We start from the raw sequence: 69,061 nt of genomic DNA, 5'->3' as shown, positions 1-69,061 counted from the left end.
GGATCAAAAGAAAAGGAAATAGCCAAAAATCGAGGGTGAAAAAAATTAAAGAAAATAAACTTTTATAGCACATAGAGGATGACATGCGGGTCCCATGAGCCGGCAGGTTCTTCAACGTTTCAAACGTGGCATGAGATCGAAAGAAAAAGGCAAGTGACCAAATATGAGGAGCCAAAAATAATTCAAGAAAAGAAAGTTTTATAGTACATAGAGGATGACATGCGGGTCCCTTGAGCCAGCAAGCTTACTCGACGTTTCAAAGTGGGCAGGGGATCAAAAGAAAAAGGTAAGCCAAAAATCAGCGGTGAAAAAAAATCCAACAAAGGAAACTTTTATAGCACATAGAGGATGACATGCGGGTCCCATGAGCCAACGAGGTTCCTCAACGTTTCAAACGTGGCATGAGATCGAAAGAAAAAGGCAAGTGACCAAATATGAGGAGCCAAAAATAATTCAAGAAAAGAAAGTTTTATAGTACATAGAGGATGACATGCGGGTCCCATTTAGCAAAGAGCGGTATCACCGTTTGAGAGGCGGTGGGATCAAAAGAAAAAGGCAAGTGACCAAATATGAGGTGCCAAAAATAATTCAAGAAAAGAAAGTTTTATAGTGCATAGAGGATGACATGCGGGTCCCAGTTAGCAGCAGCGGTATCACCGTTTGAGAGGCGGTGGGATCGAAAGAAAAAGGCAAGTGACCAAATTTGAGGTGCCAAAAAAAACTCCAAGAAAAGAAAGTTTTATAGTACATAGAGGATGACATGCGGGTCCCATTTAGCAAGCAGCGGTATCACCGTTTGAGAGGCGGAAGGGGATCGAAAGAAAAAGGCAAGTGACCAAATATGAGGTGCCAAAAATAATTCAAGAAAAGAAAGTTTTATAGTGCATAGAGGATGACATGCGGGTCCCATTTAGCGACAGCGGTATCACCGTTTGAGAGGCGGCAGGGGATCGAAAGAAAAGGCAAGTGACCAAATTTGAGGTGCCAAAAAAACTCCAAGAAAAGAAAGTTGATTGCACATAGAGGATGACATGCGGGTCCCATTTAGCAGCGAACGGTCTCAACGTTTCCAAGGCGGCAAGGGATCAAAAGAAAAAGGAAGTAGCCGTAAATCGGGGGTGAAAAAAATCCAAGAATAGAAAGAATTTTGGTTCATAGAGGATGACATGCGGGACCCATGATCCCGCATCGTAAACGGCTCGATCGGAGAACGTTGAACGAGATGGCGCGATCGAGAAAAAAACAATGCCGCAGAGGCTGCCATCCGGGCCCTACATCCCTCGGCGGTGCGGATTTGCGTTGACTCGGCCGGCGAACCCGAGAATTCGCGATGCACCACGTCCCGGGCCACCATACGCGACGTTTTGGCCGCTTTCGTCGGGCTAGGTGGCCTCAAAAACGAGAAAAAAAAAGTTTTGACATGCACCACGGAGGGACCAAAATCGTCGGCCATGGTACACCAGCAACCACGGCGCGACTTCAACTTCGTCGGCCATGGCAACTTTTCTTGTAGTGAGTGGCAACAGCACATCCACAACCTTAGAACTTTCTGTCATTGTCCCAGATTTAATGGAGGCATGAACCCACTATCGAGCATAAATACTCCCTCTTGGAGTCACAAGTATCAACTTGGCCAGAGCCTCTACAAGCAACGGAGAGCATGCAAGAACATAAATAACATATATGATAGATTGATAATCAACTTGACATAGTATTCAATATTCGTCGGATCCCAACAAACACAACATGTAGCATTACAAATAGATGATCTTCATCATGATAGGAAGCTCACAAGATCTAACATGATAGCACAATGAGGAGAAGACAACCATCTAGCTACTGCTATGGACCCATAGTCTAGGGGTGGACTACTCACACATCGATCCGGAGGTGATCATGGCGATGAAGAGACCTCCGGGAGATGATTCCCCTCTCGGCGAGGTGCCGGAGGTGATCTCCTGAATCCCCCGAGATGGGATTGGCGGCGGCGTCTCAGTAAGGTTTTCCGTATCGTGGCTCTCGGTACTGGGGGTTTCGCGACGAAGACTTTAAGTAGGCGGAAGGGCAGGTCAGGGGGCGTCACGAGGGGCCCACACACTAGGGCCGCGCGGCCAGGGCCTAGGCCGCGCCGCCCTGTTGTGTCGCCACCTCGTGGCCCCACTTCGTATCTCCCCCTGTCTTCTGGAAGCTTCGTGGAAAAATAGGACCCTGGGCGTTGATTTCGTCCAATTCCGAGAATATTTCCTTTGTAGGATTTCTGAAACCAAAAACAGCAGAAAACAACAGAATCGGCTCTTCGGCATCTCGTCAATAGGTTAGTGCCTGGAAAATGCATAATAATGACATATAATGTGTATAATACATGTGAGTATCATCATAAAAGTAGCATGGAACGTAAGAAATTATAGATACGTTTGGGACGTATCAAGCATCCCCAAGCTTAGTTCCTACTCGCCCTCGAGTAGGTAAACGATAACAAAGATAATTTCTGAAGTGACATGCTATCATAATCTTGATCATACTATTGTAAGCATATGAGATGAATGCAGCGATTCGAAGCAATGATGAAGATAATGAGTAAACTAATGAATCATATAACAAAGACTTTTCATGAATAATACTTTCAAGACAAGCATCAATAAGACTTGCATAAGAGTTACTCATAAAGCAATATATTCAAAGTAAAGGCATTGAAGCAACACAAAGGAAGATAAAGTTTCGGCGGTTGCTTTCAACTTCAACATGTATATCTCATGGATAATTGTCAACACAAAGTAATATAACAAGTGCAATAAGTAAACATGTAAGAATCAATGCACACAGCTTGATACAAGTGTTTGCTTCTAAGATAGAAAGAATAGGCAAACTGACTCAACAATAAAGTAAAAGATAGGCCCTTCGCAGAGGGAAGCATTGATTACTATATTTGTGCTAGATCTTTTCATTTTGAAAATAAGAAACAATTTTGTCAACGGTAGTAATAAAGCATATGAGTTATGTATAAGACATCTTATAAGTTGCAAGCCTGATGCATAGTATACTAATAGTGCTCGCACCTTGTCCTAATTAGCTTGGGTTAACACGGATTATCATTGCATAGCATATGTTTCAACCAAGTGTCACAAAGGGGTACCTCTATGCCGCCTGTACAAAGGTCTAAGGAGAAAGCTCGCATTGGATTTCTCGCTTTTGATTATTCTCAACTTAGACATCCATACCGGGACAACATAGACAACGGATAATGGACTCCTCTTTAATGCATAAGCATTCAACAACAATTAATATTCTCATAAGAGATTGAGGATTAGTCTGTCCACACCGAAACTTCCACCATGAATCATGGCTTTAGTTAGCGGCCCAATGTTCTTCTCTAACAAGTATGCATACTCAAACCGAGCTTGATTGTGAAAACCGCCCTTACTTCAGATAAGACGAACATGCATAGCAACTCACGTGATATTCAACAAAGGTAAAAGAGTTGATGGCGTCCCCAAAAAACATGGTTACCGCTCAACAAGCAACTTACTAAGAAATAAGACACATAAGTACATATTCTTCACAACGATAGTTTTTAAGGCTATTTTGTCCCATGAGCTATATATTGCAAAGGCAAAGAATAGAAATTTTAAAGTTGCACTCAAGTAATGTACTTTGGAATGGCGGAGAAATACCATGTGGTAGGTAGGTATGGTGGACACAAATGGCATGGTTATTGGCTCAAGGATTTGGATGCACGAGAAGAATTCCTCTCAATACAAAGCTAGGCTAGCAAGGTTGTTTGAAGCAAACTCAAGTATAAAAGGTGCAGCAAAGCTCACATATGAACATATTGTAGCTATTATAAGACTTTACATTGTCTCCTTGTTGTTCAACACCTCAACCAGAAAATATCTAGACTCTAGAGTTAAATCATGCAAACCAAATTTTAACAAGCTCTATGTAGTTATTCATTAATGAGTACAAGGTACATGATGCAAGAGCTTAAACAAGATCTATATGAGCACAACAATTGCCAAGTATCACATTATTCAAGATATTAAACCATTTACCACATGCGGCATTTTCCGTTTCCAATCATATAACAATGAATGAAGTAGTTCAACTTTCGCAATGAACATTAAAGATGAAACTAAGAACATATTTGTTCATACAAAACAGCGGATCATGTCTCTCTCCCAAACAAAGAATGCTAGGATCCGATTTATTCAAACAAAAACAAAAATAAAAACAAACAGACGCACCAAGTAAAGCACATAAGATGTGACGGAATAAAAATATAGTTTCACTAGAGGAACCTGATAAGTTGTCGATGAAAAAGGGATGCCTTGGGCATCCCCAAGCTTAGACGCTTGAGTCTTCTTAAAATATGCAGGGATGAACCACGGGGGCATCCCCAAGCTTTGACTTTTCACTCTTCTTGATCATATTGTATCATCCTCCTCTCTTGACCCTTGAAAACTTCCTCCACACCAAACTCGAAACAAACTCATTAGAGGGTCAGTGCATAATTCATATATTTAGAGATGACATAATCATTCTTAACACTTCTGGAAATTTCACAAGGCTACTGAAAGTTAATGGAACAAAGAAATCCATCTAACATAGCAAAACAGGCAATGCGAAATAAAAGGCAGAATCTGTCAAAACAGAACAGTTCGTAAAGACGAATTTTAAAGTGGCACCAGACTTGCTCAGATGAAAATGCCCAAATTGAATGGAAGTTGCGTACATATCTGAGGATCACGCACGTAAATTGGCAGATTTTTTACGTGACAGCAAGAAATCTGTTCCTGCGCAGCAATCCAAATCTAGTATTGGCTTTACTATCAAAGACTTTACTTGGCACAAAAATGTAATAAAATAAAGATAAGGATAGGTTGCTACAGTAGTAAACAACTTCCAAGACTCAAATATAAAATAAAGTGCAGAAGTAAAATAATGGGTTGTCTCCCATAAGCGCTTTTCTTTAACGCCTTTCAGCTAGGCGCAGAAAGTGTGTATCAAGTATTGTCGAGAGATGAAGCATCGACATCATAAGCTCCCCCATCCGTAGTGGTACTAAGGGCTTTGTCAATTTTAGGCCTATAATAATATTTTTTTGGTTTAGGCACTTTAGAGACATACATAAACTTTTGCTCCTTACCCACATAAGCTTTCTCCTTAAACTTAAGAGAAGAAAAAGTTGAACCCAAGGTTCCCATAGCTTCTTCAAATTCACTAATCCTATGGGTTCGATTATCATGAGTAGCACAAGTTTCTAAAACAGCAATTCTCTCATTAATTCCACCTAGAGATTTATCAAGTTTATCGATGCTATTAAGTAATATTCCCAATTTAGTCTCAATACTTGGAAGATCTTTCTCTATGGCCTCCAACTTTTTCATGACATCTTCAAGAGAGATTTCAATTTTAGCTTCATTAACAGGTGGTATTCCAACTAGACTCTCAATAATGCAACTAGCTTCTAAAGCAGGAGTGCCGAGGAAATTACCTCCCGCAAGAGTATCAAGAACATATCTATTCCAGCTAGAGATACCAACATAAAAGTTCCTGAGTAGTATAATAGTGGAGTGTTTCTTAATGCACCTATGATGAGCATCACTAATTTTATACCAAGCATCTTTAAAACTTTCTCCCCCTTGTTGCTTAAACGAACGAACTTCAACTTCAGGATTACTCATTTTAGCAGCGGTAAATAAAGCAAACTAAATAAAGTAAATGCAAGTAACTATTTTTTTGTTGTGTTTTTGATATAGAGAACAAGACAGTAAATAAAGTAAAACTAGCAACTAATTTTTTTGTGTTTTGATATAATGCAGCAAACAAAGTAATAAATAAAGTAAAGCAAGACAAAAACAAAGTAAAGAGATTGGAAGTGGAGACTCCCCTTGCAGCGTGTCTTGATCTCCCCGGCAACGGCGGCAGAAAACAGTCTTGATGCGCGTAGATGATACGTCCGTTGGGAACCCCAAGAGGAAGGTGTGATGCGCACAGTAGCAAGTTTTCTCTCAGTAAGAAACCAAGGTTATCGAACCAGTACGAGCCAAGAAGCACGTTGAAGGTTGATGGCGGCGGAGTGTAGTGCGGCGCAACACCAGGGATTCCGGCGCCAACGTGGAACCTGCACAACACAATCACAGAACTTTGTCCCAACGTAACAGCGAGGTTGTCAATCTCACCGGCTTGCTGTAAACAAAGGATTAGATGTATAGTGTGGATGATGATGGTTGTTTGCGAAGAACAAGTAAAGAACAATTGCGGCAGTTTGTATTTCGGATGTAAAGAATAGGACCGGGGTCCACAGATCACTAGTGGTGTCTCTCCCATAAGATAGCGGATGTTGGGTGAACAAATTACAGCTTGGGCAATTGACAAATAAAGAAGGCATAACAATGCACATACATATATCATGATGAGTACTATGAGATTCAATCAGGGCATTACGACAAAGTACATAGACCGCTATCCAGACATGCATCTATGCCTAAAAAGTCCACCTTCGAGTTATCATCCGAACCCCTTCCAGCATTAAGTTGTAAACAACGGACAATTGCATTAAGTATGGTGCGTAATGTAATCAACACAAATATCCTTAGACAAAGCATCGATGTTTTATCCCTAGTGGCAACAAGCACATCCACAACCTTAGAACTTTCTATCACTGTCCCGGATTTAATGGAGGCATGAACCCACTATCGAGCATAAATACTCCCTCTTGGAGTCACAAGTATCAACTTGGCCGGAGCCTCTACTAGCAACGGAGAGCATGCAAGAACATAAATAACATATATGATAGATTGATAATCAACTTGACATAGTATTCAATATTCATCGGATCCCAACAAACACAACATGAAGGATTACAAATAGATGATCTTGATCATGATAGGCAGCTCACAAGATCTAACATGATAGCACAATGGGGAGAAGACGACCATCTAGCTACTGCTATGGACCAATAGTCCAGGGGTGAACTACTCACACATCGATCGGGAGGCGATCATGGCGATGAAGAGACCTCCGGGAGATGATTCCCCTCTCCGGCAGGGTGCCGGAGGCGATCCGTCGAATCCCCCGAGATGGGATTGGCGGCGGCGGCGTCTCCGGAAGGTTTTCCGTATCGTGGCTCTCGGTATCGGGGGTTTCGCGACGGAGGCTTTAAGTAGGCGGAAGGGTAGGTCAAGAGGCGCCAAGGGGGCCCCACACAACAGGGCCGCGCGGGCCCCTTGCTGGCCGCGCCGCCATGTTGTGGCGGCGCCTCGTGGCCCCACTTCGTGACTCCTTCGGTCTTCTGGAAGCTTCGTGCAAAAATAGGATCCTGGGCGTTGATTTCGTCCAATTCCGAGAATATTTGCTTACTAGGATTTCTGAAACCAAAAACAGCAGAAAACAACAACTGGCTCTTCGGCATCTCGTCAATAGGTTAGTGCCGGAAAATGCATAAATATGACATATAATGTGTATAAAACATGTGAGTATCATCATAAAAGTAGCATGGAACATAAGAAATTATAGATACGTTTGGGACGTATCACCTATTTACGGTGGTATCTACACGGTTGCATGATGCGGCGATGTATTTTATTATCCAACATGGGTGGCACCATAACCTAAGAATTAGACCTCCTTAGTTGACATACATTAAGTCAAGTTTGGTTCTACGTAATGAATGTTTATTTTTCTCAGTATGTTTTCTGGTTGTCTGCATGTTATATATGCATACGCCGGGTGTAATACTTAAATCTTTTAAGTAACGAAAGTGCACTTTATCGAGAAAAAAATAATTAACAGTATTTGAATTCAATGGATTTTCTCTCTCTCGTTCCTCCAGCTAGCTGATAAGGATCTTAGAGCATCTCCACTCGCGTTCCCCAAAGAGCGCTGGATCGAGCGTTTGGGGGACGTGTTTTGTTCGTGTCGCGTTTGGGGGACGTCGCTCCCCAGCCCGTCCCGCAAACACCGCCCCCAATCAGAAATTCAAATAGCTTGCATTCAGAAGAGATCATTCCCACCGAATCATCGCGATCAGAGTAGCGGCGATCAAAGTACTGGGCGCGTGATCATATTACAGACCGGTGGTGCATGCTAAATTAGAAGAAGGGGTTGGCCATTATGTGCTGGTGCTGGCGCGCCGCCAGAGCCTTCTTCTCCTGCTCCGCCGCCCTCCGACCTTTCTGCTCCGCCGTCGCCATCTTCCGGCGCAGACAATCTTGCTGCTATTGATCATCGGTCCATCCTTCCGGCTTCTTCTTCGGAGCTGGCGCTTCCGCGGCTTCGCGAACGGCGCTTTCGCCCCTTTCGTCTCATTGCCCGACGGCTTCTTGGCCGCTTTCTTGGCCATCTTTTTGGGGGCTGTCGGCGGCGCCATGGAATGGGCGCGGCGGCGGGTGGACGGCGGGAGCGAGAAACAAATCGGCGGGATAGGAGAAATGAATCGGCGGCGGGATATGTATTGGGAGGCCAGAAATGCACGGCGGGATAGGCGCGATGTGGCGGGAGGGGCGGGATTTGGCGGGAGTGGGAGACGAATTTTCCCTGTGCCGCTGACGCGTCGGGCCCGCGTCGCTTCGCCTCGCTTTTCTTTGTGTCCGGCGTGCCCGGTGCGTCCCCTGTGGGACGGGGACGGGCTCGGGGCACCGGACACCGTATCGGACCGCGCCGGACAAAATTCGGTTTTGGGGGACGCGGCTAGAACGGGTTTTTTTGTCCAGCGCGTTCCAAATAGCTTTGGGGGACGCGACTGGAGATGCTCTTAGCCGACATGTTTTAGTCTATATGGTGTGCTCTTAGTTTTCCCGTCTTGGACCTAGGCCAGAAATTTCCATTCCTTCTCATCTAGACACCAGGACAATTGGCACCACAATTCGTATGTGACATGTTTTTGCTGATATGCTAGGATCAGTTAAACTGAAATCAATTCATGTGATCGTTTATCGGAAGCAGCAGAGATGTTGGCTCGCGATTCAAGATCTTGTAAGTAGTAAATAAACTAAATTAGTTGAGATGAACCATCTCGCTGTGCACTACTTGTACATTTCTGTCTCTCGGATCTGTGTCAGGACGTCAACGTGCTACAGTCTTCCACGTTCAAGCAGGTGAGAGCATACCTTCTTTAAAAGTTAAAACTGTTAATAATACATGTCCGTGATGTGAAAATATATATTAATTCCACAAGTTGTAGCGCATTGACCTAAGTACCGATCGATGCATTGCATTATCATGCTCTGTGGGGAAAACAAAGGACTACTTAAATAAGGCTCGACGTAAATAACGAGCGCCACTGGCCGGGAGCATCATCTACAGACAGACAGTCAGCTTGACAGTGTACGCCGCCATGAAAACCGCCAACTTGAGCTGAGCATAATGGAAAAATAACAAGCACGCGTTACATGCGCGGCGGGGCGGCGGCTTAGCGAGGTTGCCAAAATACCAGATGATTAAATTAAGCCTCGTAGACGATCATCACAAACTAATTAGTGACTGAGACGCACACCAGGATATTCGAAGGGGGATGCTATACATCGTGATCACTGATCAGGTAGGGGAGTAATACCGTACCGTACTACAGTACTAGTGCTTCTCTCGCTCGCCCTCAGTACGATCTGCTCTCTTCTCTATGGGAAAACGGAACACCGAATGATTACGAAAAGGAAATGTTAGCGTTTTTTTCTGGATAAGGGCGATGCAAGGAAGCGTCCTTAACCACACAGATCATTGTGTACCCTGTCTCATTCTCCGTCTCACTCGCTAATCAAGCCTGCCGGTTTCATGTTTGTACTTCTTTCTCTTTTTCTTACACCAAGTAAGTATTTCGTATTTCTTCTATTTCAAATTAGTTGATGTAGTTTTAGTCAGATTTGAACACAGTTGAGTGAGTGTGTAGGTTTGCTCATTCTTTAAAAATTCTGCATCAACTAATTTAGAAAGGAGGAGGAGTACAATTTGCATTGTTTGATCGATCGGTAAGAAATATATTACTACTTAGTATTGCCTTCTTATTATATATTTAGTTGGGACAAATCTAATAAATTAATGCTGGATCCCCAAAACAGTGAGATATCTTGGAACATGATAGGAGCAAGCATTGAGATCGAGGAAATAAAGAAAAAATGGGCGACTGCCTGTTCTGTCAGTTCGTAATTGCCCCAGCGGCATCTTGCATGTGGCTCCCAGCTGACAACTAATCATCAAACAAGAAAGGGCAGTCTATTGATGCTGCCTCTAATAAACAAGAACAGAGTGGTGGGTGGAGGGGGGGGGGGGGATATTTGGCGTTTTCCGAATTTTTTTAGTTGTGAGAGGAGATGGACTACACGAGGGATTACAAATATTTAACAGCAAACGTGATTCACGTTCTTTTCTTGAAAATATTTAAAACCAAAACCTATCGATTTGCACTATTAGGGAGCGATATAAACGCTAGGGAAAATGGGAATTTCTAGTAACGAGAGGAGATGGACAGTATGAAGCCTTTCACAAAACCCAGACCAGGTGACTAGGTGAGTCTTTATCAGAGAAGAAAAGGAAGAAAAAAAATAGCGACAAAGTTGATGAAAAAAGTTTGAGATCAAGCACAGGGTAGATTCAGTACCTTATCTTCTTCAAGACGTGATTTCACCATATTTTCCTGACCTAACTCTTGTACTCAAAATCTTGTACTCTAATGCTAGAGAAGAACTTCTTGTACTTGTATAACACATTTGATAATATTGAAAAAAGATTAATTAGGAAGGTTTCGGTTCGGGGTTTTCCCTCAAGTTAGGGTTCCATGGGGTGCCTATGTATGTTGATTTGTTACCATTATTCGAAGAACTTCTCTCCCTATGTGAGAGACTGTCTCAACCTAGGTGTGGTCTGATTTCGTAAGGAGGGACATTGTTTCATCTTGGACGCGGCCTAAGAAATGTGGTGTTTCCTTTATACGTGTTGTTGGATATGTTTCTTTGCGTGATAAGGCAATCTACGTAGGTTTGAGTCTTGCTCCGCGGGTCCTCATAGTTGTTTCTCCTATAAAACAATGTGGGACAAGAGCTAACCATGGCAGGTTTCATTTTTCTTCTTTCCGTGATAAGCATTTGTAAGTGAGAATATAGTGGTGCTGAAGTTGTACATTATTTCAGCTCCATATGTCCATATCACGTCAAGTGTTCGCTAGTTCCTCAACTAATGTGCGATATTTTGGACTAACAGCAAACCCTTTTTTTTTGCGGGGAAAGGAATATATATTAATTAACAGGAGGATTACAATCTTGGTTTATTGCCCTGCTAACAGCCTGGGGCAAATCCACAAACCACACAGCCGTCCTGTGCTCAATCCTACCTATCTTTGCTAGCTCATGACTTGCCACATTGGCTTCACGGCTAACTTTGTCTAGCTTAATATTCCTCTCCTTTAATAACTCTCTTATAGACGAAACCCTAAAGGCATAGATGGAAGTATTAGGTGTAGACTCCCTAATTAACTCAATCGCTTCAGCGCAGTCAGTCTCCACAACAATAGGCAGAGTCGTCCACATAAGGGCCAAGTGCACTCCCTCTGCAAACCCTTGTGTGATGTTTTGGACTAAAGAAACAAAACGGAAATCAGAAATTGAGGCCAAACGACATGTAGCTCCTTATTTTCGAAAAAAAAAATGTTCTCAAATTAAAAAAAATGGAAAAAATTCTGGATTTAGCCAATGATATATGCTACGCTCAAAACCTCAATGTAAACTTCTTTGTATCATAGGCTACATATAAATGGCACATGTGTGATCTGAGAGTAGTTTCTTAACAAGGGATGTGAGAACAGCGAACGGTACATATTTCAAAAACTATAAAACCTGTTAAATTTTGTCATTACTCCCAAGTCCTTTAGTAACAGGGAAGCCAAGATGTATCCCGAGGCCGAATTTTGGTCAACTTGGATAGCGGCCGCGTAGATTTTAGTATCCGGATGATGTATGTTGTAAATTATGTTAAAATGTAGCGATGAATTCGATCTTGCGACGAACTTCTTTTTTGAATTCTTCCCTGAAATTTGATTTCGAGTTTTTCAGTTCGTGGATACATGATCTGATCAACACGAGCTCTTAAGAGTTGGGAAGTAGAGGATGTGCAGCAATGTTGGTAGTTGCGTGCGTGGAATGGCATGCGGACCCCAAACACAGAACTGTTCCCCAATAAATATGCCACGGCGGCACACACCACCGCACACGGAAAATCCAGATTCCAGGAGATTTTCTTTCCTCTCTCTCTCTCTCTCTCTGCTCCTAAGTGGCTGTAGCAGCCAGCTTCGCGATGGGGGAGACGACGATGCTGCAGCGGTGGTCGTCGTCGGTGTGGGGCGGCATGAGCGGCAGCGGCCGGATGCGGCTGTGGGAGAACAAGGCGTGGCTGGCGCACGCCGGCATGGCCTTCGTCCAGATCGCCTACGGCGGCTACCACGTCCTCACCAAGTCCGTCCTCAACGTCGGCATGAACCAGATCGTCTTCTGCGTCTACCGGGACCTCGTCGCGCTCGCCATACTCGCCCCCGTCGCCTTCTTCAAAGAGAGGTTCGTTGCTTCCTCCTGCTGATTGCTTGCTACACCAAACTCTAGTCTTCCCCTTGCTCTGCAGCAACAAGAAGCGAAAGCGACACCTCTCCTTCTCCATCCGATTTTGAAGAATTTACATCAAATTCGATTGATGCTCACTGTATTCCCCGTGCGAATTTTGAATTTTCAGGCGGGTGCGGCGACCGGTGACCCCGCAGCTCCTCGGGTCCTTCGCGCTTCTTGGCTTCACCGGGTAATTCTTGCATTTCTGCTGCTGCTGATGCCTGATACCTGATGGAGCAATAACAACTCTTCAGACTTCAATCTCCTCTTGTGTGTGCGTCACATTCTGATGACTGATGTGTATGTCCTGTGCAGGATCTTCGGGAACCAGCTCCTGTTCCTGCTCGGCCTCAGCTTCACCAACGCCTCCTACGCCGCAGCTTTCCAGCCCGCCATACCCGTCTTCACGTTCCTCCTGGCTGCAATTGTTGGGTAATCAATCAACTACACGAAGCACTCCGTACATACGTTTTCCTGGCATTGCCTTGGTTTCAAGTACCAGACCAAACTGTAACCAAATCCCCACAAAATGTTCCAGTGTTGAAGTGTTCAACGTCTTCTCCAAGGACGGCATGGTCAAGGTTCTTGGCATAGCCGTGTGCGTCTCCGGCGCCGTCCTCATGGTCTTCTACCAAGGCCCCTCCTTGATCGGCCTTGCGGGCACCAATGCCGCGGCCGGCAACGCCCTGGGTGCCACATCATGGAGCAGCACCAGCTACCCTGCTCAGTGGATCACACCAGCCATGCTCAGTTTCGGGTTAGGAACCTGGAACATTGGTGTCCTGTGCCTCATCGGCAACTGCTTCCTGATGGGGGCTTATCTTGTCATCCAGGTAAGCAAATCAGGGTGCATTCATAGCTCAGCCCTGGGCCTGCTAGTGTCAAGGATATCATGATCATCTTGCTATTAAGAAAAATGTCTGATTGAGCGTCCTTTTCTCATGTGGTGCCAAATTCCAGGCCCCGGTGCTCGTAAAATATCCCGCGAGCTTATCCTTGACAGCCTACTCCTACTCATTTGCCACCATCTTCATGGTGTTGACTGGGGTGTTTGCAACAAATGGGCTCCACGAGTGGGCACTGACAGGGACAGAGATAATAGCCATTCTATATGCTGTGAGTATCTGAGCAACTAATATTTATTGTGTGCCATTTGGATTTGATCAGATCCACGAATTGAATGGCCATGTTAGGTCTCTCCTACTACCATCTTCTAACCCAATTTCTTGCTTGTGCCAACAGGGAATTATCGCATCTTGTATCAACTATGCAATCATGACCTGGGCAAACAAGATCCTTGGACCTTCCCTGGTTGCCCTCTACAATCCGCTCCAACCAGCATGTTCAACCATCCTCTCTACTATCTTCCTTGGTACCCCAATTTATCTCGGAAGGTTTGGACCAACACTCTACCCCTATGTGCCGTTTGAACATTTTCTCAAGTTTCGGGTCATTCAAATTGGTCAAGTTGCATTGTGTTTACCACAGCTGTACTAAATGATCAGGACATAGTAGCAGTGGTCATTAGTGTAAACAGTTGTTGTATCTCGTAGAGACAGTTGTTGTTATTTGATTAGTTTACCTCACTTATAAAGTTGTAAGCTATAGAATTTTCACAAATTTATGCAGAACTAAGTGCCACCTTGTATACTCCTTGCAGTGTCATTGGAGGCGTCTTCATCATTGCTGGTCTATACATTGTTACGTGGATTCGTTACAAGGAAGCTCAAAGACTACTAATGGATAGTAGTTACCTGAGTCCTCTTCTATTAGAGGCAGATGGTGCACCGGATCACAAGTCAGGGGAAAGTTCCCTCAATGGCTCCATTGACCCCTAGGGCATGGAGAAGAGTCGCACTAGCATCACCAGAATTGCTTCATATATTGGTTTCAGATATTCTTGTCAGAAAGCATGTATTTACCATTGCTATCATTGGATTAAGTTCCACTGTAAGGAAGATGTGCTGGAGCTGAATTGGATAGCAGTCATCATTTTCTTAGCAAAGCTACTGGCAAATAATGTGGGGTGATCGTTCAGCTTCAACAGTTGTCTTAACTGGGTCCAGGGCTAGCAGCGGGAGGAATAACTTCAGTTATCAAAGGTCAGTGCATATCATCTTTTACTTACTCTCGTAGTTTGTTATCATCGTGATTGATATCTGAACATGATATTAACAACTTAATTTTCTGTGGTATAGAACTTGCTTTGACTACCCATTCTAACTTGTATCTTATCATCTGCTTCAGCAGTTTCTTCTTACGCCTTGGAACTGACGCTGCAATAGCTACCTCTATACCGTCAAGACAACTGTTCTCCTGTGATGATTTCCAGCTTCAGGCTTTACATTAGTTGAAGAAATCAAACTATCACTCCAAATTCCAGTGTTCTTGCCACAAACAATAGGTTTTCTAGGGTGTTCCTACGGCTCTGTCTTGTAGTATTTGTCTTTCTACTTCCTATGTGCGTCCCTCTAGAGTGTCATATTGTTACACGGTTACAATACTGTATCATTTTTTGGGATTACTTAGCGTGCATTACAAAGGCGCTAGATATATTTAATAAAGGGAATTTATTGTCTGTGTAAGTGCATATGTTTTACTGGGGCCATCAGTACAAGTGCAACCATATGGTTTTCCAATGGTTCCTGAAGAGTATAAACCAGTTCTTGCCAAATGCCTACGGAAAGTAACTGAGTGCACACTGAATCCTGGCATGCAGATTCCAAGAAAATATGCATACCCAACCATGTTGCAAAACATGCTTGGGAGATAAGATGGACAGTGCTATCACTAGGTTCATCCAAATAATAAATTGTCGTGGACCGCTTCAGGCAGTGTAAGCCTTGTGATAACAATTTAGCAGTTCCACATTATTTCAGCATCAGTTCCATGCCATCAAACGAATGATGAAAATTACTTCACACCATTGCTTCAAGCATCATAGATTCCATGCTATCCTATCAAAAGTACCTCACCATGCTTCAAGTAATCATAGTATCACAACATGGCAATGCCTATCGGGTGGGCAATACGACAACAAAAGCGCATTGCAAACATTCATTACTAGTTAAGTAGGACAAACTGTTATGGTGTTTAACCCCAACAGTAGTTGCCAATCTAGGAACCAACGAAATAGGCAGTAACCAGTTATTTAGTTCATCTCAGATGTTCTGGAACGCATAATATATCAGATTACAACTTGATTGAAAGAGGCAAGCCGGAGAACCAAATATCTTAAAACGACCAACCAAACGAGATAGTGATAACCCATTGCGATAGCAAACAGAGACTTAGAAGAGGCGTTTGATGCTATGGAGGCCTCATTTCTGTTCATCGCTGCAATGACACAATCATCGTCAAATGAGAACACCAGACTGCGTGTTACTAACACAAGTATGGCTATAAACCATACTGCCGAGAGACCAATTCTACTGATTGATGACGAGGACTTATCAGTATGGCATGATTAAATGAAATGGAAACAAATGAAGAGAAAGGAGAAGCGAGTAAACTATAGAGGGGATTTCTGAAATTGAAATTCCCCTTTCTTGAACAGAGAAAGGTTAGGTAAGTGCAACTGTACGAATCAGACAATTGATGAGCTTTGTGGATAAGAAACAAGTGCAACTCTCCAATTCATGCACTTAAGCTGACAACAGAGGAAACTGAGCGAGTAGAAACCTTTTCAGATTTCTTGAGCGCCACTAGACATTAAGATTAGAGTAGCCAAAGCTTAACAATCCAAGGTAAGATACTTCTAACTCCCAAATCCATGCACTGCCAACAGAGGAAGCTGACCGAGCAGATATTATTTCAGATTGCTTGAACGCCACTAAAATTAACAGTACCGTTAACCATCATAGAGTAACGAAAGCAAACCATGGACGAGCTAAATTTCTTCCTTACTACGCACAGAGGATAAGAAACACAGGTGCAACTCTCCAATTCATGCAATTCCGCTGCCAAAAGAAGGAACTGGGCAAGTACAAACTTTTCAGATTGCTTGAGCGCCACTATACAATTTCTTGCCAGCATCAGAGTAGAGAATACAGTACTTAAACATGGCAGTGAGGACATGGACTCAGGTATACGGGAACAAAAACCATCGACGAGCTATTGTACTTCTCACTACGCACAGAGGATAAGAAACACAGGTGCAACTCTCCAATCCACGCACCTAAACTGCCAACAGAGGAAGCTGAACGAGCAGATATCTTTTCAGATTGCTTGAGCGCCACTAAAATTAACATTAGCATCATGGTGCAAAAATTAACATCAGAAAGCAAACCATCGACAAGCTAAATTTGTTCTTACTATGCACAGAGGATAAGAAACACAGGTGCAACTCTCCAATTCATGCGCTTAAGCTGCAAGAGAAAGGAACTGAGCGAGTACAAACTTTTCAGATTGCTTGAGCGCCACTAGACATTAGTATCAGCAAACAATCTCTTGCCAGCATCATCATAGAGTAGCGGTTCCGAGAACAGATAATTAAAGAATCTATCACGACATTAGCAGAATGGAGTAGCCGAAGCAAACCATCGACGACCCATTATAATACTTGTTACTAGGCACAGAGGATAAGAAACACAAGTGCAACTCTCCAATTCATGCACTTCAAGCTGCCAACGGAGCAAACTGAAATCGCTTGAGCGCCACTAGACATTAAATATCAGCAAACAATCTCTTGCCAGCATCATCATAGAGTAGCGACATAATACAGCAATTAAACATGGCAGCGAGGACATGGCCTCATCATCAGGTTGTATACGGGAAACAAGAAATAACTCGTCCATCACACGACACACGACGACATGTACTAGCAGCAGCGGCAGCTCTATTGCAAAGCAGCAGCAGGCAGCAGGCAGCGGCAGACACGGCAGTAGACTAGTAGTAGCAGAAGGCAGCAGTTTGATTGATCGATAGCAGATCGGATTCTGTGGAAAGGGGGGAGATTTACCCCGTCTTCTTGAGGCTGCCGCGGACGCCGGGCTTGGGCTTGGAGCTGGAGGCGGCGGCCTCGGGCGCGGCGGCGCCGGAGCCGTGGAGGTTGTTGATCTTCTCGGGGTCGAAGGGGATCTTGGGGTGGCGCGCCTCGTGGTGGATCTGCATGGACTTGACGTCGGGCGCGGTGACCTTGCAGAGCGGGCACTCCATCTTGGCGTGGCCGCCCTTCTCCTGGCCCAGCCGGTCCTTCTGGCCGGCCTTGCCCCCGCCGCGGTTGGTCAGCGCCGCGTCCGCCTTCGCCGCCAGCTCCTTGGCCGTGTGCTTCTTCGGCTTCGCCTTCCCCGTCATCTCCGACGACCTCGCGCCCTCCTCGCTCGCTCGCCGCCGCCGCCGCCGGCTGCTAACCCTATTCGCGTAAAATTGTCTTCTTTTTCGTTTGTTTGATGCGACGGGTGGGGGAAGGAGACTCTGGTGGGGAGGAGGGAGGGGCGCCAATTATTAGGGCCTGGGGCGTGCGGCTGTGGCATCTCGACCGTCGGATATGGAACGGACGGCTGAGATTGTTGCTTGGGAGATTCTGGTTTTTCCAGGCACATAGATTTGTTTGGAAACAAGATGCGGCGTCTAGGGTTGGTCGACTTCCGGTTTTTGCAGGACTCCTCTTTTTTTTTCTTTTTCTTTTTTGAAACGATGGACTCTTTTTTTTCCGTGTTTGTATATTCGTATCGATCTAGTTGTTATGGCCTACATACGGATAAGATTTCTACCTAGGAAAAAAAACAGAGATTCTTTTTTCTACGGAGGAGAATACTGGTACTGTGGAGCTCTGGAGATTTTGTCGAAGATTCTCTACCGTGCAACGGGTGGTGGAGGAGCTTCGTTGGGGCACAAGAACTTCAGAAAGGAGTTCCAACAGAACGAAAGATTTAAATACGTGCTAGTGGATTAAACGGTAGTATCATGAATTCATGATGGTCATACAGAGTACTCATGTGCAACACCGCCGCAAAAGGAACATAAAATGTGACAGGTAGCTAATTTCGAAATTCAGTTCAACTGTAAAGAGGGGACGACCATTTGGAACTTAGTTTTTCAGATCCTACTCTCCAACTGTATCCTGTGAACATGCTAAAAGATTCCTAAGCTTCAACTGCTTCAGATAAAAATACAAAAGGGATTCTTTAATTTATAGGATTCATATAAAAATTGTGTAGGGTTTGGATTATATGGAAAAAAAAATCTACACTAGCTGTTTAATTTATAGAAATATATCATATAGAAACTAATTATATAGGAATCTTGTAGTGCAAATTTTATAAGAACAAAACATTAAATAGCCTCATAGAAAATTTCCTTCAACATAATCAAACACAACTTATCTTCCTATAAGATTCAACTAGCCATGATATCTCAATCCTATGTTTTTCTTGTTCCTATGATTTTCCTAGACTATGAATAAAGGAACCCAAGTGAGAAAATACTTGTCTGTTGATCATATAGCATCCGATTTAGAAACACATGGCCCTGTATCTTAACCACAGATGATACTTAAAAAAATATAAACGAAACAGTGTATAAGTATCAGGCCATTCGCCGCATCACCCCAACCAAGTCATGAATAAGCAAGTCGTTATATAAGTAAGTAATTATACTTTTTAGTCAAGAGAAACCTGCTCATCTAAAATAACGTAGAACAGTAGAAGTATGCGGAAACAGACCAACTAATAACAGTTCTACAACAAGGAACGGTAGCCTCCATGTTCCATCAGAGATGATTTTCATCTCAATCACAGGGGCAGTTCTCCGCTGTCCGCGACGACAACTTTGCTCTTTGGTGTACCGCTCTGCTTGCCTTCAGCTTCAACCTTGTAGATCACGTCCATTCCAGAGATGACCTTGCCGAACACAACGTGCTTGCCATCCAACCTACCATACGAAACGTGTGAATCATCAGTAAGGAGTTCCAACAAAATAAAAGATTAGGCACGAACTGGCACAATTACAAAGAGTGGTGAGTGAAGATTACCAGCTTGTAGTTACAGTGGTGATGAAAAACTGGGATCCGTTTGTGTCTTTCCCAGCATTGGCCATGGAAAGGTAGCCTGCACGGATAACAAGAGAAGGTCTTAACCGGCTATCACTCCAACAAAGTATCTCTAGCTGCAAATAGGATTTCAAGAAACACAGTTCAGTACCTGGTCCAGTGTGCTTGAGCTTGAAGTTCTCATCAGCAAACTTTGTGCCGTAGATAGACTCGCCGCCCATTCCATTGCCATGTGTGAAGTCACCTCCTTGGATCATGAAGCTGGGGATAATTCTGTGGAATGAACTTCCCTTGTAGTGGAGAGGTTTGCCACTCTTTCCAATTCCTTTCTCGCCTGTAAAGTTGAAAGAGCTACATGAGACCACATCAAACACGCAACTTGGGCATGGTAAGTAACCACCAGCAGACATCACACAGAAAACATACAGGGCCCCACTGGAATATAATAATACTCCCTCTATGCCAAAATATCGTTTAAGATATTTTCGAAGTCAAACCATGTGAACTTTGACCAAGTTTGCATAAAAACAAATTAACACCTACAATATCAAATCAATACCATTTGATTCATCATGAAGTATATTTTAATATTGTATACATTCAGTATTTTAGATATCGATAACTTTCTCAATAAACTTGGTCAAAATTAGTGGAGTTTGAATGGTCACTACATTATGGCAAGGAGGGAGTATGTAGTAAATATGAGTATACATAGGACTTTCTTACAACTCTACTCTAGTGTGGAATATAAAGAATGAGACGACAGTTTATGTTTATCTTTCTATGTTCTTCTCATGAAGTATATGTGATGTAACATATTAGACCAGCTACCTAACTTCTTCTCTTTTTCCTATTGGCATTCAGATGTAGTGTGATAGATGGCACAGAAAGGGAACTTAAAACATGACTGTAAAGTTAAAACTTAGGAGCCCTTCAATGATGGTTGAGCGAGTTTGTGGTATGACAGTCCCTCCCCCAAATTTGCAGGCAGACAGGCTGCTGTCGTTCTCTCTATGTCGTTTTGATTATGATGCTAACATTGGCCAGGAACTATGTCACAAGCAAACACGTGCATCGAATAAGTCATGGTTTACACCGTTCAATTTTGTTCTACTTTTTGGGGAAGTACTTGTATTAGATTGGCTAAACTACTTGAAGATGTAACCAAATTTAACATAACGTAGTTTATGTTAAGATGAGAAATCGCAAAGCAACATGATCTTATCCTACGAGACAGCCTTGGGATTAGATCAATCATCTGGAAACTTCAACAAGAAGATAGGGAAACACTTTTAGCATATAGAGTTATGTGGTATGGAAGCATACCTGTGCAAAGTGCTCTGAAGTTCTCTGTACGACAAAAGATACCAAGCCGTTAGCATTCCTTATCATCCAATACGATAATATACATGGTAATTAAGCTGAAAAGAAAGGTGATGATACCTGCAGTTTTAGGAACAGCGTTTCCAAAAAGTCCCATGACAACCCGACCTATGGAAATATAGAAGTAATTTAAATGACAACAGATCAATCAAATGATGGGGAGAGAACACCAAAAGAACATACATGAATTCTCATTAAACATAACTAAGACTAGGGGCATGTTTGGATGGTGTCCAAAAGCAACCCAACGTGATTTTTGGGTCATGGCCAATATTTTGGTCTTTATTTGGATGGTTACAAATTTCTGGTATATCCATGTCAATTTTCCCAATCTAGTTAATTTTCCTTGCCAACATTTGGCAAATCGTGGGAAAGGACAAACCTTCCATAAAATATTAGCTAGCCAAATGCATTCATCTTAACATACTTCCTCCATTCCAATGAATAAGGCGTGCACGTATTTCAGAATTTGTCTTTGACCAAGAATTAATGCATGTAAATCAAGAATATTTTTTATACAAAACAGGTATCGTTAGAAAGCATTTTTCAATACCAATCTAATAATATCAACTATATACTATGTAATCGAGATATTGTTGCTCAATTCTTTCAGTCAAAGTTAATTTTGAAATATGCATGCAGGTAGTTATAGATTTTTCTTCAGTCGATAGATATCAAATTAAGTACTAGGCGCCTATGCTAGGACAGCAGTCAGGAAAATAATAGGTGTATACAGCAGAGTTCTGTATTGTTCGCCCCTGAAGATGGTACATCGCCCTGATCTGAAAATTAAGCTACCTGCGGGCTTGCCGTCGATCTCGATGTCGAAGAAGACCTTGTGCGTCACCTTGGACAGGTCCGCGTTGGGTTTCTTGGCCTGCGAACCAGGAATAGACCGTAAGTATGCATCAATTGTAGAGATATCACACCAAACCCCTAACAAATCAGCGACTCCGAACATATGTACGGCCTCCGGATCCGCAGCAACAAGATTCAGATGCTAGCGCGAGAGTAAGGATTGATAACATCAATATGAACAATCAGATCGGACAACTGAAGGTAAGGAGGGGTAGGGGTTCGCGGTGGACGGACAAGGTGAATGAGCACCTGGGCGAACGCGAAGGTGGCGGCGATGAGCGCGAGCCACAGGCACACCGACGCCGGGCGCGACCTGGGCCTCGACATCCACGCGCGCATCGCCATCTCGGAGCTCGTGTGATCGGATCGCCGCGGACGAGCGAGGGAGAGAAGAGAACAGATCTGCTTGCTGGTTCTACTGTGCAGTCTCCGAGAGAGTCCACGGGCGAGATAAACAGAGCGGGCCGTGTGGCTGACAGGTGGGGTCGGCTGGAAGGTGGGGCCCAACTGTCAGAGTAAGCACTGCTACAGACTGCTCGTCCCCCGATCGCCGCACTCATCGGAGTGCTCTCTGCTGTTTAGCTTCAGTGCAAGTTAAACAGAAATTCTGAGATTAATGGAGGTGATTACATGCAGGAAAAAAGGCTAATTTTTTGCGAATTAAAAAAAGGCTAATTAATATCTGAGATTTGTTATTCATGTTGGTGTGTAGTGGTAAGTAGGTGTGTCATGCGTGTGTAACCAACAAGGAGTTGTATTTTGTGTCGATGAACACCCGTTTGTTCTTTTAACTCCTGAACTCTCTGCTTGAGCCAGAAAGCAATAGACAGAGAGGTTGATCCACGATCCGACGTAGTCCCTCCATGCATAATCTTGCCGTGGCTTTAGTTTAAATTTAAATTACAATCACCATGACAAGAATTATGGAAAGGGGGAGTACAAAACATACTTGGCAGTTCATAACAAGAGAATACATTAAGCAAATTTTAGAGATCATCTAGGAACTAACGATTGTTCCATTAGCCACAACAGTTTTGATTTGATTTGCATTGCACACGATCCAATAGGTTCATACTTCATAGTAATTGTACAGAAGCTAGCGCTATGCAGAACAAGAGCCACCAACCATTCAACCAATGGCAAAGTCACGAGTTGTACATTCACTGTCAGTAGGTTGTACTAATAAAAACCACCATGCCAGCATATAATCACTGTCGCCTCGTCACAGAAGAGCGAAGCGGGGATTTGGTCTCCAGGTCTCAATCTTTCGATGAACTGGCTCCTGGGCCTCTCTTTCCTCCGTACTTCTGCAATTGGAATTGGGGAAAAAGTTTAGTGAACCGAAACGTGGTATGTTACTGAATTATGAAGTGCAGATTGATGGCTTTTGACCAGTCCTAGGGTGGATATCCTGGCATGATGTTAAACACTTGACCTCATAATGAAGATTGCTAATACATGGTAGACCAATATGTTAACTTATAGGGAGCCAATAATCGCATGCAAGGCCTTGTTTGGTATGAGTAATAGAGTATTTTTAGGGATCTGTGTGGATTAGTCCTAAAAGCCTGCTTGGTTCTAGTGTATCGGGCCTGTTTTATCCCCACTTTTCCCCCCGAATTCCCCAAACCTAGTGTGTTTTCTCCAATATCCAATACACTACCTCTCCCTAGTGGATTGAGGATTGGGGTTATATGGGGTTTTGGGTGAAGGTAGTGGTTTCACCCCAACCCCTATGGGGATAATCCCCACTAATCCCCGCAAAATTTCTAGTAACAAACAAGGCCTAAATGGAAAGTTCAATCAAGATGAGTTAATAAGGTTATATATTATGGTTGCCTCAGGGCACCAATTAGTGCAAGTGACAATGGCAACTGTGCATCAATGATTAATCGGCATTAACATTGTTATGACTGACTGGTATGTTTTTAGAAAATCTTGCAGAAAGCACAGCATAATTAAGTTTGAAGCAGCTGAAAGAAACTAAAAAACTTCGAACCAACTGCAAATCTCTCACCTGCTTCCCCATGCTGAATGGGACATACTTGTATTTGATCATATGTAAAATCTGTCGCTTCATTGTGAGGACAAAGAGCACGATCCAATAGCAGAGCAGTATTGGCCAGAAGACAGGAACATCAAATACCGAGAAGAATGTCATGAAAAAAGCAACACAGAAGGCTTTTGTGATGGCATACCTGAAAGGAGTAGTAGTTGGTTAGTGTACTTTTTGTACATTTGCGCTGCATACAGCATAACAGACAAACAAAGGCCATTGATTGAACCCATAGGCACCAGAAAGCAAAATCTTTAAGCTAGTACAGATTCCATGATATCTAACAGCAGTATCCTGTGTTCCATATTAGCCTACCTAAAACGGAAAAGTCTGATATGAACCTGGGTGCACGTGAACCCAGGTTGGAAATGCATTTTCTAAATGTTAAAAAATTCTGAAATAAAATTAACGGGATACGTACGCATGTTCCATGTGTGCGTAGAAAGTTTCCGCAGAGAAAACACTTTTTTATTTCAGAATCGAAAAAAGACAAAATACGTCACATATATACTGCTATATAGCCCTGCAAAATTTCACTTTTTTGCCGAGGCAAAATAAAAGGTTTTTTCGTCACGAAACTCATGTCCAGGGCACATGTTTGAGATCACCTTTGGAATCATTTTGTGAATCGATTTTTAAAACATGTTTTACATCACAAACGGCACTTTTGAAAAAGTGGGTTCACATGCACCCATGTTCTATCTATTCACTCTCACCTAAAACGTCTTATAATATGGAACAGAGGTCGTATAATTTACTTTGCGATACTCATTCCATGAAAAAATATTGCCACCTCAGCTCCAAAAGCAGCAAATCCATCTTTCCATTGGGCTTGCTAGGGAACATCACTGCCACATAGACGGTTTGTGAACTTAACATGTACTACTTGCAAATTGGAAAGACGTTGATCGTAGAATCTCATCTGAACTTCTGCGCCATACAACAGTGCGACTTCAAACGGAGTAATAAAAATGGAAGGTTAACAACTCTTCACTAGAGAAGTAGCTGAAGTTCACAAGTTGGAGACCGCACGAAAGTACAATAGCCCACCTAGAAAATGCAACATATTCTTTCCAGACTATGGAACCTCAAGTCATTGCGTTAAAAAAAACACCTCAATGCAGAAAGGTGCAAGAGCTCACCAAGAAAATGCAACTGTATCATTTTTGGACTATGCAACCTTAAGTCATTGAGCTACAAAACTTAATTGCACGACACAGAAGTGGAAGAGCTCAGCTGGAAAACGCAACATATGCTTTCCAGACTTCAATTGCACTAGACAAAAGTGCAAGAGCTCACCTAGAAAGAAAATGAGACATACCCTTTTCCAGAATATGCAAACTGTCTCAGGTCATTGCACTACACAGATTTGTCTGCGGTAGCATCTAATATGAGAGGAAACCCGTGAAGCAGGTCAACAAGCAATGCATAGGAATTACTAGCGAAGTACTACAGGTTAGAGCAGTCAAGACTATCCTTTTATTGGTTTTGTTAGTACATGGGTTAGCTGACGAGAGACCCGCAAACCATTTCGCTGGTAGGTGAATCTCGACTAACTGTCCAAAGAAAAGCAGGCGGCTTGGGTTCCAATCAAATCTGGCGCTACCAGAAGAGCGTGATCTCGAATAATCAAACGGGAGCGGGTAAAGACTAGGGAAGAGCGCAGTAGTGGGAGAAGCGGCGTGAATACCAGAACTTGAACTCGGGCAGGCGGCGTATGAAGGGCTTGAACTCGTCGTTGCCGCGGGTGGGCAGCGCGGGCCCCGCGGCGGCGTCGAGCGCGTCCAGCTCCGGGTCGACCATGGGGGAGAGGAAGCCGATGAGGAGGTTGAGCAGGTAGATGCCGAGGCCGTAGGAGACGACGTAGAAGCCCTGCGCGTAGTAGACCCGCAGCGCGTAGACGGCGGCCGCCAGCAGCGTGCCCGCCCACCGCCCCGCCGTGTGCGGCGCCGCCCGGTCCAGGTGGTGCTGGAACGCCCGCGACGCCTCCGCGCGCCACCGCTCGGCGGACGAGGACGGGGAGCCGTTGCCGGTGCCGGCGCCGAGGGGCTCCATGGTGGTCGCCGGTTGGGGATTTTCTTGGGGTGGACGAGCTCGGTCGGTGGGGTGGGCTGGGCTCCGGCTTGCGTGTGACGAGTGGGTCAAGCGCGAGGCTTTCACATGCTGCAAAGTGAAAGGTCTTGGGGCTGGGACACGCGTTCCACACGCACACGCATCACGGTCTAGCCAGCCTCGGGTCGTTTGTTTCTCGAAGAAAAAAAATAAAATTGAACAAAATAATTAGCTTGTCCCGCTGACATGTATGGTCCACTTGTCATATTCATCTTCAGTCTCTTCTCATACTCCGATGAACAGCGCCACCACATCCGGTGAACCGAATCGAGATTAAGCAGGGGACGGTGGAGGAGATCCAGGCGCTACTCCCAGCGCGCTCGACGGGGACATTGGCACACGAACACATGAGAAGATCCAGGCGTTACTCTCAGCACGCGCTCGCTAGGGACGGTGACAGGAGAGCTCCATGTCACGGAGGAAGGCGACGCAGGGGCCGAAAGTAGGCAGCGCCGAAAAGGACTAGCGCGGACGGGGAACATCTCCAGTGCGCGGCCTGTTATTGGCTTCATCCGGCCGATGTAGGTGTAGCCGCTCCAGACGGCAGCCTTTGGTTGCTCCTGACGGTGGCCACTGGTAGCTCCAGACGGCGGCCTTGACAGGGACAGCTCTAGGTAGAGGTCCTCAATGTCGGTCCTATCTAGGGACAATCGTGCAAAGGGTGAGTGGATCTTGACAAGGAGCTTGTGAGAGTGGACGTTGAGGAAGATGGTTCTTACAAGTGGGCTGCACAAGTCAGTGAGAGCGGACTGTAATCCCGATCGGGATTGTAAATTCCCGGTGCGCCAAATAGACCTAGGGTTCGAAATAGACCGGGATTGCTAAGTTTAGAGTGCCAATTTCCGAGATTATGAGTTGGGGGTTCGATTTAGCTTTTGCCTACAAGTTCAGGGTTTATTTTTAACTTTTTTCCTTTCTCGAAACCGGAAATTTGGTGAATTTCTTTCGAAATTTACACAAGATTTATGTATTTCAGCAACACGAGAGGCAATGTTTCAACGAACACACACGGAGTGAAATAATTTAGAGCTGAGACATTGATGTCTACGCACGCTTATATTCTTGTAGACAGTGTTGGGTCTCCAAGTGCAAAAGTTTGTAGAACAGCAGCAAGTTTCCCTTAAGTGGATCACCCAAAGTTTATCGAACTCGGGGAGGTAGAGGTCAAAGATATCTCTCTCAAGCAACCCTGCAATTACAATACAAGAAGGCTTTTGTGTCCCCAACATACACAATACACTTTTCAGGTGTATAGGTGCACTAGTTCGGCTAAGAGATAGTGAAATGCAAATAATATGGATGATTATGAGTTGTAATTGCAATCTAAAATAAAAATGGCAGCAATCAAACATGTAGCATAACTAGTTGTAAGCGGTGTTTCAATGGTTGGAAACAAGGCCTAGGGATTATACTTTCACTAGTGAACACTCTCAACAATGATACCATAATTGAATACTTAGATATTATCACTTAAATATGCTACTCTGAACCACTATCCAGTTTGATAATAAACATAAATTCACTGTGTAGGTTTGCATAAGTGTCGTCGTGGCGAACAGACAGATGCCATGAGATGGCTTAAGTTGGGGCCGAATGGGCGCTAGAGGATTCGGGGGAGGGGTTTTGATCAGATTGGATGAACTTCCGGATGCTTTCTTTAAGGACTTGGCCTAGGCCAGAGGTAGGGGAAGAAAGACACAAGGAAGAACTCTGCTCTAGATCTCTCTATTCCATGATCAAACAAGGTTACAGGTTTTTGGATACAAGGTTGTTCACTCTTTCTCTATTCAGCGTGTGTGCTTACATGCCCGCGAAGGAGCATGCCCCCTCTCCTTATATAGGGGAGAGGGTGGCTTACAGGGGAAGGACCCTAATAAACCCTAATGGCATCTTTGAACAGACAAACTACTTTACAAAGTTACTTTAATCATAGGTGACGCCGGTATCTTCTTTAATCAGGGAGGCTGACGTCCTCCGGATGCTTTCAGCGTCACCTTCTGCTTTGGTGTCAGGGCTTCGTTTAAAGCTACTTTGCTTAGGTCATCCTTGTCCTCTAGCTCTTGAGATGATCTTTGACCAGTCTTGCCTATGTGCTACAGTGTAGCTTATACCGGTAATCCGGTATCTTCTTAGCTCATTCCGGCATACCCCTCCTGGGCATACCGGCATGGACCTCCTTAGCCAAACGTTTAAGTTCACAGTCCGGATTAAACTTTAAACCGGTATCTTGATAGCCCAAACCATCCGGTTTGGCATGCCTTTGGCATACCGGGGGTCATCCCCCCCAACATTAGTCCCCGAAGCTGGTATAGTCCGGTGGATCTTATCCGACGGGCCATGCCAGGTTCCCATCTCCCAAGGTACCGGTTTAATCTTTCCGGCACCCGGATAGAAGTTTCCGGCCTCACTGCCGAACTTCCTCTTTTTCTCCGGATCATTCCGGTATCTTCGACATTTAAACCTTCCTCGGCGAAGTCGAGGATTTCTCGGGTACAGTGCCTGTCAGAGACATGCGCACTGTTTCTGACGCGCTAGTGTCAGGGGTCACTTCCCTTCGACTTCTACGCCAGCATTAAATGCGCCACACCGGATCCCTTCGGCCATTCCGGATCCATGCGGCGACCCTGTGGCTTTCTGATTTACGCGCGTGTATCTCTTCGCCACGTGGCGGCCCACGAGGCGAACCGCCGCGGCCCGGCGGTTTCCAGCCCACTACTTCCTCTTCCTATATAAGGGCAGTGCGGTTCCTCCCCTTCTTCTTCTTCGCACTCACAATTTCCTAGCGCACTCAAAGCCCTTTGCCCTCTGCGCTCTTGCCGCCGTCGTTCGCCGCCAGAGCTCCGTTCTCCGGCGAACTTCCGCAGCGAGGTTACCAAGCTCCGCCGCGCAGAGATCCTCCGCCGCGTCTTCGCTGACGCTTGATGTGCGTGGATGTACACGTCCGTTGGGTACCCCAAGAGGAAGGTGTGATGCGCACAGCAGCAAGTTTTCCCTCAGTAAGAAACCAAGGTTATCGAACCAGTAGGAGCCAAGAAGCACGTGAAGGTTGTTGGTGGAGGAATGTAGTGCGGCGCAACACCGGTGAAACCGGCGCCAACGTGGAACCTGCACAACACAATCAAAGTACTTTGCCCCAACGTAATAGTGAGGTTGTCAATCTCATCGGCTTGCTGAAAACAAAGGATTAAGCGTATCGAGTGGAAGATGGTGTTTGTTTGGAAAGAACAGTAAAAACAAAGATTGCAGTAGAATGTATTCAGATGTAAAAGAATGGACCGGGGTCCATAGTTCACTAGAGGTGTCTCTCCAATAAGATAACTAACATGTTGGGTGAACAAATTACAGTAGTGCAATTGACAAATAAAGATTCAATACATATCAACGATGATTACTATGTGATTTAATCAAGGCATTACGACAAAGTACATAGACCGCTATCCAAGCATGCATCTATGCCTAAATAATCCACCTTCGAGTTATCATCCGAACCCCTTCCGGTATTAAGTTGTAAACAACGGATAATTGCATTAAGTATGGTGCGTAATGTAATCAACACAAATATCCTTAGACCAAGCATCAATGTTTTATCCCTAGTAGCAACAACACATCCACAACCTTAGAACTTTCTCATCACTTGTCCCAGATTAAATGGAGGCATGAACCCACTATCGAGCATAATTACTCCCTCTTGGAGTTACAAGTATCAACTTGGCCAGAGCCTCTACTAGCAACGGAGAGCATGCAAGAATCATAAACAACACATATATGATAGATTGATAATCAACATAACATAATATTCTATATTCATCGGATCCCGCCAAACACAACATGTAGCATTACAAATAGATGATCTTGATCATGTTAGGCAGCTCACAAGATCTAAACAATGATAGCACAAGCGGAGAAGACAACCATCTAGCTACCGCTATGGACCCATAGTCCAAGGATGAACTACTCACGCATCAATCCGGAGGCGGTCATGATGATGTAGAGCCCCTCCGGTGATGATTCCCCTCTCCGGCAGGGTGCCGGAGGCGATCTCCTGAATCCCCCGAGATAGGATTCGCGACGGCGGCGTCTCTGGAAGGTTTTCCGTATCGTGGCTTTCGGTACAGGGGTTTTCGCGACGGAGGCTTTAAGTAGGCGGAAGGGTAGGTCAGGGGGCGTCACGAGGGCCCCACACACCAGGGCCGCGCGGCCAGGGGCCAGGCCGCGCCGCCCTGTTGTTTGGCCCCCTCGTGGCCCCACTTCGTCTCCCTTTCGGTCTTCTGGAAAGCTTCGTGTAAAAATAGGCCCCTGGGCGTTGATTTCGTCCAATTCCGAGAATATTTCCTTACTAGGATTTCTGAAACCAAAAACAGCAGAAAACAAGAATCGGCACTTCGGCATCTTGTTAATAGGTTAGTGCCGGAAAATGTATAATAATGCTGTAAAGTATGTATAAAACATTCAAATATTGTAATAAAAGTAGCATGGAATATAAGAAATTATAGATACGTTTGAGACGTATCAAGCATCCCCAAGCTTAGTTCCTACTCGTCCTCGAGTAGGTAAACGATAACACAAATAATTTCTGAAGTGACATGCTACCAACATAATCTTGATCAACATTATTGTAAAGCATATGAGATGAATGGAGTGATCTGAACAAAAGATTGCTAACAAAGATAATGACTAAGCAAATGAATCATACAGCAAAACTTTTCATGAATAGTACTTTCAAGACAAGTATCAATAAGAGTTGCATAAGAGCTAACTCATAAGCAATAAATTCTAAGTAGAATGCATTGAAGCAACACAAAGGGTGATTAAGTTTCAGCGAATGCTTTCAACTTGTAACATGTATATCTCATAGATATTTGTCAACATAGAGTAATATAACAGGTGCAATAAGTAAACATGTAAGAATCAATGCACACAGTTAACACAAGTGTTTGCTTCTAAGATAAAAATAAGGGATTTCTATTTTCGTGCCCTCGGTTCCTTAGTTGTACTCAGTTTTCCCCAGCTCCTTAGTTTTTCCTCAGTTTTACCCAAACTTTTGTCTGAAACTATCACACGTGATGTAACGGCCAGTTGCCCGACGGTTGACCGTTATCTTCGACTAGTGGGGCCACGTAGAGCCCGCAAAGACACGTCGGACCATCCATCTTTGTTTGACCGTAAGCATCGCTCGTATCCCCGACCAAAACGCGAACGAGTGGGGCTTCGGTATATCGAATGACAAGTGGGGCCATGACGCTGATACAAGGGGCAATACACGGGTAGGATTAGATTTTTAAATGGAGCTCTACGACGATGGCACGGAGGAGGTGGCATGCGGGGTGCCGAGATGAGATCGACGTCCACAATGAACTGCATGAGGCGAGACCGGACGCATTAGATAGATATGAACTAGACGCGTTTAACCATGCAAAGAAGAGAAGAAATGGTCGACGACATCGAAGACTACGTCAAAACTTTGACTGACCGTGTCGGACACGAACACGAGCAATGTAGAGAAAACTAGTGTCTCTCCTTTCTGGCGTGTATAGGTGGGTGCTAGGAGAGTGTGGTGACGAAGGGAAAGACCTCGCGGCGGTCTGTGGCGTCCAGCATAGCGGGTCGGCGTGGCCGTGCCCACAGCGGCGTGCATGCATGTTCGGCATTGGCATCAGCATGTACGTTCGGCATTGGCCTCGGCGGTATCTCTGGTGTGTCGGTGATCGAATGAGGGGACGGGATTGAGGGTGCATCCCGACGTTGACCTAGCAGTGGCGGCGAGCATAGCCGTTCTGACCATGCCGATATCGGCATCGGCATCGTTTGGAGGCTGTGGTGCTCGAATCAAGTTGGGATTTGTTTTTCTCGTAGGCCAAAATGAATTTGAAACAAGTTTCATGTTGAAGGTTAGGTAACGAAAGTTTGTAACTATCCCAAAATTATACTAGCGCCATGGTGAGGTTCTTTTTGATAGAGCTATACGGTTGGGCAAACTTTTTTGACACTTTTTAGATAGGGTTCCTTGTTGTTACACGTATGGCATCATGTATGGAAAATTTGTGGTCATTTGGAGATGTTCGAAAAAATCACTTTGCTTAAGCGCATGCCGTTTCGTCTCGCTGAAACCAGCTTTTCTAACAAGGTGATTTTTTCTACCTTCTCTAAATAACCTCAAATTTCATACAGCTGATCTTCTATACATAGATAGATAGATTGTTTCGTTTTTACATTTTTCGAACTTTTTATTTCCCTTTATAATACCCAATTGATTTTCGGGTCAAAACCTCGAAAAACAAGCATCATGTATGGCATCATTTCACCCTAAATTTCAAATTTTCTGAAACTTTCCCTTTTAGATATTCCTTGTTGTTATAGGTATGCCATCATGTATGCCAAACTTGGTTAGGTCTCACTGAAACCAGCTTTTGTAACAAATTAGGTGATGGTTTATCATTTTTTTTGCGTGAAAAGTAATGGCTACAACAAATTGTTGATGGTTTATCATTTTTTGCGTGAAAAGTAATGGCAACAACAAATCGGTGATGGTTTATCATTTTTTTGCGTGAAAAGTAATGGCTACAACAAATTGTTGATGGTTTATCATTTTTTTGCGTGAAAAGTAATGGCAACAACAAATCGGTGATGGTTTATCATTTTTTTGCGTGAAAAGTAATGGCTACAACAAATTGTTGATGGTTTATCATTTTTTTGCGTGAAAAGTAATGGCAACAACAAATCGGTGATGGTTTATCATTTTTTTTGCGTGAAAAGTAATGGCTACAACAAATTGTTGATGGTTTATCATTTTTTTGCGTGAAAAGTAATGGCAACAACAAATCGGTGATGGTTTATCATTTTTTTTGCGTGAAAAGTAATGGCTACAACAAATTGTTGATGGTTTATCATTTTTTTGCGTGAAAAGTAACGCCTAAAATAGTTTATAATTTTTAGCGCGTGAAAAATAATACGAGAAAACCGCCCTTCGACATACTTAGAGGGTGGAAGCTAATTAACCGCCAACGAGAGAGAGAGAGGGGGTTATCCTGCCCGTTTCCTATATCATACGATCAACGGTCGGCGGGCACGATCCGCGTGACATGGGCTAGACCAATCGGGGCGATGATGCACGTCTGCGAGAATTTGTGAAGAGAGAGGGCAAAGCCGAGTACTATCAAGAAACCAAGGGCACTCGAGTAGTAAACAGGACTAAGGGATTCAAATTTGAGATTTGAAAAATGGAAAATGTGTGTTTTGTACAATGAAACCCATCTTGGCCTACCTCAAACTATTTGCAATACCAATATACATCGAGTGTGAGAATTGTGGCCTCATTTAGACAAAGTATGATTTGGGGGAAGTCTGTTTTGGGAAGGGCTTGTTGTGGAAAACCATGCACCTTCATAGCTACTAGGTGATTTGAGAAGTGGCAATTTGTGATAAAACTTGATTTATCTATGATTTATCTATGATTTGAGAAGTGGCAATTTGTGGTAAAGACTCCATGAGTAAGTGCCACTCTTTTTAGGATTTTTTTGCACATTAAATGACTCATTTAACTAGTTAATCCCATTTGTTGACTCTCTGTTGACCAGCCACTTGAGGGTAAAGCTGAGTATATTGCACTAGCCGATATTAGCACTCGAGGGGAAAATTGAGCACACAAAAAATGCTAGTATAAGACTCGAGGGTATACCTGAGTATATCTAAATTTCCGGGGTTAGACTCGAGGACACGTGCAATTGTTGACGCGTAGACGCGGGTCGCGGTGGAGAAGTCGAGACGTGCAATCGTGGACGCGTGTCGCGTTGCGGAAGTCCAAGACGTGCAGACGTGCACCGGTGCACGCGTAGGACGCGGGTCGCATTAACCACCCCTCGCCTTTATAGACGCCTCCTCGCACTCTCTCTGTCACTCTCACTCGCTCACGCATCGCCAACTCTCTCACGTCCCATCATCTTCTCCAAAGCAAAAAACCCTCTCCCTCTCCCTCTTCCTCTTCCTCCGCCGTAGAGATGGACAAGGAGAATGCCAATCCCATCGTCGAGGTGGGCTCAAAGCACGACGCCTCCATCTTCGGCGCCGTCCCCTCTACGGACGACGACGCCTCCGCCGCCGCCGCCGTCGCCGGTGCATCGGACGCTCGCTGCCGCCGGTGGCGGTCGAGATCCCGGCGGGATGGGTCGACCCCTACGACCCCGTGCCGTACGTCCCGCCCCGAACCCCTACGACACCTCCCTGGAGGACCCATGGAACGAGGTAACTACGGTTTGCTTCCTTTTTTGTTCCCCATTCCTTTTTGAACCCTATTTTTGCTGGTGTAGATGGATCTGTAGATGGATGAGTATTGGGCTAATATTTGCGCCGATTTTATTCCATTTTGTTTTGATCACTTCTTGATTTCGTTTAAGATTTGGGGTTCGGCTGTTCGGTTAATTTATGCAAGTAATATTGGATCTCAATCGGTTAATTTATGCAAGTAATCATGGGATCTCAATCGGTTATTTTATGCACTAATCAAAAGATATCAACCGTTTAATTTTGCAAATAATCTCGAATGTGTTCAAGTTTAGATCTAGTTCAGATCTAGAATCCGTTTCTTTGCCTATGATGAATGGTTGGGCACAAATTTTTACAGGGAGGGTTCAGCGAACCATTGTCTGTGTACAAATCTATTGTGCATGAGCTTTAGTTCGCTAACACCTTCCCCGTAGATATATAATCATGTCCACTCTAACCGAGGCTGACTCGTTTTTCTTAACTTTGTTATCATGTACGTTAGTCATCGTTGCAACTCATTCACTAGTTTCTGTTTGATATGGATCGGATGTTCGGCGGCGACGTCGGCGGCGACGAAGAGGAGGAGGACGTCAAGACTCGCCAGTCCTGCGGAGGCTGCGGAGTCGGCCGATACATCTCCTACTTCGCCAAGGAGGTGTACGGTGCCCCTTCGCACCGGGAGACTCGGCGCCACGGACTTCAACTGCCTCGTCACGCATGCTGAGAACATCAGCAACACCTTCCCCAACGTCGGCACGACGGTGAACGTCCACTCCTTCCGCGCCAAGCACGGGCGCTCGGCATGCACCTCCGCAGCTTGCAGCGGGTGGAGATCTCCGCCGGCCGCATGCCTCCGCTCAAGCCCAAGGCTCCCAAGGGGAGCAAGAGCAACAAGTGGAGGCGAGCTAGATGGGGTAGGCGGAGTCCACCGGACGTGTCTGCTCGCTGCTGCTTGCCTCCTAGTTTGTTGTTGGGATCCCTTTGTTGTTAGCTAGGGATCCCTTGTTGTTATGTTAGTATGATGGTGCTCGTGAAGAACCTCGTTACTATGTTGGCTGCTGTGTATGCAGCCTATTATCTATCCATATTATCTAGGGATTATCTATCCCTAGTCTACTATATTTTGTTGGCCGTACTTAGTTTTCTTGATTTACTATGATCGTGAATTTATCGTACATTATCCTGGAGATTTGCTTCTAGATTTAACTACATACATATGGACCGGAGGGAGTACTAGATTTGCTGCCATATTGGGCAAACAACGAGGGCCAAAAGGCACAAATAATTGAAGAAAGTCAGAAATGCAAGCTTCTCTAGATTTTATACTAATTTGGTGAAAAGGACGAGAGAGAAAGAGGGGAAAAAGGTGCACTTAATAATGCCAATTTTGGGCCGAGAGAGACGGAACCCAGCTCCTGCTCACGTGCAACCAAACGCTTCTCGTCCCGTCCCACGCGGTCCCTTTCTACCAGCCCCACGCGACGCGGGCCCACACGACGCGGCCCCACACGACGCGGCCCCACACGTGACGAACGGTCAACTAAACGGGAATCCCGCCTTCGAGTTGCTTCGCGGGTTTCAGACAAACGTTTGGGGGTAAAACTGAGGAAAAACTAAGGAGCTGGGGAAAACTGAGTACAACTAAGGAACTGAGGGCACGAAAATAGAAATCCCTAAAAAGAAGTGGGTAAACTGACTCAACATAAAGTAAAAGATTGGCCCTTCACAGAGGGAAGCATGGATTACTATTATTGTGCTAGAGCTTCTTTTTTGAAAACATAGAAACAATTTTGTCAACGGTAGTAATAATTCATATGTGCTATGCATAATACTTCCTACAAGTTGCATGTCTCATGCATAGAGTACTAATAGTGCTCGCACCTTGTCCTACTTAGCTCGGAAACACGGATTATCATCACATGACATATGCTTCAACCAAGTGTCACAAAGGGGTGCCTCTATGCCGCCTGTACAAGTGTCTAAGGAGAAAGCACGCATTGGATTTCTCGCTTTTGATTATTCTCAACTTAGTCATCCATACCGGGACAACATAGACAACTAATAATGGACTCCTCTTTTAATGCTTAAGCATTCAACAACAGTTAATATTCTCATAAGAGATTGAGGTTGTATGTCCAAACTGAAACTTCCACCATGATACATGGCTTTAGTTAGCGGCCCAATATTCTTCTCTAACATATGCATACTCAAACCATTTGATCATGAAATCCACTTACTTCAGACAAGACGAACATGCATAGCATCTCACATGATATCCAACAAAGATAAAGTTGATGGCGTCCCCAGAAAACATGGTTACCGGTCAACAAGCAACTTATAAGAATTAAGACACATAACTACATATTCATCACCACAATAGTTTTTAAGCTATTTGTCCCATGAGCTATATATTGTAGAGGTAAAGGAATGAAATTTTAAAGGTAGCACTCAAGTAATTTACTTTGGAATGGCAGAAAAATACCACATAGTAGGTAGATATGGTGGACACAAATGGCATGGGTTTTGGCTCAAGGTGTTTGGATGCACGAGAAGCATTTCCTCTCGGTACAAGGTTTGGGCTAGCAAGATTATTTGAAGCAAACACAAGTATGAACAGTACAGACAAAACTCACACAAGAACATATTGCAAGCATTATAAGGCTCTACTACTGTCTTCCTTGTTGTTCAAACACTTTACCCGAAAATATCTAGACTTAGAGAGAACAATCATGCAAACCAAATTAAACAAGCTCTACAGTAGTTCTTCATTAATAGATTAAACTACATGATGCAAGAGCTTAAACATGATCTAATGAGAGCTCAAACAATTGCCAAATTTCCAAACCATATGCAGCATTTTCCAATTCCAACCAAATAGCAATCTAACGAAGCAATTAGACTTCGCCATGAACATTAAAGCACAATTAAGAACACAAGTGTTCCATATGAAAAAGCGGAGCGTAATATCTCCAATATAAGAGTGGTGGGATCCAACTTTATTCAAACCAAAAATAAAAGCAAACCGACGCTCCAAGTAAAGAACATAGGAATGTGACGGAATAAAAATATAGTTTCACTAGAAGTGACCTGATAATGTTGTCGATGAAGAAGGGGATGCCTTGGGCATCCCCAAGCTTAGATGCTTGAGTCTTCTTAAAATATGCAGGGATGAACCACCGGGGCATTGATACGTCTCCAACGTATCGATAATTTCTTATGTTCCATGCTACTTTATTGATGATACCTACATGTTTTATGCACATTATATGCCATATTTATGCATTTTCTGGAACTAACCTATTAACAAGATGCTCGAAGAGCCGATTCTTGTTTTTACTCGTTTTTGGTTTCGAAATCCTAGTAAAGAAATATTCTCGGAATTGGACGAAACTTTCGCCCAGGGTCCTATTTTTGCACGAAGCTTCCAGAAGACCGAAGACCTAACGAAGTGGGGCCACGAGGCGGCCAGAAGGGAGGCCGGCGCGGCCCAAGCCCTGGCCGCGCCGGCCTACCTCCTGGGCCCCTTGTGTGGCCCCCCGCGTTGACCCTCCGCCTACTTAAAGCTTCCGTCGCGAAACCCCCAGTACCGAGAGCCACGATACGGAAAACCTTCCAGAGACGCCGCCGCCGCGAATCCCATCTCGGGGGATTCGGGAGATCGCCTCCGGCACCCTGCCGGAGAGGGGATTCATCTCCCGGAGGACTCTTCATCGCCATGATCGCCTCCGGAGTGATGAGTGAGTAGTTCACCCCTGGACCATGGGTCCATAGCGATAGCTAGATGGTCGTCTTCTCCTTGTTGTGCTTCATTGTTGGATCTTGTGAGCTGCCTAACATGATCAAGATCATCTATCCGTAATACTATATGTTGTGTTTGTCGGGATCCGATGGATAGAGAGTACTATGATTATGGTGATTATCAATCTATTGTTTATGTGTTGTTTATGATCTTGCATGCTCTCCGTTATTAGTAGAGGCTGCGGCCAAGTTTTTGCTCTTAACTCCAAGAGGGGGTATTTATGCTCGATAGTGGGTTCATGCCTTCATTGAATGCGGGATCGTGACGATGAGGTTCTAAGGTTGTGATGTGCTTGTTGCCACTAGGGATAAAACATTGATGCTATGTCTAAGGATGTAGTTGTTGATTACATTACGCACCATACTTAATGCAATTGTCCGTTGCTTTGCAACTTAATACTCGGAGGGGGTTCGGATGATAACTCTGAAGGTGGACTTTTTAGGCATAGATGCGGTTGGATGGCGGTCTATGTACTTTGTCGTAATGCCCAATTAAATCTCACTATATTTATCATATCATGTATATGCATTGTTATGCCTTTCTCTATTTGTCAATTGCCCGATCGTAATTTGTTCACCCAACATGCTTTATCTTATGGGAGAGACACCTCTAGTGAACTGTGGACCCCGGTCCTATTCTTTACATAGCATACAATCTACCGCAATTGTGTTTTACTGTTTTCTTTGCAAACATCTTCCACTCGATACGTTTAATCCTTTGTTACTGACAAGCCGGTGAGATTGACAACCTCACTGTTTCGTTGGGACAAAGTACTTGGGTTGTGTTGTGTAGGTTCCGCGTTGGCGCCGGAATCCCGGTGTTGCGCCGCATCACATTTCGCGACCATCAACCTTCAACGTGCTTCTTGGCTCCCTACTTGGTTCGATTAAACCTTGGTTTCTTTCCGAGGGAAAACTTGCTACCGTGCGCATCATACCTTCCTCTTGGGGTTCCCAACGAACGTGTGAGTTACACGCCATCAAGCTCTTTTTACGGCGCCGTTGCCGGGAGATCAAGACACGCTGCAAGGGGAGTCTCCACTTCTCAATCTCTTTACTTTGTTTTTGTCTTGCTTTATTTTATTTACTACTTTGTTTGCTGCACTAAAACAAAACACAAAAAAATTAGTTGCTAGTTTTACTTTATTTACTGTCTTGCTTTCTATATCGAAAACACAAAAAAAATTAGTCACTTGCATTTATTTTATCTAGTTTGTTTTATTTACTGTTGCTAAAATGGCCAACCATGAAAATACTAAATTGTGTGACTTCACAAATGCAAATAATAATGATTTCCTATGCACACCTATTGCTCCACCTGCTACTACAGCAGAATTCTTTGAAATTAAACCCGCTTTACTGAATTTGGTCATGAGAGAACAATTTTACGGTGTTAGTTACGATGATGCTTGCTGCCCATCTCAATAATTTTGTTGAACTTTGTGAAATGCAAAAGTATAAAGATGTAGATGGTGATATTATTAAATTAAAAGTGTTTCCTTTCTCGTTAAGAGGAAGAGCTAAAGATTGGTTGCTATCTTTGCCTAAGAATAGTATTGATTCATGGACTAAATGCAAGGATGCTTTTATTGGTAGATATTATCCTCCCGCTAAAATTATATCTTTGAGAAGTAGCATAATGAATTTTAAGCAATTAGATACTGAACATGTTGCTCAATCATGGGAGCGAATGAAAACTTTGGTAAAGAATTGCCCAACCCATGGGTCGACTACTTGGATGATCATCCAAACCTTCTATGCAGGATTAAATTTTTCTTCGCGAATTTATTGGATTCAGCTGCTTTGGAGGTACCTTTATGTCCATCACATTGGGGGCAGCTACAAAACTTCTTGATGATATGATGATAAATTACTCACGAATGGCACACGGAAAGAGCTCCACAAGGTAAGAAGGTAAATTCCGTTGAAGAAACCTCTTCCTTGAGTGATAAGATTGATGTGATTATGTCTATGCTTGTGAATGGTAGATCTAATGTTGATCCAAATAATGTTCCTTTAGCTTCATTGGTTGCTCAAGAAGAAAATGTTGATGTGAATTTCATTAAAAATAATAATTTCAACAACAATGCTTATAGGAACAACTACGGTAATAACTATAGGCCATATCCTTACGCTAATGGTAATGGTTATGGTAATTCTTATGGGAATTCTTACAATAATAATAGGAGTGTACCCTCTGGTCTTGAAGCCATGCTTAAAGAATTTATTAGTACACAAGCTGCTTTTAACAAATCTTGTTGAGGAAAAGCTTGATAAAATTGATACTATCGCTTCTAGAGTTGATAGACTTGCCTCCGATGTTAATCTTTTAAAATTGAGAGTTATGCCTAATAATGATATTGATAATAAAATTACTACTACAGCAAATGCCATCCAAGTTAGAATTAATGAGAATATAAGATTAATGGCTGAACTGCGTGCTAGGTGGGATAGAGAAGAAAATGAAAAACTAGCTAAAGAGAATAATGTAGCTAAAGTTTGGACTATTACCACCAGTAGTAATGCTAATTCTTCACATGTTGCTGCACCTCCTACTATCAATGGTAAAATAATTGGTGTTGGCAATGTTTCTACTCCTAGTGCAAAGCGTACAAAAGCTGCTCGAAATTGCTAAAGCTGCTTGAACTCGCTTGTGATAAAACTGCTGAAATTTTTTCCAACCTTGGGAACAATGATCCCATTGCTGTAGCTCATAATGATTTAGATTTTGATGATTGCCACATCTCTGAAGTTATAAAGTTCTTACAAAAACTTGCTAAAAGTCCTAATGCTAGTGCTATAAATTTAGCCTTTACAAAACATATTACGAATGCTCTCATAAAAGCTAGAGAAGAGAAACTAAAACTTGAAACTTCTATTCCTAGAAAGTTAGAGGATGGTTGGGAGCCCATCATTAAAATGAAATTCAATGACTTTGAATGTAATGCTTTATGTGATCTTGGTGCAAGTATTTCGTTATGCCTAAAAAGATTTATGATATGCTTGACTTGCCACCATTGAAGAATTGTTATTTGGATGTTAATCTTGCCGATAATGTTAAAAAGAAACCTTTGGGGAGGATTGATAATGTGCATATTACGGTTAACAATAACCTTGTCCCCGTTGATTTTGTTGTCTTGGATATCGAATGCAATGCATCTTGTCCAATTGTGTTGGGAAGACCTTTTCTTCGAACTGTTGGTGCTTCGTTATTGATATGAGGGAAGGTAATATTAAATATCAATTTCCTCTCAAGAAAGGTATGGAACACTTCCCTAGAAAGAGAATGAAGTTGCCTTTTGACTCTATTATTAGAACAAGTTATGATGTTGATGCTTCTACTCTCGATGTTACTTGATTTGCACTTTCTGCGCCTAGCTGAAAGGCGTTAAAGAAAAGCGCTTATGGGAGACAACCCATGTTTTTAACTACAGCAATTTTTGTTTTGTTGAGTCTTGGAAGTTGTTTACTACTGTAGCAACCTCTCCTTATCATGTTTTTGTGCCAAGTAAAGTTTCTATGTCAAAGTTGATGTTATATTTGGGATTGCTGCGCAGAAACAGCATTGCTGTCTGTCACGAATCTGGGCACAATTCTCTGTAGAAAATTCGAAAAAATCTGCCAATTTACGAGCGTGATCCTCAGATATGTACGCAACTTTCATTAGTTTTGAGTTTTTCCATTTGAGCAAGTCTGGTGCCATCTTTAAATTCGTCTTTACGGACTGTTCTGTTTTTGACAGATTCTGCCTTTTATTTCGCATTGCCTCTTTTGCTATATTGGATTTATTTCTTTGATCCACTAATGTCCAGTAGCATTATGCAATGTCCAGAAGTGAAAATAATGATTGTGTCACCTCTGAATGTGTGAATTATTAATCGTGCACTAACCCTCTAATGAGTTTGCTTGAAGTTTGGTGTGAAGGAAGTTTTCAAGGGTCAAGAGAGGAGAATGATATACTATGATCAAGAGGAGTGAAAGCTCTAAGCTTGGGGATGCCCCGTGGTTCACCCCTGCATATTTTAAGAAGACTCAAGCGTCTAAGCTTGGGGATGCCCAAGGCATCCCCTTCTTCATCGACAACATCATCGAGTTCCTCCCCTGAAACTATATTTTTATTCAATCACATCTTGTGTTCTTTACTTGGAGCGTCGGTTTGTTTTCGTTTTTGTTTTTGTTTGAATAAGATGGATCCTAGCATTCACTTTGTGGGAGAGAGACACGCTCCGCTGTTGCATATGGACACATGTGTCCTTAGGCTTTACTCATAATGTTCAAGGCGAAGTTTCTTCTTCGTTAAATTGTTATATGGTTGGAATTGGAAAATGCTACATGTAGTAATTCTAAAATGTCTTGGATAATGTGATACTTGGTAATTGCTGTGCTCATGTTTAAGCTCTTGCATCATATGCTTTGCACCCATTAATGAAGAAATACATAGAGCTTGCTAAAATTTGATTTGCATATTTGGTTTCTCTAAGGTCTAGATAATATCTAGTATTGAGTTTTGAACAACAAGGAAGACAGGTGTAGAGTCTTATAATGTTTACAATATGTCTTTTATGTGAGTCTTGCTGCACTTGTTCATCCTTGAGTTTGCTTCAAATAAACCTTGCTAGCCTAAACCTTGTATCGAGAGGGAATACTTCTCATGCATCCAAAATCCTTGAGCCAACTACTATGCCATTTGTGTCCACCATACCTACCTACTACATGGTATTTCTCCGCCATTCCAAAGTAAATTGCTTGAGTGCTACCTTTAAAATTCCATCATTCACCTTTGCAATATATAGCTCATGGGACAAAATAGCCTTAAAAACTATCGTAGTATTGAATATGTACTTATGCACTTTATATTTTATTAAGTTGCTTGTTGCGCGATAACCATGCTTCTGGGGAATGCCATCAACTATTGTTGAATATCATGTGAGTTGCTATGCATGTCCGTCTTGTCTGAAGGTCTATCATTTTAGTGGTTGGAGCATGCAAAATTGTTAGAGAAGAACATTGGGCCGCTAACTAAAGCCATGAACCATGGTGGAAGTTTCGGTTTTGGACATATATCCTCAATCTCATATGAGAACAATAATCATTGCTACATGCTTATGCATTTAAGAGGAGTCCATTATCTGTTGTCCATGTTGTCCCGGTATGGATGTCTAAGTTGAGAATAATCAAAAGCAAGAAATCCGAAATGCGAGCATTCTCCTTAGACCTTTGTACAGGCGGCATGGAGGTACCCCTTTGTGACACTTGGTTGAAACATGGCATGCGAAGATCCGGTAGTCCAAGTTAAGTAGGACGAGGTGCGGGCACTATTAGTATACTATGCATGAGGCTTGCAACTTGTAAGATATAATTTTCATAACTCATATGCTTTATTACTACCGTTGACAAAATTGTTTCATGTTTTCAAAATAAAAGCTCTAGCACAAATACAGCAATCGATGCTTTCCTCTTGAAGGACCTTTCTTTTACTTTTATTGTTGAGTCAGTTTACCTATCTCCTTCCACCTAAGAAGCAAACACTTGTGTGAACTGTGCATTGATTCCTACATATTTGCATATTGCACTTGTTATATTACTTTATGTCGACAATATCCATGAGATATACATGTTACAAGTTGAAAGCAACCGCTGAAACTTAATCTTCCTATGTGTTGCTTCAACACCTTTACTTTGATTTATTGCTTTATGAGTTAACTCTTATGCAAGACTTATTGATGCTTGTCTTTAAGTACTATTCATGAAAAGTCTTTGTCATATGATTCACTTGTTTACTCATGTCATTACCTTTGTTTTGATCGCTGCATTCATTACATATGTTTACAAATAGTATGATCAAGATTATGATGGCATGTCACTTCGAAATTATCTTTGTTATCGTTTTACACCTTCGGGACGAGCGAGAACTAAGCTTAGGGATGCTGATACGTCTCCAACGTATCGATAATTTCTTATGTTCCATGCTACTTTATTGATGATACCTACATGTTTTATGCACATTATATGCCATATTTATGCATTTTCCGGAACTAACCTATTAACAAGATGCCGAAGAGCCGATTCTTGTTTTCTGCTGTTTTTGGTTTCGAAATCCTAGTAAAGAAATATTCTCGGAATTGGACGAAACTTTCGCCCGGGGTCCTATTTTTGCACGAAGCTTCCGGAAGACCGAAGACCTAACGAAGTGGGGCCACGAGGCGGCCGGAAGGGAGGCCGGCGCGGCCCAAGCCCCGGCCGCGCCGACCTACCTCCTGGGCCCCTCGTGTGGCCCCCGCGTTGACCCTCCGCCTACTTAAAGCTTCCGTCGCGAAACCCCCGGTACCGAGAGCCACGATACGGAAAACCTTCCGGAGACGCCGCCGCGAATCCCATCTCGGGGATTCGGGAGATCGCCTCCGGCACCCTGCCGGAGAGGGGATTCATCTCCCGGAGGACTCTTCATCGCCATGATCGCCTCCGGAGTGATGAGTGAGTAGTTCACCCCTGGACCATGGGTCCATAGCAGTAGCTAGATGGTCGTCTTCTCCTTGTTGTGCTTCATTGTTGGATCTTGTGAGCTGCCTAACATGATCAAGATCATCTATCTGTAATACTATATGTTGTGTTTGTCGGGATCCGATGGATAGAGAGTACTATGATTATGGTGATTATCAATCTATTGTTTATGTGTTGTTTATGATCTTGCATGCTCTCCATTATTAGTAGAGGCTCTGGCCAAGTTTTTGCTCTTAACTCCAAGAGGGGGTATTTATGCTCGATAGTGGGTTCATGCCTTCATTGAATGCGGGATCGTGACGATAGAGTTCTAAGGTTGTGATGTGCTGTTGCCACTAGGGATAAAACATTGATGCTATGTCTAAGGATGTAGTTGTTGATTACATTACGCACCATACTTAATGCAATTGTCTGTTGCTTTGCAACTTAATACTTGGAGGGGTTCGGATGATAACCTCGAAGGTGGACTTTTTAGGCATAGATGCGGTTGGATGGCGGTCTATGTACTTTGTCGTAATGCCCAATTAAATCTCACTATATTTATCATATCATGTATATGCATTGTTATGCCTTTCTCTATTTGTCAATTGCCCGACTGTAATTTGTTCACCCAACATGCTTTATCTTATGGGAGAGACACCTCTAGTGAACTGTGGACCCCGGTCCTATTCTTTACATAGCATACAATCTCTGCAATTGTGTTTCTATCGTTTTCTTTGCAAACATCTTCCACTCGATACGTTTAATCCTTTGTTACGAGCAAGCCGGTGAGATTGACAACCTCACTGTTTCGTTGGGACAAAGTACTTGGAGTTGTGTTGTGCAGGTTCCGCGTTGGCGCCAGGAATCCCTGGTGTTGCGCCGCATCACATTTCGCGACCATCAACCTTCAACGTGCTTCTTGGCTCCTACTGGTTCGATTAAACCTTGGTTTCTTTCTGAGGGAAAACTTGCTACTGTGCGCATCATACCTTCCTCTTGGGGTTCCCAACGAACGTGTGAGTTACACGCCATCAGGCATCCCCAAGCTTAGACCTTTCACTCTTCTTGATCATAGTATATCATCCTCTTCTCTTGACCCTTGAAAACTTCCTTCACACAAACTCCAAGCAAACTCATTAGAGGGTTAGTGCATAACCAAAATTCACACATTCAGAGGTGACACAACCATTCTAAACACTTCTGGACATTGCACAAAGCTTCTGAAAGTTAATGGAACAAGGAAACTCATTCAACATAGCAAAAGCGGCAATGCGAAATAAAAGACAGAATCTGTCAAAAGCAGAACAGTCCGTAAAGATGCATCTGGCAGGGGCACTTAAGTTAATCAAATGGAAAAACTCAAAACTAATGAAGTTGCGTACATATATGAGGATCATGCTCGTAATTTTGCAGATTTTTTCGATTTTTTTACAGAGACTTCTGCGAGAATTCGTGACAGACAGCAATGTTGTTTCTGCGCAGCGATCCAAATCTATAGCATCAATTTTAACATGGAAACTTTACTTGGCACAAAAACATGATAAGGAGAGGTTGCTACAGTAGTAAACAACTTCCAAGACTCAACAATACAGTAAATAAAATGAAACTTGGGTTATCTCCCAAGAAGTGCTTTTCTTTAACGCCTTTCAGCTAGGCGCAGAAAGTGCAAATCAAGTAACATCAAGAGAAGAAGCATCAACATTATTATTTTTCTTGCAAACACAACTTGTTGCAGAGGGTACCTTAGATGCTCCATTTATCTAAATTTCCTATGGTGGTGCTAGGGGTTTTATCAATTTTAGGCCTATAATAACTCTTTTGTTTAGACACCTTAGAGGCATACATGAATTTTTGCTCTTTACCCACATAAGCTTTCTCCTTATACTTGAGAGAAGAAAAAGTTGAACCTAAGGTTCCCATAGCTTTTTCAAGTTCATCAATTCTATTGGTTTGATTATCATGGACAACACAAGTTCCTAGGACACTAATTTTTTCATCAATTCCTCCTAGGGATTTATCAAGTTCATCAGTTTTATCAAATAACATTTCCAATTTAGTTTCAATACTTGGAAAAATTTTCTCTATGGTTTCCAATTTTTTCATAACATCCTCAAGTGAGATTTCAATTTTAACTTCATTAACAGGTGGTATTCCAACTAGACTCTCAATGATGCAACTAGCTTCTAACGCGGGAGTACCTAGGAAATTACCTCCCGAAAGAGTATCAAGAACATACCTATTCCAACTAGATAAGCAAACATAAAAGTTCCTAAGAAGGATAGTAGTGGAGTGTTTCTTAATGCACCTATGATGAGCATTACTAATTCTGTACCAAGCATCTTAAAAACTTTCTCCACCTTGTTGCTTAAAAGAACGAACTTCAACTTCAGGATTACTCATTTTAGTAACAATAAAAGTAAGCTAAGCAAATAAAATAAAGACAAGTAACTGATTTTTTTTATGTTTTGATATAGAGAACAAGATAGTAAATAAAGTAAAGCTAGCAACTAATTTTTTTGTGTTTTGTTTAAGTGCAGCAAACAAAGTAGTAAATAAAATAAAGCAAGACAAAAACAAAGTAAAGAGATTGGAAGTGGAGACTCCCCTTGCAGCGTGTCTTGATCTCCCCGGCAACGGAGAAAAATAGCTTGATGCGCGTAGATGTACACGTCCGTTGGGAACCCCAAGAGGAAGGTGTGATGCGCACAGCAGCAAGTTTTCCCTCAGTAAGAAACCAAGGTTATCGAACCAGTAGGAGCCAAGAAGCACGTGAAGGTTGTTGGTGGAGGAATGTAGTGCGGCGCAACACCAGTGAAACCGGCGCCAACGTGGAACTTGCACAACACAATCAAAGTACTTTGCCCCAACGTAACAGTGAGGTTGTCAATCTCACCGGCTTGCTTGAAAACAAAGGATTAAGCGTATCGAGTGGAAGATGGTGTTTGTTTGCAAAGAACGAGTAAAACGAGATTGCGAGTAGAATGTATTCGAGATGTAAAAGAATGGACCGGGGTCCACAGTTCACTAGAGCTGTCTCTCCAATAAGATAACTAACATCTTTGGGTGAACAAATTACGAGGCGGGCAATTGACAAATAAAGATTCAATACATATCAACGATGATTACTATGTGATTTAATCGGGGCATTACGACAAAGTACATAGACCGCTATCCAGCATGCATCTATGCCTAAATAATCCACCTTCGGGTTATCATCCGAACCCCTTCCGGTATTAAGTTGTAAACAACGAGATAATTGCATTAAGTATGGTGCGTAATGTAATCAACACAAATATCCTTAGACCAAGCATCAATGTTTTATCCCTAGTAGCAACAACACATCCACAACCTTAGAACTTTCTGTCACTGTCCCAGATTAAATGGAGGCATGAACCCACTATCGAGCATAATTACTCCCTCTTGGAGTTACAAGTATCAACTTGGCCGAGCCTCTACTAGCAACGGAGAGCATGCAAGAATCATAAACAACACATATATGATAGATTGATAATCAACTTAACATAATATTCTATATTCATCGGATCCCGCCAAACACAACATGTAGCATTACAAATAGATGATCTTGATCATGTTAGGCAGCTCACAAGATCTAAACAATGATAGCACAAGCGGAGAAGACAACCATCTAGCTACGGCTATGGACCCATAGTCCAAGGATGAACTACTCACGCATCAATCCGGAGGCGGGCATGATGATGTAGAGCCCCTCCGGTGATGATTCCCCTCTCCGGCAGGGTGCCGGAGGCGATCTCCTGAATCCCCCGAGGTAGGATTCGCGACGGCGGTGTCTCTGGAAGGTTTTCCGTATCGTGGCTCTCGGTACAGGGGGTTTCGCGGCGGAGGCTTTAAGTAGGCGGAAGGGTAGGTCAGGGGGCGTCACGAGGACCCCACACACCAGGGCCGCGCGGCCAGGGGCCAGGCCGCGCCGCCCTGTTGTTTGGCCCCCTCGTGGCCCCACTTCGTCTCCCTTTCGGTCTTCTGGAAGCTTCGTGTAAAAATAGGCCCCTGGGCGTTGATTTCGTCCAATTCCGAGAATATTTCCTTACTAGGATTTCTGAAACAAAAAACAGCAGAAAACAACAACTGGCACTTCGGCATCTCGTTAATAGGTTAGTGCCAGAAAATGTATAATAATGTTGTAAAGTATGTATAAAACATTCAAGTATTGTAATAAAAGTAGCACGGAACATAAGAAATTATAGATACGTTTGAGACGTATCAACGCTGCGTCGGGAGCTCCCCGGCCACTCTGTTCTTCTTCCTCGCCGGACCTCGTCGGCGACTGCAGGTCCGCTGCTTCTCCAGCGACCGTCATCTTCAGCGTTTCGCCCCAGGTTAGCCTTAATGCTTCTTTGCTCTCTCCCTTTCTGCCTTCTTGTTCTTGGCCAGTTGGGGATTTACTGTCTCTTTTCCCGTGGTTTATTTCTTACTCGTAGATCTTCGCGCAAGGCTAGATCTTGGGAAATCGGTTTTTGGGTAGAATCCGGTGTCTTTTAGACTCGTATGTCTAGCGAGGAGTACTTGTCTGAACCAACTGGCAGCAAGACTCCGTCGGTATCTTTCGGGGAACAAGCTTCTTCCAACCAACACTCTGACAGATTAGAAGCTGAGCTTGCCCGGATGGAATGTTCTTCTAACGTTCTGGAGGCTGATACCGGAAAAGGCCAGGAAGCCAGCAGCTCCGGCCAAGGTTCCGCAGTGGACTTGTCCTCTGTCACCCGCGGAGCCTGGAAAGGTGTCGGGGGGAAGACCCCGGGTAGGGCAATGGACGCGGAGCGGCCGGCTCGAGGGCGGCCGGCTCGCGGCAAAGGCCGGCTGAGGAGCAGCCGGCTGGAGCCGTGGCCGGCTGCCTCGGGAGCCGGCTGGCTCTAAGTCCTGGTCGGCCTGGCTGCGGCCTTCGACGCCGCTAGCTAGGCCGGCTTCTACAAGCCATATCCGGTCGGGGTTTGTACCTCGGACCGACTCGAGGCCGGCGAGTCTTGCACGGAAGGAGCCGGGTAGGTGAGCCGGGTTCAAAGGTCCACGCCGACCTCATCTCCCGTAAAGTACGGGGCACTCGTAGAGCAGCAGTGCCACGCGCCGGACAGAGCCATCATGGCGTACGTCGAGCCGTACGCGCTACGAGCATGATGGCGACAGCGGCAGACGCCTCCACGCCGCCGACCGGAACGAGGCGGATGGGACGTGCCACTACGCTCAACGGCTCCACGGCGTCGGCGCCTCGGGAAGGGACGGGAGCCGAGCCGGCCCATGCTGGCCACTAGACTCTAGGGACTTATATGTAAAGTGCCGGTGCCTATATAAGCCGGGCTACCCCTCGTGTGGGGGACGATCGATCGGTTACCATTCACTAGTCTTAGAGCTGCCCCGAGAGAGAGACCTTCGTCCACCTCGGAGCAGCCGGATACGGCTCAAGGAGCACCATTGTACTTGTGTTACACATCATATACACTCATAGCGGGAGTAGAGGTGTTACCTCCATCGGAGGGCCTCGAACCTGGGTACGTCGCCGTGTCGCTCGTGCCCATACCCGCTTCCGGATACCGCCGTGAGACCACTAGGAACCACCTCGATTAGCCACCCTATGGCATATGTCATGACGATACCACGACATTTGGCGCCCACCGTGGGGCCTTCAGCGTCCGCGGCCGGTGTTTCCATCCGGACGGGCCTCACCACCACCACCGGCGAGAGGGTCGCTTCAGGCTTGGTCTGGAGATTCGGCTCCCTCGACTGCGTCAGCGACAACGCTGGCTGCTTCGCCGACCGGCCATTCCCTGCCGGCGGCAGCATCATCAGCTTCGGCGGCTTCGACGTCTACGTCGCCACCGTCGCACCACCGCGCTACCCGCGCGAGATCGTGCGGCCGTGCAAGCCCTCCTCCTGGAGCCGGCGCCAGCCTCACCACCACCGGCCCTTGCATCATGCAGGAGGTCATGGCCACCGGCGACGACGCCGGAGGCAAATCCACGCGCATCCGTGGTCCCGAGCTGGAGCGCAACAAGGAGACCGGCGCTTCCGCCTCTGGCGTAAAGGCGCCGCCACCACCATCCCGGCTGGACGAAGTCCGGGCCAAGCTGAGCACTCCGCTCACGCCTGGTGCCGACCCCACCACCATCGAGAAGGACTTGGAGGAGCACCGCCAGCTCCTCCTCAAGCAAACAGAAGAGCTGGCTGCTGCGAAGCGCCAGTGGGAGATTTCCCAGCGCGAGTTCAACCGCGCCCACGGCCTCACGCCCGCCGGCGACAATCCAAGCCGAGCCGGCCAGATCCGCCGCAGAGGAGGCGGCACGGGCGCGAGATCGCCGGGACGGCGCGAGCATCGCCGGCTCCTTCTACGGAGCTGCCCATCTACAACACCCCCGACAAGAACATGCTCGCGGCTGAAGGCTGCCGCGGAGGAGCTGCGCGGCCTCGAAGGCGCGAGTTACGCCGCCGAGCGAGCGGGTGACGCGAGGCTGCTGAAGGCGGCCAACCGCCTGACCAAGGACCCCAGGTACGCCCATGCCCCCAGAGCTTCTCACGCTCATGGCGCTGCAGGCAAGGACCGAGACGGTCCGAGGGACACGGCCGAGTCCACCTCCCCCACACCAAGCCGGCGGGCCGACAGCCGGAACACCCACGCAAGCTCCAGCCGCACAAGCCGGCCGCCCAGTGGCAACAGCGATCGCAGCCGGCCACCATCAAGCCGGCACGACGACGAAGAATACGAGCACGAGAGGCCATCCACCATCAAACATCGCGCGGCTCCAGAGGCCAGCGGTCAGCGCCAGCCGGCCCGCTCCCGGCTGGGCCCGCGCGTCGAGCCGATAGACGCCAGAGATCGCCTCGACCGGCTGGTCGAATCCCGCATCGCGGAGGAAGAAGGGCCAGCCGGCCCCAAGTGCTTCGGGCCGCGGATCATCAACGAGCCCATGGTCGACGGCTTCCAGCTCCCCCGCGACACGCCCAAATACGACGGCACGGCGAAGCCGGAGGGCCAGGCTGCGGGACTACTCCACCGCGGTCGGCATCGCCAAGGGCAACAAGCGCTGGGCCGTGCGCTACTCCCTCCTCATGCTGCTCGGCTCCGCCCGCACCTGGCTCAACAACCTGCCAGCCGGCAGCATAAACGGCTGGCTCGACTTCGAGGCGGCTTTCATCAGCAACTTCACCGGCACCTACCGCCGGCCGGGTCGCCCCCAACAGCTCGAGATGTGCAAGCAGGGCGCAGACGAGACGGACCGTGCATACCTGACGCGCTGGTGCGAGATGCGCAACTCCTGCGAAGGAGTGCACGAGATCCAAGCAGTCGGCTTCTTCATGGCCGGCTGCCGGCAGAACACCATGCTGTGGCACAAGCTGCGCCGCAGTGAACCCAAGACGATGGCTGCCTTGATGGCCATCGCGGATCAAGTATGCGTCGGCTGAAGGAACCAGCAGCACGCCGGCTGAGATTTCGCCGGCTCCATCCAGGAGAGACAACAACAACAAGCCGGCCGAGGGCGGCCACCATGGCAGCCGGCGGGACAATTACCGCGGCAAGAGGCACAGCGACCAGCCGGACCGCCGGTACGGCTCCGCCCACGTGGCGGCAGTGTCGGACCACGCGGTGGCGCAAGCCGGCGCCGAGCGCGACGGACCAGCCACGGAAGCCGAAGTACACCTTCGAGCGGATGCTCGACTCGCCATGCAAGTACCACGGCGGCAAGAACCCCTCCAACAACTCCACCCGCGACTGCCACTTCATGAAGCGGCTGACGAGCGGCGAGCCCCTTCCGCCTCCACCCCCACCTCCACCGGCCGGCGGGCCGGGTGGCCAAGCCGGCGCAGAAGCCAACAACCTCGAGCACCACGAGGCTAACCAAGTGCACCATGGCGGCCGCTACCGGCTGAGGATGCCACCTACATCATCTTCACCTCCGAGCCCGAGGACAAGACGAGCCGGCAGCGCCGTTCCCTCGAAGTCAACGCGGTCATGCCGCCGGTCCCCCGAGTACCTAAGCTGGTCGAGCGAGGCCATCACTTTTGATCGCCGCGACACACCGGCTGTCCTACCAAAGCCGGGCAGCTACGCCATGGTCCTCGACCCCACCATCGGCACAACCCGGCGCAACGTACGCTTCTCGCGCGTCCTCATCGACGGGGGCAGCAGCATCAACATCCTCTACCGCGACACCGCCCGCAAGTTGGGCATCCAGGAGGCCGAGTTGCGCTCCACCCACACCGTCTTCCATGGCATCGTGCCGGAGCCCACTGCTGCCGGCCGATCGGCCGGATCACTCTGGAGGTCATGTTCGGCAAGCCGGACAACTTCCGCACGAGAGAACATCGAGTTCGAGGTGGTGGACCTCGTGAGTCCCTACCACGCGCTCCTGGGCAGGCCTGCCCGACCAAGTTCATGGCGGTGCCCCACTATGGGTACCGAAGATGAAGATGCCTGGCCCTAAGGGGGTCATCACCGTAGCCGGCGACTACCGCCGCTCCATGGACTGCGCCACGCAGAGCTCCAAGATGGCCCAGACGCTGGTCATCGCCACCGAGAAGCAGCTCATCCACGACGCCGTTGCCATGGCTAAGGCCGCGCAGTCGGGCATGCCGGCTGTGGGCAACCCGGCTGGGACGACTCACTTCCAGCCGGCCGACAACACCAAGAGGATCCTGCTCGACCCGGCCCAGCCGGACAAGTACGTCACCATCGGTGCCGGCTTGAGCAGCAAATAGGAAAGCGAGCTCACCAGCTTCCTCCGTGAGAATCGGGACATCTTCGCATGGTCTCCAAGGGACATGCCGGGTGTGCCGAGGGAGTTGGCTGAGCACCACCTCCACGTCGGGCACTGAAGCCAAGCCGGTGAAGCAGCCTCTCAGGCGCTTCGCCGAAGAACGAAGGAAGGCCATTGGTGAAGAAATTGCCCGGCTCCTAGCTGCCGGCTTCATCATGGAAGTACTGCACCCGGACTGGTTGGCGAACCCGGTCCTGGTTTTGAAGAAGAACGGCTCCTGGCGCATGTGTATCGACTACACTAGCCTCAACAAGGCGTGCCCGAAGGACCCCTTCCCCCTGCCGCGCATAGATCAAGTCATAGACTCGACTGCCGGCTGTGAACTGTTGTCTTTCCTAGATGCTTACTCAGGCTACCACCAGATTCCTTTGAATCCGGATGATCAAATAAAGACTTCGTTCATTACCCCGTATGGGGCTTACTGCTACACGACTATGCCATTCGGCTTGAAAAATGCAGGCGCCACCTACCAAAGGTGCATGCAAAAGTGTTTGCAGGATCAAATCGGCAGAAATGTTCACGCATACGTGGATGATGTCGTTGTAAAGACCAAGGAGATGCCTACCCTCCTTGATGACTTGAGAGAAACCTTCACCAATCTGCGAAGATTCCGGATGAAGCTCAACCCGGCCAAGTGCACGTTCGGCGTGCCAGCCGGCCAACTCCTGGGCTACCTCGTCTCTCAGCGAGGAATCGAAGCCAACCCAGAGAAGATCAGTGCCATTGAGAAGATGGAGCTGCCGCAGTGCCTCAAGGATGTCCAAGTTCACCGGATGCCTGGCCTCCTTGAGCCGCTCGTCGGCCGTGCCGGGGAGAAGGCACTCGCCCACGTATCGATTGATGAGGAAGGCGGACAAGTTCGTCTGGTCACCGCAGGCGGATGAAGCTTTCCGTGACTTAAAGCGCGTGCTCTCAACCGCGCCAATCCTTGCAACACCGGGCTCAATGGAGCCGATGCTGTTGTACATCGCAGCCACCAACCGAGTGGTTAGCGTTGTCCTGGTGGTGGAGCGCAAAGAAGCAGCCAACAGGGAGCGAGCTGGTTCAGCGCCCAGTTTACTATCTCAGCGAGGTGCTGTCCCAGTCGAAGCAGAACTACCCCCACTACCAGAAGGTCACCTACGGCGTGTACATGGCGGCCAAGAAGCTCAAGCACTACTTCCAAGAGCACCCAATTAGAGTGGTGGCCACAGCGCCCTTGGCAGAAATCATCGGCAGCAAGGATGCCAATGGCCGGGTCGCCAAGTGGGCCCTGGAGCTAGCCGCCCACACCATCCTCTACGAGCCGCGCACAGCCATCAAGTCGCAGATCCTCGCGGACTTCTTCGTCGACTGGGCCGAGATGCAATACCTGCCGCCTGTGCCTGACTCCACGCACTGGAAGCTGCACTTTGACGGCTCGAAGATGCGAAACGGCTTGGGAGCCGGCATCGTCATCACTTCCCCCAAAGGAGATCGGCTGGATTATGTCCTGCAGATCCACTTCGCCGCATCCAACAATGTGGCGGAGTATGAAGCGCTCATCCATGGGCTGAAGCTAGCCAAGGAGATTGGCGTGCGTCGCATCCTACGCTTCGGCGACTCCGACTTGGTTATACGGCAAGCATCGGGCGGCCGGGACGCGAAGGACGCCAACATGGCCTCATACCGCTTCCACGTCCAACGAGCTATCCGGCTTCTTCGATGGCTGTGAATTCCACCATGTGCCACGAGCAAACAATGAGGCGGCGGATGCCCTATCCAAGATTGGCTCGACCCGGCAAGCCATTCCGCCGGGCGTTGCCACGGCGATTCTCAAGAAGCCGTCCATCATACCGTCACCGGACTCGGATTCCATATTCGTGCCGGCTGACCCGGGGCTTCTCGGCCGAACCGGGGGCTTCATTGCCCAAGTGGGGGCTTATCAGCCAAACCCGCCGGCTTCTCAGCCGAACCCGGGGGCTTATCGGTCCAACGCGGGGGCTTCTCAGCCAAACTCGGGGGCTTATCAGCCATACCCGCCGGCTTCACAGCCGAACCCGGCGACCACGCGGTCGAAACCGGAAGCTCCGAAGATGGAGGCCTTGGTGGTTAGCGTGTTTGAAATAAAATGCGTACCATCATGGGCACAAGAATTCCTCTCCTACCTCACCGAGGGTGTGCTGCCCAATGACAGGGTTCAAGCTAGGCAGATTGAGAGAAGGGCCAAGGCCTATACAATCATCAACCATGAGCTGTATAAACGCAGCGTAAGTGGGGTGTTCCAGCGGTGCGTCGAGCCGGCTGAAGGGATTGAACTCCTGCGGGAAATCCACCAAGGAGAGTGCGGCCATCACGCCTCCTCCAGAGCCATAGTGGCCAAAGCCTTCCGGCACGGTTTTTACTGGCCGACTGCGCTCAGAGACGCAGAAGACTTGGTGAAGAAGTGCAACGGCTGCCAGCGCTTCGCAAAGCAAAGGCAAACGCCGGCTTCCGCCCTAAAAACCATCCCCATTACCTGGCCGTTTGCCGTATGGGGCTTGGATATGGTGGGCCCATTCAAGACAGCCCGGGGCGGCATGACACATCTCTTGGTGATGATTGATAAATTCACTAAGTGGATCGAGGCCAAGCCGATCAAGAAGCTGGATGGCTCCACAGCTGTCACATTCCTCAAGGAGATAATCGCGAGATACGGCTACCCGCATAGCATCATCACCGATAACGGCAGCAACTTCGCCGAGGGCATTTTCAAGCGCTACTGCGGGGAGATGGGGATCCGAATGGACCTATCGTCCGTGGCACACCCAGAGACCAACGGCCAAGTGGAGAAGGCAAATGGCTTGATCCTAGCCGGCATCCGGCCCCGGCTGGTAGAGCCGCTTGAGCGCTCAGCCGGCTGCTGGATCGAAGAGCTGCCCGGCGTCGTCGTGGAGCCTGCGCACAACACCAAACCGCTCAGTCGGCTTCACGCCCTTCTTCCTCGTATACGGGGCCGAAGCCGTCCTGCCGACTGACATCGAGCACGACGCGCCAAGGATCAAGCTATACACAGAAGCTGAAGCCAAAGAAGCTCGCGAAGATGGAGTCGACCTGGTTGAAGAGGTCCGGCTGATGGCCGAATCCAGGTCCACCGTATACCGGCAAAGCCTCCGTCGCTATCACAGCCGGAAGGTCAAGTCCTTAGCATTCCGAGAAGGAGACCTAGTGCTCCGGCTGATCCAACGGACAGCCGGACAGCATAAACTAGCATCCCCATGGGAGGGTCCCTTCATCGTGAGCAAGGCGGTAGGCAATGATTCCTACTATCTCATAGATGCCCAAGAGGCCAAAAAGAACAAGGCGAGCAAAACTGATGAGGAGACAAAACGTCCCTGGAATGTCAGGCTGCTTCGACCATTTTACACTTGAGAGAAGGAATGTATGTATCCCTTGTATCCCTTTTGTAAGCTATGAAAAAGCATGCGCCAAGAGCGCCGTTTCCGACAAGTTTTTCGCGCACTCTACTTCGTTTCGCCAATTGGCTTGAACCCTTTCACGCGACGGCTTAGTAACGTGATCTGATTCTCGACAGCCGGCTTCCGACCAGCTACAGACCGCAACCCGGCTGTCCGGCTGGCGGGAGTAAGGCCTAAGGAACAAACACGCGAAAAACGACTAAGGAAAGAGTAAAAGCGAGTTGACTTGCAACCTTTCATAAAAGTGTCGGACTGCCGAAATCGACTCGTTCGACTGAAATACTATCGGCCTCACCCAGCGGCACGCTCTTGATCCGGCGACGGACCGCAAGTCGGACGTACGATCGGCAAGGGCACAGCCAAAGAGTGGGGCGGATGGGAAAAAGCGAACAAGTCGGAAGAAAGCAAGCCGGCACACAAATGATTAACAAACACATTAAAGTGCGTTATAATAAAAAGGAGATAATATTGTCTTTACATAAGCACCCGGCATCCCGGGGATTTAACAAATTGTCTTGGCAAAAGCAAGTTACATGAACAGGAAAGCCTAAGCACCGGCTGGAGGAGGACCAGCCGGATCATTAGCAGGAGGCGGGGATTCCATCTCGATCTCCTCGTCTTCAAGCTCCTCCTCCTCATCAGAGTGAGAGTTCGGATCTGCGATGAAGACGCGCTTGTCGACGAAGTCGGCGATGGCACTGGCTCGGGCAAGCCGGGCGGCCTTCTGTTCGGCCGAGAGCCCCTCTTCTACGCCGGCTCGCCGATACTCGAGCTGCCCCAAGTCCACCTCGTTGTACCAAGAGAGGACAAAGGACAGCGCCATGTCGGCGCCAGCGCGCGTGGCAGACCCCTTCCAGTCGATGAAGCTGTCCGGCGCCTGCTCGATCAAAGAGGTGAGGCTGGAGATGTCTTGCGGAGCCTCCTTGCCAGGCCACAGCATCGGCACCAGCTCCTCAGCCGCCTTCCGGAGCTCCCAGCCATACTTGGTGATGGGCTCGACGCGGGCAGCCAGGGATGACAGATGGTCCTCCATGGTAAAGCTCGCTGAGCTGCCCTCGCCAGTCGCCCGCCCCCTAGCCGCGCGCGCATCGCCAACAGCCGCCAAAGCGGTATCCTGCGTCTCCGGGAAGGCCGCTGCAAGAAAGAAGCACGTCAGAGGTCATAAAGGCCGAAATGAGCTGAAAAATGCAAATTTTCGAAGTCCTAAAGTAGGACTGGCGGCAGCCGGCACGAGCCGACTGCCCCCAGCCCGAAGATGGAGAGTCCGAAGCTCTAAAGTAGGACTGGCGGCAGTCGGCACGAGCCGACTGTCCCCAGCCCGAAGATGGAGATTTCGAAGGACAAGAAAAAGACTGGCGGCAGCCGGCACGAGCCGATTGCCCCCAGCCCGAAGATGGAGATAGCGAAAAAAGACAAATTTCTGCAGCCGGTTACCAGCGGAAGCTGGCAGCCGACAGCCGAAAGCCGGCAAAGGGGAAGGAAACATAAACTCACCCGAAAAACCGACATCGATCGCGCCAATCAGGTCCGTCCAATGCTTGGCAGTGGCCGCCAGCTCCGTGGACTTGGCGGTGACTTCCTGCTGAAGCGCAAGCCGTTGCTTCTCCACCTCGTCCAGCCGCCGGCTCAGATCATCCACCTTCTCCTTCTCCGCTGTCCTAAGGGAGGTGAGCTCGGCGAGATGGTTCTTCTCCAGCAGGCGCAGCCGCTTCAACTCCCCATCAGCCACCTTGAGCTTGGCGGCTGCAGCGCGGCCCGCCTCCTCGCTCTCGGCGCACTGAGCGCGAGCAACTCGGAGATCCGCTTCAGCCTGCGGGACCTTGGCGGCCTCACCCGCAAGGCAGCCGAAAAAAGTGTCGACCAACAAAGACAAAAGAAAAAAGACATTGAGCCAAAAGAAACAGAAGCTTACCCTTGACGGCTTCCAGCTCGCGAGCCAAGGCAGCCCGCTCAACCTTGGCCTTGTGGTAGCTGGTTACCACCTGGTTGTATAAGACGGTGCGGCGCTCCTCGACCGCCTGAAAAAGAGTCAACCGTTTAGGCGAAACCTGGGCCGGCTCCGAGCAGCCGGCCCATGCCTCGGAGGGCTACCGGGATAACGATAAAATTGCGGAAGATAAGATAAGAGCCGCTTACCTTGTCGGCCTCTTCCAGCCGTCTTCAGCTGGGCCGAGCCTCGGAGGCCTTCGTCTTAATCGTCGGCGCGGTAGCCGCCGAAAGCATCTTCAAGGGCGCCGTGCCAGGCTGCCCCTCCCGGTTGTATATCTCGCTGGAGTCCGCCTGGTGCCAGGCCCTCTCCATGGTGCCAGCCGAACCGAAGCTGGAATCCGAGGCGGATGGCACGGTCGCCAGCCGGGCGCCCTTGGCCACGTGCAGACCCTGCTGCGGCACCGCCGGGCCCTTCGATCTCACTAACGCCCGGGAGTCTGCGTCCTCAGCACGCGCCGGCTCCTCTCCGCTGCGGCTCCGGGCCGGAGGCGGCACGGCGGGCCCGGTGGGAACCACCTCCGGCTCCTCAGGCGGCGCAGCTCCGCCAGCTCCAGCTCCTGCCGCCGGTGGCACACCTTGGCCGGCTCCAGCAGCCGGCCCCAGCAGCGGCGCGCGGTGCGGAAACAGGTCGCCAATGGTGGGCCTCTGGGCCGACTCGCCTTGGGCGCCCTGGCCCGGCGCTGAAGGAGGCACAGCAGAAGAAGACGCCCCCGCGGGAGGCGGTGAAGCCACAGGCGGCGTAGCCACGGGCGGCACAACGACAACAGGCGGCGTGCGTGCACGTGTCGAAGGCGGCGGCGTCGGCTCCCTCTGCCGGCGGAACGGCGGCGCAACACGCGCAGCCGGCCCAGAGCTGCCGCCCGGGTGAACTTGATGGCGGCCCTAGCCGAACAAACAAAGGAAGATAAATAAGGCAAGAATAGAAAAGGAATCAAACAACAAAGAAAACAAAAAGGACTTACCCGGCCATCTCGGGGACCTTCTTGGGCCCTTGGCGCTGTCTCTTGGCCCGGCCCTCCAGCCTGGCCGTGCTCCCGCCGGCGGCCCGCTTCTTCTTCGGCGCGGAAGTCGCCGAGGCGGCAGGCGGCCTTGTGCGCAAAGGCACCGCCCGGATCGGCCCCGGCCCCGTGGTGGACGTGGCCGGCTCCGCCTCCTCCTCCTCCAACTGCTCCGGCGAAGGCGGCGGGTTGTGCTCCCCTTGGCCGCCCTGGTCGGGCACCGCCAGCAAGTCGTCATCACCGGCTTGGTCGCCGGCCTGGTCGTCGGCTTGGTCAGCCGGATCCACTAGATCCGCCGTCCAGATCTTGCGCGCCAAGTCGCCGTCTTCGATCTCTTGGCGGGGGAAGATCTAGAAAACAAGAACAGATGAGTAAAAAGCGAGCCACGCAGCCGCAAGCCGAAAGGCACAAGCTAAAAATACAACTCACCCGCTCAGGCGGCGCGGCCCGGTCGTAAGGCGGCATCCCCCACGCCCAGTCTTCCGGCATGTTGGCCTTGGTGATGTTATTCACCCGGCGAGCGACTTGGGCCTTGGTGAGCGCTATCCTCGACGTCCGGGTCGGATCCAGCCGGCCGGACATAAGCCCGATCTTGTGGACACGGAGCTGGAGCGGGATCACCCGGCGTTCCATGTAGGTGCGAGAGGAGGTCCTCGGCGCTCAGCCGGCCCTCATTGACGCACTGCCCCAAGAAATCCCGGAGGAGGTTGACCTCCGCGTCCGGATCCGTCGACTTGGCGTTGTGGCCCCGGCTGAGCCGGGTGGTCGGAGGAGCCGGATCGAACTCCGGCGAGTTGATCCGGTCGAAGGCCGGGTTGGCATTCTTCACGTAGAAGAACGTCATCCGCAGTTCTTCACCGAGTCGACGGTCGGTATCTTCGGGAAGAACGAGCCGGCGCGGGATATATGGAGGCGCAGCCGCAGGTCCTCGAGCGGCCCTCGCTCATCTGCGACTTGAGGTAAAAGAGCCGGCTCCAGAACTCGACGTTCGGCCACAAGCCGGCGTAGCCCTCCATAAAAGCCACATAGCAGCTAAGGAGGACGCACGCGTTGGCCGGCAAATGGTGGGGCTGCAAGCCGAAAAAGTCCAAAAACCGGCGGAAGAAGGCCGAAGCCGGCAAACCTAGCCCGCGGTCGAGGTGCGCGCCGAAGACGACGCGCTCACCGGGCTCCGGCTTGGGCGCCACCTCCGCGCCGGGCGCTCGCGTGACCACCTCCCGAGGAATCCGGCGGAGGCGCACCAGCCGCTCGATGTCGTCGTCGTTCATAAGCGAGCCCCTCCAAGACCCGCTGGCGGAGGCCATGGACGAAGAGGAGGAGGAAGAAGACCAGTTGAGATCAAAAGGAGAAGAGGAACCGCTCCTCACCGGAGGAGAGCGCGGCGGCGATGAACGTAGCGTCGAGCCGCGGGGCCCCGTGGCGCCGGCTTGGCGTGCGGATGGCTGTCGAACGACGGAGGACTCCGGCCGCGAAAGGTCACCGAGATTCGCCAGGAGGTCGCCGGAGAAAGATCGACGGCGTGCGAAAACGCTCGAGCGAAGAGAACGAGAGAGAGAAGAGGCAGTAGCGCAAGGAGGAAGAAGGGTGCCTCGGTACCGCGCGGGGGGCATTTATAGCCGTCCCGCGCGCCCGTTACGCAGCCACGTGGCGATCGTGGGCCACGATGGGATTAACTGCGCCGAAACCGCCCCACACGACGCCGGCAGTTACCAGAAACGGTCGCCCCACTTCGCCCACGACCGCAGAAAATCCGGAAGGGGACAATGATGTGACCATACGAAACGACCGCGCTGACGAAGCCGTCAGAACGGTCGAGTCGGGCGCGGGACTCGAGGCGGCGGAGTTGCCGTTGCACCCGAGCCGGAGCCGGACGATAAAATCGACCCGGCCCCAGATTCTGGCAACAAGCCGGAAACGTCTTCAACACTTAAGAAAAAGTGAAAACAACAGGAGCCAAAAAAGGCGTCCGGCTGGTGGAAGCCGGACGGGGCGAGCCGGATGAGGGCGCAGCCGGCTGAGTAAAAATCCTCAGCTGGCCCCTCCGGAAGCCGCCCGAAACAAGCGAAAGATATACAAAGCCAGGGAAACCTGCCTAGGTCCCTCTTAACGCAGGACCTTGCCAGCTTCGGGGGCTAATGTCGGGGGGAAGACCCCGGGTAGGGCAATGGACGCGGAGCGGCCGGCTCGAGGGCGGCCGGCTCGCGGCAAAGGCCGGCTGAGGAGCAGCCGGCTGGAGCCGTGGCCGGCTGCCTCGGAGCCGGGCCGGCTCTAAGTCCTGGTCGGCCCGGCTGCGGCCTTCGACGCTGTAGCTAGGCCGGCTTCTACAAGCCATATCCGACTGGGGTTTGTACCTCAGACCGACTCGAGGCTGGCGAGTCTTGCACAGGAAGGAACTGGGTAGGTGAGCCGGGTTCAAAGGTCCACGCTGACCTCATCTCCCGTAAAGTACGGGGCACTGTAGAGCAGCAGGTGCCACGCGCCGAACAGGCCATCATGGCGTACGTCGAGCCGTACGCGCTAGCGAGCATGATGGCGACAGCCGGCGGCGCCTCCACGCCGCTGACCGTAACAGGCGGATGGGACGTGCCACTACGCTCAACGGCTCCTCGGCGTCGGCGCCTCGGGAAGGGACGGGAGCCGAGCCGGCCCATGCTGGCCACTAGACTCTAGGGACTTATATGTAAAGTGCCGGTGCCTATATAAGCCGGGCTACCCCTCGTGTGGGGGACGATCGATCGGTTACCATTCACTAGTCTTAGAGCTGCCCCGAGAGAGAGACCTTCGTCCACCTCGGAGCAGCCGGATACAGCCTCAAGGAGCACCATTGTACCGTGTTACACATCATATACACTCATAGCAGGAGTAGAGGTGTTACCTCCATCGGAGGGCCTCGAACCTGGGTACGTCGCCGTGTCGCTCGTGCCCATACCCGCTTCCGGATACCGCCGTGAGACCACTAGGAACCACCTCGATTAGCCACCCTATGGCATATGTCATGACGATACCACGACAAAAGGCTCTGACGTGAAGCAGCCGGAGATTGACTGGCTGTACCGCTCCCGGAGGGTACCAGCTGGGGTGATCTGCCGGCTTCCGCGCGGCGAAGTGGAACCCAACCCCAAACCGGGGGAACATGTGGTTTTTCTTGCTCATTTCGAGCGCGGCTTCGGCCTTCCTGCCTCCGACTTCTTCTGTTCTTTCCTTTACTTTTACGAACTTCAACCTCACCATCTTCCCGGCAACGCCGCCTTCTACCTCTCATGTTACGCAACTTTCATGGAGGCCTACATGGGTCTCTGATGTCTACTCACGCTTCTTTTCATGTAGACAGTGTTGGGCCTCCAAGAGCAGAGGTTTGTAGAACAGCAGCAAGTTTTCCCTTAAGTGGATCACCCAAGGTTTATCGAACTCAGGGAGGAAGAGGTCAAAGATATCCCTCTCAAGCAACCCTGCAACCACAAAGCAAGAAGTCTCTTGTGTCCCCAACACACCTAATACACTTGTCAGATGTATAGGTGCACTAGTTCGGCGAAGAGATAGTGAAATACAAGTGGTATAGATGGTGGTAATATTGCAGAAAGTAAAGATGCAGTAAAACAGTGAAACAAGCGGTGCCGTAAAATAGCTTGTCAGGCGTGGGAAGCAATTCTTTGTGGTGGAAACAAGGCCTAGGGATCATACTTTCACTAGTGGACACTCTCAACATTGATCACATAATAAATAAGTTCTCTTTCCTTTGTGCTACATATACTCTTGTTGGATGATGAACACCACTAATTGTGTAGGGCTACAAGAACCCTCAATGCCGGAGTTAACAAGCTCCACAACATTCGATATTCATGTTTAAGTAACCTTAGAGCATAATAGATCTTTGCAAAATAAACCAAGTACTAACATAGCATGCACACTGTCACCATCACACTATGAAGGAGGAATAGATCACATCAATACTATCATAGCGATAATCAACTCCATAACCTACAAGAGATTATGATCATAACCTACGACAAGAACTACACAATGCACACACTGTCACCATTACATCATGCAGGAGGAATAGACTACTTTAATAACATCACATGAGTAGCACATAGATAAATAGTGATACAAAACACATTGCAATCATAAAGGGATATAAATAAGCACTTCACTACGCCATTCATAACAGTGAATAAGTATTATGTGAAATATAGCCTAAGAGACCCACACGGTGCACACACTCGTCACCTTTACACACGTGGGACAAGGAGTCTCCGGAGATCACATAAGTAAAACCCACTTGACTAGCATAATGACATCTAGATTACAAGCATCATCATATGAATCTCAATCATGTAAGGCAGCTCATGAGATTATTGTATTGAAGTACATAGGAGAGAGATTAACCACATAGCTACCGGTACAGCCCTTAGCCTCGATGGAGAACTACTCCCTCCTCATGGGAGACAGCAGCGGTGATGAAGTCAGGCGGTGGTGTCGATGGAGGAGCCTTTCGGGGCACTTCCCCGTCCCGGCGGCGTGCCGGAACAGAGACTCCTGTCCCCCAGATCTTGGCTTCGCGATGGCGGCGGCTCTGGAACTTTTCTCGTACCGTGGCTTATTCGTATCGACGTTTTAGGTCAGGGAGCTTATATAGGCGAAAGGGCGGAGTCGGAAGGCTGACGAGGCGATGACACACTAGGGGAGCGCGGCCCAGGCCCTGGCCGCGCCACCCTGTCATCTGGGCCCACTAGGGCTCCCCTCTGGTGGCTCTCGGGTGTTCTGGAAGCTTCGTGGAAAATAGGATGCTGGACATTGATTTCGTCCAATTCCGAGAATATTTCCTTACTAGGATTTCTGGAACCAAAAACAGCAGAAAATAGGAACTGGCCCTTCTGCATCTCGTCAATAGGTTAGTTCCGGAAAACGCATAAATATGACATAAAGTATGCATAAAACATGTAGATATCATCAATAAAGTAGCATGGAACATAAGAAATTATAGATACGTTGGAGACGTATCGGCATCCCTAAGCTTAGTTCCTACTCATCCTCGAGTAGGTAAACGATAACAATGATAATTTCTTAAGTGACATGCCATCATAACCTTGATCATACTATTGTAAGCATATGTAATGAATGCAGCGATCAAAAACAATGGTAATGACATGAGTAAACAAATGAATCATAAAGCAAAGACTTTTCATGAATAGTACTTTCAAGACAAGCATCAATAAGTCTTGCATAAGAGTTAGCTCGTAAAGCAATAATTCAAAGTAGAGGTATTGAAACAACACAAAGGAAGATTAAGTTTCAGCGGTTGCTTTCAACTTATAACATATATATCTCATGGATATTGTCAATGTAAAGTAATATAACAAGTGCAATATGCAAGTATGTAGGAATCAATGCACAGTTCACACAAGTGTTTGCTTCTTGAGATGGAGAGAGATAGGTGAACTGACTCAACATAAAAGTAAAAGAAAGGCCCTTCGCAGAGGGAAGCATTGATTGCTATATTTGTGCTAGAGCTTTGATTTTGAAAACATAGAAACAATTTTGTCAACGGTAGTAATAATTCATATGTGCTATGCATAATACTTCCTACAAGTTGCATGCCTCATGCATAGAGTACTAATAGTGCTCGCACCTTGTCCTACTTAGCTCGGAAGACACGGATTATCATCGCATAACATATGTTTCAACCAAGTGTCACAAAGGGGTACCTCTATGTCGCTCGTACAAGTGTCTAAGGAGAAAGCACGCATTGGATTTCTCGCTTTTGATTATTCTCAACTTAGACATCCATACCGGGACAACATAGACAACAGATAATGGACTCCTCCTTTAATGCTTAAGCATTCAACAACAGTTAATATTCTCATAAGAGATTGAGTTTGTATGTCCAAACTGAAACTTTCACCATGATACATGGCTTTAGTTAGCGGCACAATGTTCTTCTCTAACATATGCATACTCAAACCATTTGATCATGAAATCGCACTTACTTCAGACAAGACGAACATGCATAGCATCTCACATGATATCAAACAAAGATAAAGTTGATGGCGTCCCCAGAAACATGGTTACCGCTCAACAAGCAACTTATAAGAATTAAGACACATAACTACATATTCATCACCACAATAGTTTTTAAGCTATTTGTCCCATGAGCTATATATTGCAAAGGTAAAGAATGGAAATTTTAAAGGTAGCACTCAAGCAATTTACTTTGGAATGGCAGGAAATACCACATAGTAGGTAGATATGGTGGACACAAATGGCATAGTGGTTGGCTCAAGGATTTTGGATGCATGAGAAGTATTCTCTCTCGATACAAGGTTTAGGCTAGCAAGGTTATTTGAAACAAACACAAGGATGAACCGGTGCAGCAAAAACTCACATAAAAGACATATTGTAAACATTATAAGACTCTACACCGCCTTCCTTGTTGTTCAAAACTCAATACTAGAAATTATCTAGACTTTAGAGAGACCAATTATGCAAACCAAATTTTAGCAAGCTCTATGTATTTCTTCATTAATGGGTGCAAAGTATATGATGCAAGAGCTTAAACATGAGCACAACAATTGCCAAGTATCACATTATCCAAGACATTTTACCAATTACTACATGTAGCATTTTCTCGTTTCCAACCATATAACAATTAACGAAGCAGTTTCAACCTTCGCCATGAACATTAAAAGCTAAGAACACATGTGTTCATATGAACCAGCGGAGCGTGTCTCTCTCCCACACAAGGATGAATTTATTCAGAGAATGAAAATAACAAAACGAAAACAAAAGCACACAGACGCTCCAAGTGAAGTACATAAGATGTGACCGAATAAAAATATAGTTTCACTAGAAGAAACCTGATAAGTTGTCGATGAAGAAGGGGATGCCTTGGGCATCCCCAAGCTTATATGCTTGAGTCTTCTTAAAATATGCAGGGATGAACCACCGGGGCATCCCCAAGCTTAGACATTTCACTCTTCTCGATCACATTATATCACCCTCTTCTATTGACCCTTGAAAACTTCTGCCACACCAAACTTCAAGCAAACTCATTAGAGGGTTAGTGCATAATCAAAATTCACATGTTCAGAGGTGATGTCGGGGGGAAGACCCCGGGTAGGGCAATGGACGCGGAGCAACCGGCCGACTGTAACATCCCTGTTTTGATAAACCCTAATTAGGAGTTGTTTGTGCATCATGAGCATCATATAAAATGCATTAGGAAGAATTTGCAAATAAATTAAAATGGAAACCCTAGGTTTATGCAAGTCTTTGTCTATTTGAAATGTGTTTCAAATATTGAAAACCCAAAATATGTGGAACCTCAAATACATGAGGAATGCCACAAATATTTCCCTGAAGTTTTGAGTTAATTTGGATCTCCAAAAGGTTGCAAAATGCCAAAAATCAAATGGTTTTAGCCCTGTTTTTATTTGTTTTCAATAAAATAGAGAAATCCAGGGGGCTATGGGCAAAACACCCTTGTCTTCTTCCTCCACACGAGCACGCACCTGCGTGTGGCCGCCCGTGCCATCGATCCCTCGCCAGGATCCTCGCCGCCGCCGACCGCCCTTGGTGAGGGGATAAGGACCCGACGCATTCCCCCTCTCCCCTATCCTCTCCTCTCTCGCACGTCTCTCTCCTCGCTCTCTCGCAAGCGCGCGGGCTAACCCTAGCCGCCCGGACCTCGCCGGCCGCCACTTCTCCCCGCCGCTAGCGGCCTCGCCGCGCCATGCCGCGACCACCACTAGGACCGCCTCGTCGTCCTCGTTCACCCTGCAAAAGGAATCGACGCGAGAGGCTTCGAATCGCCGCCACCATCGCCATTTCCGACCGCCACCGGCGGCCACCTCGTCGCCGATTCCTCCGCCGTCCGGCCTCCGTTCGCCTCGCCATCACCTCCCCTGCATGGCTGGTGAGCTTCTGCTCCGCTAGAGCTAGTCGCCGATCCCTCTCTCCCTCTGGTCCGTCCCCGCGTCGCTCGCCTGCGTCCGCCGCCGCGGCCGTGCGTCGCCGGCCTTGCTCCGGCGGCCAATAAGTGGCGGCGCCGCCATGAGGTGGTTGCCCGCGTCGAGGCGCTCCCAACGCGCCAGACCGCGCGCTCGGGGACGCCCTGGAGCCCCCGCGCCGCTCCTCACCTGCCGCCGGCCGCCGTGGTCAACCACCGGCGGTTGACCCGGTGGGACCCGGTGTCAGCCCGTTTTTCTTTTCTTTTGTTTTTTGTATTTTCTGTAAATAGAAATATATTGACAGGTGGGTCCCCTTGTCAGGATTTTATTATTTTCGTAATTATTTAGGAAATGAATAAAATTATGACATGTGGGTCCAAATCATCGAGTTTTTATTAATTTCCGGAATTTCCGAAATTGAAGAAAATGAGTAAAACTTGTTTAATTCATAACTTATTCATTTTAATTCAGAAAAATGTGTATAATATATCAAAATCTTCAGAAAAATGAGATCTACACTTTAGTATCAAAAGCATGCATTGTTAAACAACTTTGAAACCTGTCCTTAATAGAAGAACCAATGAACCCTTTTCTTTAATGTGCCGGGTTTATGGAATTGCAAAGTATTATGCATTCCAACCCTATTTAAATTGATGAGCATGTTATAGGATCACTTTCATTACTATTAACATGTCATATCATCATCCTTGAGTGTGCATTGCATTATGCCATGTATTGAATGTTATTTCTCTATTTCTAGTGTTTGCTTCTTCGCGATCGATAGAGCACGTGCCCGAGACGATGAAGATCTACACCGACGCAAGTCAATACTTGTACATCGACGAACAACTCAAGCATGGGATCCTCGAAGATCCATATTGGTTTGTTAGGGACAAAGGCAAGCCCTAGCCTGGTTCATATATGATTTCCAAATGCTTTTATCTTTGGTTCCTACATATTGCATGCGATTCAACTGTCTTTTATCGATAGTTAGAGTTATCCTATCAATTGCATGTTCCACCCTTGTAGCCTTAAATCCATGATCCACTGCTCCTAGCATACCTAGGTTTGGCATGTGTGCATCGCTAGAGCCTTTATTTCTTTATGCTTAGCCATGCTTAGTTTGTTACGCTACTACTCCGGTCTTCGGACTGGAGCCTTACAATGAAATGAAACTAGCATGACAGGTTGACGTGGTAAGTGTAGAGATGTTGTTAAACATGATTAAAGGCTCAGACGAAAGGCCACATTGGGATGTGGTGGGTTGTTTCATTTCTGCCGACCCTAGGATGCGAGTTCTCGCCTCTTGAACCAAGACTGAGCGTACAACCACACGAGGCCCTATTATGGTACCCTCTCGACTCACTAACTTGCCTAGTAGATTTCATGAGTCACATAGTTTGCGCTT

The 69,061-nt window shown here is 47.2% G+C and overlaps 4 protein-coding genes across 6 annotated transcripts; 1 reads left to right on the top strand and 3 right to left on the bottom strand.

Annotated features, from left to right (window-relative positions):
* The first annotated feature begins 12,234 nt into the window (after positions 1–12,234).
* Positions 12,235–15,159, top strand: LOC124695502 (WAT1-related protein At3g45870-like). 2 transcript variants are annotated; one of them, XM_047228344.1, is made up of 8 exons: positions 12,235–12,536; positions 12,709–12,771; positions 12,897–13,013; positions 13,120–13,414; positions 13,542–13,697; positions 13,824–13,975; positions 14,242–14,683; positions 14,832–15,159. In XM_047228344.1, the coding sequence occupies exons 1-7, from the start codon at positions 12,280–12,282 to the stop codon at positions 14,417–14,419; spliced, it is 1,218 nt and encodes a 405-aa protein (XP_047084300.1). In that variant the 5' UTR covers positions 12,235–12,279; the 3' UTR covers positions 14,420–14,683; positions 14,832–15,159. The 2 variants fall into 2 exon arrangements, with proteins under 2 accessions (XP_047084300.1, XP_047084307.1); XM_047228351.1 differs by having other exon boundaries at positions 14,829–15,159.
* A 469-nt stretch (positions 15,160–15,628) lies between these two features.
* LOC124683858 (protein METHYLENE BLUE SENSITIVITY 2-like) lies at positions 15,629–17,980 on the bottom strand. Its single transcript, XM_047218291.1, has 2 exons — positions 17,542–17,980; positions 15,629–15,917 (listed from the first exon to the last, which is right to left on the bottom strand). Exons 1-2 carry the CDS (start codon positions 17,874–17,876, stop codon positions 15,902–15,904), a joined length of 351 nt encoding a protein of 116 aa, XP_047074247.1. The 5' UTR covers positions 17,877–17,980; the 3' UTR covers positions 15,629–15,901.
* A 1,187-nt stretch (positions 17,981–19,167) lies between these two features.
* Positions 19,168–22,184, bottom strand: LOC124695473 (peptidyl-prolyl cis-trans isomerase CYP20-1-like). Of its 2 annotated transcripts, none has more exons than XM_047228316.1 (7): positions 22,048–22,184; positions 21,754–21,832; positions 21,016–21,063; positions 20,899–20,922; positions 19,724–19,906; positions 19,555–19,630; positions 19,168–19,454 (listed from the first exon to the last, which is right to left on the bottom strand). In XM_047228316.1, exons 1-7 carry the CDS (start codon positions 22,156–22,158, stop codon positions 19,316–19,318), a joined length of 660 nt encoding a protein of 219 aa, XP_047084272.1. In that variant the 5' UTR covers positions 22,159–22,184; the 3' UTR covers positions 19,168–19,315. The 2 variants fall into 2 exon arrangements, with proteins under 2 accessions (XP_047084272.1, XP_047084279.1); XM_047228323.1 differs by having other exon boundaries at positions 22,063–22,182.
* Positions 22,185–22,832: 648 nt separating this feature from the next.
* Positions 22,833–25,924, bottom strand: LOC124695491 (protein RER1A-like). The gene is made up of 3 exons (XM_047228334.1): positions 25,560–25,924; positions 23,831–24,011; positions 22,833–23,120 (listed from the first exon to the last, which is right to left on the bottom strand). The coding sequence occupies exons 1-3, from the start codon at positions 25,922–25,924 to the stop codon at positions 23,073–23,075; spliced, it is 594 nt and encodes a 197-aa protein (XP_047084290.1). The 3' UTR covers positions 22,833–23,072.
* Positions 25,925–69,061: the final 43,137 nt, after the last annotated feature.

This window comes from Lolium rigidum, chromosome 1 (assembly GCF_022539505.1).
Source record: "Lolium rigidum isolate FL_2022 chromosome 1, APGP_CSIRO_Lrig_0.1, whole genome shotgun sequence".
Taxonomy (NCBI): domain Eukaryota; kingdom Viridiplantae; phylum Streptophyta; class Magnoliopsida; order Poales; family Poaceae; genus Lolium; species Lolium rigidum.
This window is presented reverse-complemented; position numbering and strand designations above follow the sequence as displayed.

Bases quoted from the DNA above. Each gene is read 5' to 3' on its own strand.
- LOC124695502 (XM_047228344.1), top strand. From the start codon at position 12,280: ATGGGGGAGACGACGATGCTGCAGCGGTGGTCGTCGTCGGTGTGGGGC. The intron at 13,415-13,541 runs GTAAGCAAATCA...GCCAAATTCCAG, and splicing joins GGGCTTATCTTGTCATCCAG to GCCCCGGTGCTCGTAAAATA. The intron at 13,698-13,823 runs GTGAGTATCTGA...TTGTGCCAACAG, and splicing joins TAATAGCCATTCTATATGCT to GGAATTATCGCATCTTGTAT.
- LOC124695491 (XM_047228334.1), bottom strand. From the start codon at position 25,924: ATGGAGCCCCTCGGCGCCGGCACCGGCAACGGCTCCCCGTCCTCGTCC. The intron at 24,012-25,559 runs GTATTCACGCCG...TACTCCTTTCAG, and splicing joins CTGCCCGAGTTCAAGTTCTG to GTATGCCATCACAAAAGCCT. The intron at 23,121-23,830 runs GTGAGAGATTTG...TTCCAATTGCAG, and splicing joins CATTCAGCATGGGGAAGCAG to AAGTACGGAGGAAAGAGAGG.
- LOC124695473 (XM_047228316.1), bottom strand. From the start codon at position 22,158: ATGGCGATGCGCGCGTGGATGTCGAGGCCCAGGTCGCGCCCGGCGTCG. The intron at 20,923-21,015 runs GTATCATCACCT...TTTGTCGTACAG, and splicing joins CGCTGTTCCTAAAACTGCAG to AGAACTTCAGAGCACTTTGC. The intron at 19,907-20,898 runs GTATGCTTCCAT...TCAACTTTACAG, and splicing joins CTTCAGAGCACTTTGCACAG to GCGAGAAAGGAATTGGAAAG.
- LOC124683858 (XM_047218291.1), bottom strand. From the start codon at position 17,876: ATGACGGGGAAGGCGAAGCCGAAGAAGCACACGGCCAAGGAGCTGGCG.